Raw genomic sequence first — 62,772 nt, 5'->3', positions numbered from 1 at the left:
TAAATATACTAGTATAAACATTTTTACACGATCATCTATTTATCAGAAACACATTAACAAACTCGCTTCACATCCAATCAAATTCTATGAAACAATTTTCTTTTAAATCTAATAAATGTTTGTAAATGTTTAATACACAAATTCCTCCTCAAAATATTTAATAAATTAATATTTTTCTCAGTTCTTTCAGACTCTCTTCATGTATCTTCCCTGGTTTTTATATTTATGACATTTTAATTGAACATGCTGTCGTTTCATATTTTGAACTTTCATACTTTTGAATTTTAAAGTGTCTAGTTAAATCCTGTTTGTCTGAATCTCAGCCTTGTTTCTCTCTTTCCTCTTTTCTTTTTTCTCCTCTTCGTTTGACTTTTGCTTTCTTCCTTCTTTTTTCTGTTTCTTTTTTTCCTCAGATTTTCTGTTTTAACTGTAAAACTGATTCTGAATTTTCCTCCTTGTGTTTTTCTGCCTCTCATTTCCTGCAATATGTTCTGCAACACAAATACATCACCCCCACTTTGAACAACCCTGTTGGAATCGAAGAAGCTTGGTGAACTGCTCTGCCCCCTGGTGGCCATTCCTGGATTTCAACTGAATTTAATGTGTTTCTGTTAAAGTTCTTACTTTAACAGAACATTCCCAAAATAACAACCCAAGTTTCTCTTCTAATTAATAAATATTTAGATGAAAAATGTTTGCAGTTGTCCCAAAATGTCCAGAATGAATGTTTTATACACTACAAAGTTTTAATGTTAAATTTACCCATAAAAACATTCAAAAGCTTCACTTATTGTTCTATTTCTTTATTCTTTTAGTTAATTCCTTTCAAATATAACATTTTGGAGTTTAACTTTCTGACATGGATGATAAAGAATTTAAAAACTGGAAGTTTTGTCTGTGAAATTGTGGATTATTTAAAGCAAATCTTGTTAAAAATCATTGTAACAGTTAGTAGCATTAACATTATTGATGTATTTGAGTTTGTGATTCAGACACCAATACAACCATTCTAATATTAAATGCCTCTTTCCACTTTTAATTTTTACTCTGTTTACATTTTATTTTTAATTCTGTCATTATGAACAGTATTTAATTATTAGATACATATTTAAGAACTGGAACCAGGAAAATAAAACCTGATCAGAAATAGATGAGGCTCAAACAAATCGATCTGTTCTTCAGTTTTGTGTTTAATAAAAACCAAACAATACAAATATTTTGAGAATATTAAAATAATAAACCACAGTTTGACTGTCTCTGTGTAGATAATCAGGCCAATCTTAATCTTAATCTGCTTCATTAAATGAAGAAGCAGGAAAAAACAAACATGGTGATCCAGTGACACCAAGCGGTGACAGAAAGTACTGCAGTGTTTAAATCTTCCATCTGAACTTCAGTTTCTTCCTGTTTGTTTTCAGTTTTAATAAAACTGAAGGTTTTTTAAAAGGGTTTTATTAAAACTGTGTTTTGTAAAATTTTTACTCCGGTTTTGACTGAAATTGGTTTAAAACAGTTTTAGAGTTTATTTCTGGTTCTGAATGCAGAACCTGAACCAGGAGACCTGAAGGCAGCAGGTTGATGCAACAGCAGCAGATCTTCAAGCAGCTCAGTGGTTTTTAAACTACCGGCTGTAGTCATATTTCCAAGTCATATTTTCACCATGTTATTCATGCATTTATAAATATCAGTTACTAACTAAATATTTAATTCAAGGGTAAATATTTATCTTTGACAAGAAATATTTACTTCTAAAATTAACTATTAGTTTGCAAACTAAACACATTGATGAGATCAGAATTGCTCACATATTGCAAAAAATTCACATTTCTTTTAATACATCACTTCCTGAAAATCACCCAGAGACGGGCAAAAAAACGAGACCTCTCACTCTGAGTCATTTTAGAATCAGAGCTGAACTCAGACTAAAGAGTCAGACATGAAGGTTAATGCAGCTGCTTGATCACTGAGATCTTCATCGGTTCGATCTTCAAGGTTTTTTCAATACTGTCGAAGTATGGAAACATCTTGTGAGTGAAGGTGTGTGTGAAGGTGTGTATGTGTGTGTTAGTATCCAGATCAGAGAAGGACAGCTTTCCTCTGTCCCAGTCCAGATTCACTTTGATCCTCTGGAGATTCTTCTGGACTGAGAGAAAAGTGGCAGGAGCTGGTGGAGAACGTGCATAATATTCATCTTGATAGAACCATATAACCAACAATCCAGACATTATGCCTTCTTTCCTCTCAACAGATTCTTCTATCACACCGAGTCTCCAGGCATCACTGTGTCCAACATCAACATCCCAGCTGTGGTTCCCTGAGTTAAAACCATCAGAACTCAGAACAGAACAGTAATATTTATCAAATCTCTCTGGATTATCAGGAAGCTGCTGTTTCTCTCCTCTAGTCAAACTGGTCAGATCTTCAGACAGATGGAGGAATGACCCAGCCGTGTTTGGGTCCAGAACCAGAGGAGTGTAGGTCACCATGGTCTGCATGTTGCTCCAGATGTTGAAGGCCAGGTTGCCCAGATGTTTGGCCTGGTCTATCAGAGCTCCTGAGGGCAGCTGTGGATCCTCCAGCAGGGGGCAGCGCTGGACTCTTTCCACTGCAGCCTTGTAGTTGTGCAGGAATGAGACGTCTTCAGCTCTCAGCTCCTCCTCTGTGGCTCTGACTGTGTCTGAAAGAGCTGCTATCTCTCTGCTCAGAGCCTCCATCTTCTCCTCCATCATCCCTCTCTTCTGCTCCTCTTCCTCCCTCAGTGCAGCCAGCCTGGCCTCCTCTTCCTCTGCTAGAAACTGATGAAGCTGCTTAAACTGCTCCCTAATCTGCCTCTCTGTGTGTCGGGCCTGGACCTTCATGTGTTCTGCTGTCTGATCAAACTCCTCCTGAACTTTCTTCCTGAGCTTCAGCTTCTTCTTTAAAGGTTTCAGAGTTTCCTGAAGCTTCTTCTTGTGTTGCTGAGCAGCTTCATCAATGGGTCTGAATCTGTGATTGGTGTGTTTTTCTGAATCTCTGCAGACGAGACACACTGGCTGCTGATGGTCCAGACAGAAGAGTTTGAGTTTCTCAGAGTGCAGACTGCAGAGATCCTCTGAAGCTCTCTGCTCTCTCTGCTGTAAGAAACTCTCACACAGATTCTTCAGAGCCAGATTACAGGGTGGAGCATCTGATGCTGATCTTTTCCGACAAACTGGACATGAGCGACCAGTTCCTCTTCTCCAGTGTTTCTGCAGACACTCCTTACAGAAGCTGTGGCTGCATGACAGAAGAACCGGATCCTTAAATATCTCCAGACAGATCGGACAGCAGAGATGATCTTCTGATCTGGAAGCCATTTTGTCTCAGTGAACCTGAAACCACAGCAGACAGAAAGTCAAACCAGGGATGAATTTTATGCACAAAAGATTTAAATTTGATTCAATATGTTGAGCCTTTTGTGAATGTGGAGATTACAGATTAATCATCTCACTTTAAACTTGAATCATCCCAGAGATGAACATCACACACATTATATACGTTGATAGTCAAATATCTGACATGGTAAATATTGTTTTCTTGCTAGTTAAATATTAAATGCTGCTGTAAATGCAGAGGTTGATTGTTTGAACTCAGTTAAAGTTCATTAGATCTGAAACGCCTGAATCTGTGAGCAGAAGCAGAAACCATTGTTTCTGTTTGTCTTTAGTTTCTACCTGCTGTTCTTTGTTCACTGAAGGTGAAACCAGAAGTCACTTTCTGTCCTGCAGAAACTTTCTGAACTTACTTTGCTCTGCGTGTTGCTCCTCCTGCAGCAGTCTGTGTTCCAGTGCCCAGTTCTCTCTGTTCTCCGTTTAGTTTGATTTCAGTCCCAGATGAAAATCGTTCCACGAGGTTTCTCTCTCCAACCGTTTCCTGTTCTTCCCGGATTCACTTTTCTTCTTCTACTGTTTCCGTTTCTTCTTCTTGGTTTTATTGGCGGTTGGTAACCAGCGTTCAGCAGCATTAGCGCCCCCTGCTGGTGTGGAGTGCGGTTCCTGCCGGTCTACTTCATACTATGTGTTTCTACATATATAAATATTTCCTATATATGTAATTTAATATTCATACAGATAAATATACTAGTATAAACATTTTTACACGATCATCTATTTATCAGAAACACATTAACAAACTCGCTTCACATCCAATCAAATTCTATGAAACAATTTTCTTTTAAATCTAATAAATGTTTGTAAATGTTTAATACACAAATTCCTCCTCAAAATATTTAATAAATTAATATTTTTCTCAGTTCTTTCAGACTCTTCATGTATCTTCCCTGGTTTTTATATTATGACATTTTAATTGAACATGCTGTCGTTTCATATTTTGAACTTTCATACTTTTGAATTTTAAAGTGTCTAGTTAAATCCTGTTTGTCTGAATCTCAGCCTTGTTTTCTCTCTTTCCTCTTTTCTTTTTTCTCCTTCATTCGTTTGACTTTCATTAAACCGTCTTCTTGTTCTTCCTTTCATCTGTTTTTCTTTCATTTTCCTCAGATTTTCTGTTTTAACTGTAAAACTGATTCTGAATTTTCCTCCTTGTGTTTTTTCTGCCTCTCATTTCCTGCAATATGTTCTGCAACACAAATACATCACCCCCACTTTGAACAACCCTGTTGGAATCGAAGAAGCTTGGTGAACTGCTCTGCCCCCTGGTGGCCATTCCTGGATTTCAACTGAATTTAATGTGTTTCTGTTAAAGTTCTTACTTTAACAGAACATTCCCAAAATAACAACCCAAGTTTCTCTTCTAATTAATAAATATTTAGATGAAAAATGTTTGCAGTTGTCCCAAAATGTCCAGAATGAATGTTTTATACACTACAAAGTTTTAATGTTAAATTTACCCATAAAAACATTCAAAAGCTTCACTTATTGTTCTATTTCTTTATTCTTTTAGTTAATTCCTTTCAAATATAACATTTTGGAGTTTAACTTTCTGACATGGATGATAAAGAATTTAAAAACTGGAAGTTTTGTCTGTGAAATTGTGGATTATTTAAAGCAAATCTTGTTAAAAATCATTGTAACAGTTAGTAGCATTAACATTATTGATGTATTTGAGTGTTTGTGATTCAGACACCAATACAACCATTCTAATATTAAATGCCTCTTTCCACTTTTAATTTTTACTCTGTTTACATTTTATTTTTAATTCTGTCATTATGAACAGTATTTAATTATTAGATACATATTTAAGAACCGGAACCAGGAAAATAAAACCTGATCAGAAATAGATGAGGCTGAAACAAATCGATCTGTTCTTCAGTTTTGTGTTTAAAAAAACCAAACAATACAAATATTTTGAGAATATTAAAATAATAAACCACAGTTTGACTGTCTCTGTGTAGATAATCAGGCCAATCTTAATCTTAATCTGCTTCATTAAATGAAGAAGCAGGAAAAAAACAAACATGGTGATCCAGTGACACCAAGCGGTGACAGAAAGTACTGCAGTGTTTAAATCTTCCATCTGAACTTCAGTTTCTTCCTGTTTGTTTTCAGTTTTAATAAAACTGAAGGTTTTTTAAAAGGGTTTTATTAAAACTGTGTTTTGTAAAATTTTTACTCCGGTTTTGACTGAAATTGGTTTAAAACAGTTTTAGAGTTTATTTCTGGTTCTGAATGCAGAACCTGAACCAGGAGACCTGAAGGCAGCAGGTTGATGCAACAGCAGCAGATCTTCAAGCAGCTCAGTGGTTTTTAAACTACCGGCTGTAGTCATATTTCCAAGTCATATTTTCACCATGTTATTCATGCATTTATAAATATCAGTTACTAACTAAATATTTAATTCAAGGGTAAATATTTATCTTTGACAAGAAATATTTACTTCTAAAATTAACTATTTAGTTTGCAAACTAAACACATTGATGAGATCAGAATTGCTCACATATTGCAAAAAATTCACATTTCTTTTAATACATCACTTCCTGAAAAACCCAGAGACGGGCAAAAAAACGAGACCTCTCACTCTGAGTCATTTTAGAATCAGAGCTGAACTCAGACTAAAGAGTCAGACATGAAGGTTAATGCAGCTGCTTGATCACTGAGATCTTCATCGGTTCGATCTTCAAGGTTTTTTCAATACTGTCGAAGTATGGAAACATCTTGTGAGTGAAGGTGTGTGTGAAGGTGTGTATGTGTGTTAGTATCCAGATCAGAAGGAAGCTTTCCTCTGTCCCAGTCCAGATTCACTCTGATCCCTGGAGATTCTTCTGGACTGAGAGAAAAGTGGCAGGAGCTGGTGGAGAACGTGCATATATTCATCTTGATAGAACCATATAACCAACAATCCAGACATTATGCCTTCCTCTCAACAGATTCTTCTATCACACCGAGTCTCCAGGCATCACTGTGTCCAACATCAACATCCCAGCTGTGGTTCCCTGAGTTAAAACCATCAGAACTCAGAACAGAACAGTAATATTTATCAAATCTCTCTGGATTATCAGGAAGCTGCTGTTTCTCTCCTCTAGTCAAACTGGTCAGATCTTCAGACAGATGGAGAATGACCCAGCCGTGTTTGGGTCCAGAACCAGAGGAGTGTAGGTCACCATGGTCTGCATGTTGCTCCAGATGTTGAAGGCCAGGTTGCCCAGATGTTTGGCCTGGTCTATCAGAGCTCCTGAGGCAGCTGTGGATCCTCCAGCAGGGGGCAGCGCTGGACTCTTTCCACTGCAGCCTTGTAGTTGTGCAGGAATGAGACGTCTTCAGCTCTAGCTCCTCCTCTGTGGCTCTGACTGTGTCTGAAAGAGCTGCTATCTCTCTGCTCAGAGCCTCCATCTTCTCCTCCATCATCCCTCTCTTCTGCTCCTCTTCCTCCCTCAGTGCAGCCAGCCTGGCCTCCTCTTCCTCTGCTAGAAACTGATGAAGCTGCTTAAACTGCTCCCTAATCTGCCTCTCTGTGTGTCGGGCCTGGACCTTCATGTGTTCTGCTGTCTGATCAAACTCCTCCTGAACTTTCTTCCTGAGCTTCAGCTTCTTTAAAGGTTTCAGAGTTTCCTGAAGCTTCTTCTTGTGTTGCTGAGCAGCTTCATCAATGGGTCTGAATCTGTGATTGGTGTGTTTTTCTGAATCTCTGCAGACGAGACACACTGGCTGCTGATGGTCCAGACAGAAGAGTTTGAGTTTCTCAGAGTGCAGACTGCAGAGATCCTCTGAAGCTCTCTGCTCTCTCTGCTGTAAGAAACTCTCACACAGATTCTTCAGAGCCAGATTACAGGGTGGAGCATCTGATGCTGATCTTTTCCGACAAACTGGACATGAGCGACCAGTTCCTCTTCTCCAGTTTTCTGCAGACACTCCTTACAGAAGCTGTGGCTGCATGACAGAAGAACCGGATCCTTAAATATCTCCAGACAGATCGGACAGCAGAGATGATCTTCTGATCTGGAAGCCATTTTGTCTCAGTGAACCTGAAACCACAGCAGACAGAAAGTCAAACCAGGGATGAATTTTATGCACAAAAGATTTAAATTTGATTCAATATGTTGAGCCTTTTGTGAATGTGGAGATTACAGATTAATCATCTCACTTTAAACTTGAATCATCCCAGAGATGAACATCACACACATTATATACGTTGATAGTCAAATATCTGACATGGTAAATATTGTTTTCTTGCTAGTTAAATATTAAATGCTGCTGTAAATGCAGAGGTTGATTGTTTGAACTCAGTTAAAGTTCATTAGATCTGAAACGCCTGAATCTGTGAGCAGAAGCAGAAACCATTGTTTCTGTTTGTCTTTAGTTTCTACCTGCTGTTCTTTGTTCACTGAAGGTGAAACCAGAAGTCACTTTCTGTCCTGCAGAAACTTTCTGAACTTACTTTGCTCTGCGTGTTGCTCCTCCTGCAGCAGTCTGTGTTCCAGTGCCCAGTTCTCTCTGTTCTCCGTTTAGTTTGATTTCAGTCCCAGATGAAAATCTTCCACGAGGTTTCTCTCCCAACCGTTTCCTGTTCTTCCCGGATTCACTTTTCTTCTTCTACTGTTTCCGTTTCTTCTTCTTGGTTTTATTGGCGGTTGGTAACCAGCGTTCAGCAGCATTAGCGCCCCCTGCTGGTGTGGAGTGCGGTTCCTGCCGGTCTACTTCATACTATGTGTTTCTACATATATAAATATTTCCTATATATGTAATTTAATATTCATACAGATAAATATACTAGTATAAACATTTTTACACGATCATCTATTTATCAGAAACACATTAACAAACTCGTTTCACATCCAATCAAATTCTATGAAACAATTTTCTTTTAAATCTAATAAATGTTTGTAAATGTTTAATACACAAATTCCTCCTCAAAATATTTAATAAATTAATATTTTTCTCAGTTCTTTCAGACTCTTTCATGTATCTTCCCTGGTTTTTATATTTATGACATTTTAATTGAACATGCTGTCGTTTCATATTTTGAACTTTCATACTTTTGAATTTTAAAGTGTCTAGTTAAATCCTGTTTGTCTGAATCTCAGCCTTGTTTTCTCTCTTTCCTCTTTTCTTTTTTCTCCTTCATTCGTTTGACTTTCATTAAACCGTCTTCTTGTTCTTCCTTTCATCTGTTTTTCTTTCATTTTCCTCAGATTTTCTGTTTTAACTGTAAAACTGATTCTGAATTTTCCTCCTTGTGTTTTTTCTGCCTCTCATTTCCTGCAATATGTTCTGCAACACAAATACATCACCCCCACTTTGAACAACCCTGTTGGAATCGAAGAAGCTTGGTGAACTGCTCTGCCCCCTGGTGGCCATTCCTGGATTTCAACTGAATTTAATGTGTTTCTGTTAAAGTTCTTACTTTAACAGAACATTCCCAAAATAACAACCCAAGTTTCTCTTCTAATTAATAAATATTTAGATGAAAAATGTTTGCAGTTGTCCCAAAATGTCCAGAATGAATGTTTTATACACTACAAAGTTTTAATGTTAAATTTACCCATAAAAACATTCAAAAGCTTCACTTATTGTTCTATTTCTTTATTCTTTTAGTTAATTCCTTTCAAATATAACATTTTGGAGTTTAACTTTCTGACATGGATGATAAAGAATTTAAAAACTGGAAGTTTTGTCTGTGAAATTGTGGATTATTTAAAGCAAATCTTGTTAAAAATCATTGTAACAGTTAGTAGCATTAACATTATTGATGTATTTGAGTGTTTGTGATTCAGACACCAATACAACCATTCTAATATTAAATGCCTCTTTCCACTTTTAATTTTTACTCTGTTTACATTTTTATTTTTAATTCTGTCATTATGAACAGTATTTAATTATTAGATACATATTTAAGAACTGGAACCAGGAAAATAAAACCTGATCAGAAATAGATGAGGCTCAAACAAATCGATCTGTTCTTCAGTTTTGTTTAATAAAAACCAAACAATACAAATTTTGAGAATATTAAAATAATAAACCACAGTTTGACTGTCTCTGTGTAGATAATCAGGCCAATCTTAATCTTAATCTGCTTCATTAAATGAAGAAGCAGGAAAAAACAAACATGGTGATCCAGTGACACCAAGCGGTGACAGAAAGTACTGCAGTGTTTAAATCTTCCATCTGAACTTCAGTTTCTTCCTGTTTGTTTTCAGTTTTAATAAAACTGAAGGTTTTTTAAAAGGGTTTTATTAAAACTGTGTTTTGTAAAATTTTTACTCGGTTTTGACTGAAATTGGTTTAAAACAGTTTTAGAGTTTATTTCTGGTTCTGAATGCAGAACCTGAACCAGGAGACCTGAAGGCAGCAGGTTGATGCAACAGCAGCAGATCTTCAAGCAGCTCAGTGGTTTTTAAACTACCGGCTGTAGTCATATTTCCAAGTCATATTTTCACCATGTTATTCATGCATTTATAAATATCAGTTACTAACTAAATATTTAATTCAAGGGTAAATATTTATCTTTGACAAGAAATATTTACTTCTAAAATTAACTATTTAGTTTGCAAACTAAACACATTGATGAGATCAGAATTGCTCACATATTGCAAAAAATTCACATTTCTTTTAATACATCACTTCCTGAAAAACCCAGAGACGGGCAAAAAAACGAGACCTCTCACTCTGAGTCATTTTAGAATCAGAGCTGAACTCAGACTAAAGAGTCAGACATGAAGGTTAATGCAGCTGCTTGATCACTGAGATCTTCATCGGTTCGATCTTCAAGGTTTTTCAATACTGTCGAAGTATGGAAACATCTTGTGAGTGAAGGTGTGTGTGAAGGTGTGTATGTGTGTGTTAGTATCCAGATCAGAGAAGGACAGCTTTCCTCTGTCCCAGTCCAGATTCACTTGATCCTCTGGAGATTCTTCTGGACTGAGAGAAAAGTGGCAGGAGCTGGTGGAGAACGTGCATAATATTCATCTTGATAGAACCATATAACCAACAATCCAGACATTATGCCTTCTTTCCTCTCAACAGATTCTTCTATCACACCGAGTCTCCAGGCATCACTGTGTCCAAATCAACATCCCAGCTGTGGTTCCCTGAGTTAAAACCATCAGAACTCAGAACAGAACAGTAATATTTATCAAATCTCTCTGGATTATCAGGAAGCTGCTGTTTCTCTCCTCTAGTCAAACTGGTCAGATCTTCAGACAGATGGAGGAATGACCCAGCCGTGTTTGGGTCCAGAACCAGAGGAGTGTAGGTCACCATGGTCTGCATGTTGCTCCAGATGTTGAAGGCCAGGTTGCCCAGATGTTTGGCCTGGTCTATCAGAGCTCCTGAGGGCAGCTGTGGATCCTCCAGCAGGGGGCAGCGCTGGACTCTTTCCACTGCAGCCTTGTAGTTGTGCAGGAATGAGACGTCTTCAGCTCTCAGCTCCTCCTCTGTGGCTCTGACTGTGTCTGAAAGAGCTGCTATCTCTCTGCTCAGAGCCTCCATCTTCTCCTCCATCATCCCTCTCTTCTGCTCCTCTTCCTCCCTCAGTGCAGCCAGCCTGGCCTCCTCTTCCTCTGCTAGAAACTGATGAAGCTGCTTAAACTGCTCCCTAATCTGCCTCTCTGTGTGTCGGGCCTGGACCTTCATGTGTTCTGCTGTCTGATCAAACTCCTCCTGAACTTTCTTCCTGAGCTTCAGCTTCTTCTTTAAAGGTTTCAGAGTTTCCTGAAGCTTCTTCTTGTGTTGCTGAGCAGCTTCATCAATGGGTCTGAATCTGTGATTGGTGTGTTTTTCTGAATCTCTGCAGACGAGACACACTGGCTGCTGATGGTCCAGACAGAAGAGTTTGAGTTTCTCAGAGTGCAGACTGCAGAGATCCTCTGAAGCTCTCTGCTCTCTCTGCTGTAAGAAACTCTCACACAGATTCTTCAGAGCCAGATTACAGGGTGGAGCATCTGATGCTGATCTTTTCCGACAAACTGGACATGAGCGACCAGTTCCTCTTCTCCAGTGTTTCTGCAGACACTCCTTACAGAAGCTGTGGCTGCATGACAGAAGAACCGGATCCTTAAATATCTCCAGACAGATCGGACAGCAGAGATGATCTTCTGATCTGGAAGCCATTTTGTCTCTGAACCTGAAACCACAGCAGACAGAAAGTCAAACCAGGGATGAATTTTATGCACAAAAGATTTAAATTTGATTCAACATGTTGAGCCTTTTGTGAATGTGGAGATTACAGATTAATCATCTCACTTTAAACTTGAATCATCCCAGAGATGAACATCACACACATTATATACGTTGATAGTCAAATATCTGACATGGTAAATATTGTTTTCTTGCTAGTTAAATATTAAATGCTGCTGTAAATGCAGAGGTTGATTGTTTGAACTCAGTTAAAGTTCATTAGATCTGAAACGCCTGAATCTGTGAGCAGAAGCAGAAACCATTGTTTCTGTTTGTCTTTAGTTTCTACCTGCTGTTCTTTGTTCACTGAAGGTGAAACCAGAAGTCACTTTCTGTCCTGCAGAAACTTTCTGAACTTACTTTGCTCTGCGTGTTGCTCCTCCTGCAGCAGTCTGTGTTCCAGTGCCCAGTTCTCTCTGTTCTCCGTTTAGTTTGATTTCAGTCCCAGATGAAAATCGTTCCACGAGGTTTCTCTCTCCCAACCGTTTCCTGTTCTTCCCGGATTCACTTTTCTTCTTCTACTGTTTCCGTTTCTTCTTCTTGGTTTTATTGGCGGTTGGTAACCAGCGTTCAGCAGCATTAGCGCCCCCTGCTGGTGTGGAGTGCGGTTCCTGCCGGTCTACTTCATACTATGTGTTTCTACATATATAAATATTTCCTATATATGTAATTTAATATTCATACAGATAAATATACTAGTATAAACATTTTTACACGATCATCTATTTATCAGAAACACATTAACAAACTCGTTTCACATCCAATCAAATTCTATGAAACAATTTTCTTTTAAATCTAATAAATGTTTGTAAATGTTTAATACACAAATTCCTCCTCAAAATATTTAATAAATTAATATTTTTCTCAGTTCTTTCAGACTCTCTTCATGTATCTTCCCTGGTTTTTATATTTATGACATTTTAATTGAACATGCTGTCGTTTCATATTTTGAACTTTCATACTTTTGAATTTTAAAGTGTCTAGTTAAATCCTGTTTGTCTGAATCTCAGCCTTGTTTTCTCTCTTTCCTCTTTTCTCCTTCAATCGTTTGACTTTCATTAAACCGTCTTCTTGTTCTTCCTTTCATCTGTTTTTCTTTCATTTTCCTCAGATTTTCTGTTTTAACTGTAAAACTGATTCTGAATTTTCCTCCTTGTGTTTTTTCTGCCTCTCATTTCCTGCAATATGTTCTGCAACACAAATACATCACCCCCACTTTGAACAACCCTGTTGGAATCGAAGAAGCTTGGTGAACTGCTCTGCCCCCTGGTGGCCATTCCTGGATTTCAACTGAATTTAATGTGTTTCTGTTAAAGTTTTAACTTTAACAGAACATTCCCAAAATAACAACCCAAGTTTCTCTTCTAATTAATAAATATTTAGATGAAAAATGTTTGCAGTTGTCCCAAAATGTCCAGAATGAATGTTTTATACACTACAAAGTTTTAATGTTAAATTTACCCATAAAAACATTCAAAAGCTTCACTTATTGTTCTATTTCTTTATTCTTTTAGTTAATTCCTTTGAAATATAACATTTTGGAGTTTAACTTTCTGACATGGATGATAAAGAATTTAAAAACTGGAAGTTTTGTCTGTGAAATTGTGGATTATTTAAAGCAAATCTTGTTAAAATCATTGTAACAGTTAGTAGCATTAACATTATTGATGTATTTGAGTGTTTGTGATTCAGACACCAATACAACCATTCTAATATTAAATGCCTCTTTCCACTTTTAATTTTTACTCTGTTTACATTTGTATTTTTAATTCTGTCATTATGAACAGTATTTAATTATTAGATACATATTTAAGAACCGGAACCAGGAAAATAAAACCTGATCAGAAAAAGATGAGGCTGAAACAAATCGATCTGTTCTTCAGTTTTGTGTTTAATAAAAACCAAACAATACAAATATTTTGAGAATATTAAAATAATAAACCACAGTTTGACTGTCTCTGTGTAGATAATCAGGCCAATCAAATCTTAATCTGCTTCATTAAATGAAGAAGCAGGAAAAAACAAACATGGTGATCCAGTGACACCAAGCGGTGACAGAAAGTACTGCAGTGTTTAAATCTTCCATCTGAACTTCAGTTTCTTCCTGTTTGTTTTCAGTTTTAATAAAACTGAAGGTTTTTTAAAAGGGTTTTATTAAAACTGTGTTTTGTAAAATTTTTACTTCGGTTTTGACTGAAATTGGTTTAAAACAGTTTTAGTGTTTATTTCTGGTTCTGAATGCAGAACCTGAACCAGGAGACCTGAAGCAGCAGGTTGATGCAACAGCAGCAGATCTTCAAGCAGCTCAGTGGTTTTTAAACTACCGGCTGTAGTCATATTTCCAAGTCATATTTTCACCATGTTATTCATGCATTTATAAATATCAGTTACTAACTAAATATTTAATTCAAGGGTAAATATTTATCTTTGACAAGAAATATTTACTTCTAAAATTAACTATTTAGTTTGCAAACTAAACACATTGATGAGATCAGAATTGCTCACATATTGCAAAAAATTCACATTTTTTTAATACATCAATCACTTCCTGAAAAACAGAAATAATCACCCAGAGACGGGCAAAAAAACGAGACCTCTCACTCTGAGTCATTTTAGAATCAGAGCTGAACTCAGACTAAAGAGTCAGACATGAAGGTTAATGCAGCTGCTTGATCACTGAGATCTTCATCGGTTCGATCTTCAAGGTTTTTTCAATACTGTCGAAGTATGGAAACATCTTGTGAGTCAAGGTGTGTGTGAAGGTGTGTATGTGTGTGTTAGTATCCAGATCAGAGAAGGACAGCTTTCCTCTGTCCCAGTCCAGATTCACTCTGATCCTCTGGAGATTCTTCTGGACTGAGAGAAAAGTGGCAGGAGCTGGTGGAGAACGTGCATAATATTCATCTTGATAGAACCATATAACCAACAATCCAGACATTATGCCTTCTTTCCTCTCAACAGATTCTTCTATCACACCGAGTCTCCAGGCATCACTGTGTCCAACATCAACATCCCAGCTGTGGTTCCCTGAGTTAAAACCATCAGAACTCAGAACAGAACAGTAATATTTATCAAATCTCTCTGGATTATCAGGAAGCTGCTGTTTCTCTCCTCTAGTCAAACTGGTCAGATCTTCAGACAGATGGAGGAATGACCCAGCCGTGTTTGGGTCCAGAACCAGAGGAGTGTAGGTCACCATGGTCTGCATGTTGCTCCAGATGTTGAAGGCCAGGTTGCCCAGATGTTTGGCCTGGTCTATCAGAGCTCCTGAGGGCAGCTGTGGATCCTCCAGCAGGGGGCAGCGCTGGACTCTTTCCACTGCAGCCTTGTAGTTGTGCAGGAATGAGACGTCTTCAGCTCTCAGCTCCTCCTCTGTGGCTCTGACTGTGTCTGAAAGAGCTGCTATCTCTCTGCTCAGAGCCTCCATCTTCTCCTCCATCATCCCTCTCTTCTGCTCCTCTTCCTCCCTCAGTGCAGCCAGCCTGGCCTCCTCTTCCTCTGCTAGAAACTGATGAAGCTGCTTAAACTGCTCCCTAATCTGCCTCTCTGTGTGTCGGGCCTGGACCTTCATGTGTTCTGCTGTCTGATCAAACTCCTCCTGAACTTTCTTCCTGAGCTCCAGCTTCTTCTTTAAAGGTTTCAGAGTTTCCTGAAGCTTCTTCTTGTGTTGCTGAGCAGCTTCATCAATGGGTCTGAATCTGTGATTGGTGTGTTTTTCTGAATCTCTGCAGACGAGACACACTGGCTGCTGATGGTCCAGACAGAAGAGTTTGAGTTTCTCAGAGTGCAGACTGCAGAGATCCTCTGAAGCTCTCTGCTCTCTCTGCTGTAAGAAACTCTCACACAGATTCTTCAGAGCCAGATTACAGGGTGGAGCATCTGATGCTGATCTTTTCCGACAAACTGGACATGAGCGACCAGTTCCTCTTCTCCAGTGTTTCTGCAGACACTCCTTACAGAAGCTGTGGCTGCATGACAGAAGAACCGGATCCTTAAATATCTCCAGACAGATCGGACAGCAGAGATGAGCTTCTGATCTGGAAGCCATTTTGTCTCAGTGAACCTGAAACCACAGCAGACAGAAAGTCAAACCAGGGATGAATTTTATGCACAAAAGATTTAAATTTGATTCAACATGTTGAGCCTTTTGTGAATGTGGAGATTACAGATTAATCATCTCACTTTAAACTTGAATCATCCCAGAGATGAACATCACACACATTATATACGTTGATAGTCAAATATCTGACATGGTAAATATTGTTTTCTTGCTAGTTAAATATTAAATGCTGCTGTAAATGCAGAGGTTGATTGTTTGAACTCAGTTAAAGTTCATTAGATCTGAAACGCCTGAATCTGTGAGCAGAAGCAGAAACCATTGTTTCTGTTTGTCTTTAGTTTCTACCTGCTGTTCTTTGTTCACTGAAGGTGAAACCAGAAGTCACTTTCTGTCCTGCAGAAACTTTCTGAACTTACTTTGCTCTGCGTGTTGCTCCTCCTGCAGCAGTCTGTGTTCCAGTGCCCAGTTCTCTCTGTTCTCCGTTTAGTTTGATTTCAGTCCCAGATGAAAATCTTCCCACGAGGTTTCTCTCTTCCAACTGTTTCCTGTTCTTCCCGGATTCACTTTTCTTCTTCTACTGTTTCCGTTTCTTCTTCTTGGTTTTATTGGCGGTTGGTAACCAGCGTTCAGCAGCATTAGCGCCCCCTGCTGGTGTGGAGTGCGGTTCCTGCCGGTCTACTTCATACTATGTGTTTCTACATATATAAATATTTCCTATATATGTAATTTAATATTCATACAGATAAATATAAACATTTTTACACGATCATCTATTTATCAGAAACACATTAACAAACTCGCTTCACATCCAATCAAATTCTATGAAACAATTTTCTTTTAAATCTAATAAATGTTTGTAAATGTTTAATACACAAATTCCTCCTCAAAATATTTAATAAATTAATATTTTTCTCAGTTCTTTCAGACTCTTCATGTATCTTCCCTGGTTTTTATATTTATGACATTTTAATTGAACATGCTGTCGTTTCATATTTTGAACTTTCATACTTTTGAATTTTAAAGTGTCTAGTTAAATCCTGTTTGTCTGAATCTCAGCCTTGTTTTCTCTCTTTCCTCTTTTCTTTTTTCTCCTTCATTCGTTTGACTTTCATTAAACCGTCTTCTTGTTCTTCCTTTCATCTGTTTTTCTTTCATTTTCCTCAGATTTTCTGTTTTAACTGTAAAACTGATTCTGAATTTTCCTCCTTGTGTTTTTTCTGCCTCTCATTTCCTGCAATATGTTCTGCAACACAAATACATCAATCAAAGCCATATTTGGTTTTCTGGATAATGTATGAAATATTTCTAATAAAATGTTCATCCGACTGTCTGATTATATTTTAAATGTCATAATGCAGAACTTGAATCTGAACAAATTATTGTTTTTAATGGTTTTATATTTTATTGTAAAGCTGATAATGTTGCCAACAGTTTTGATCTCCTGCTCTAAACCAGGAAGCATTAAAATCATCCAAAATAAAACTAAATAATAAATAATTAACAACTTATAGATTTATGGAGTCCCATTTGTAAAAATACACAGAACAAAAATAATAATAGCAATATTTATTAAATAGTGTTGTTACCGCTACATCCCCGCCCACCCACCCCTTCACTCTCTACTCTCTCAGTCACTACTTCCTCTTCTGAGAGGGGAGATGTGCTACCAGCTCTCCATCTAACGGGTAAATTGAGTTTCCTAAATCTGCTGGGATTTACCCTATCCAGAACTGAAGTAAACTCTGTTCAATCTGGTTTCTAGAAAGGATTCGCCTGACTACTAACGGCCTACATCCAGATGTCTCACCCTTCTTCCCCCTGTGAATTAGCCAGACTGAGCAACATACAGCCAACTAGTTCCACAGAGCACATCTGTTAACGGTCGCTCCTTCTCTTTTTTGCAACTTGCACTTGTTACTGAATCAGGTTGGTTTTAGTGACTCGGGCGAGTCCCAAGGATGTTGTTTTAAATTTGGGCTAAAGCAACCTATAAAACATGACCTAGTTTTCTTCCCAGAATCAAACATCACAGCTATTTTACTACCATCAAAGAACTTTGAGGTGACTTATTAATTGAATGTCCACAACATCTTTTAGATTTTCTTTATGCTAAATATTTATTAGTAAAGCAATTTTGCAAGGGTCAGTACAGCTTAATTAAGTAGCAGAAATAATCAAATAAGTAAAATCAATCATCTAGCCTGTCTTTCCCTAACGCTGATACTAACTAAAAAGGGAACCTTTAGAGAGACGGACGGAGTTTGGTGTCTCGAACCCCAGAACTGGATCGATGATGAAGAAGGTGTTGTAGCAGGAGGAAGAGGAGGTTGATTGATGAAGGCAGGGATCTCTGTTGGTCTGATGAGCTGTCATCTCTGCATGGATGATGAGGTCACACAGGACTTGGGTCTTTGTCTTTGCCTTGATCTTCATCTTTGCCTTGGTCTTCATCTTTGCCTTGATCTTCATCTTTGCCTTGATCTTTTCCTTGATCTTCATCTTTGCCTTGATCTTCATCTTGGTCTTCATCTTTGTCTTTGGGGTCTGAACCCAGCCGATGAGAGAAGTCCGATTTGAAGCCACATGTTGCGGGGCTGATGGGTTGGTCCCCATGTGCAGGACAGTCTTCGTCCCTGTGGCCCCGGCTCTTCTTCAGCTGCAGAGTTCTTTGTCCGTCTCGGTCTTGACTAGAAGCTGCCTGGAGGATCCAACCAAAGATTCCTCTTTTGCTCTCCCCTTATATAGGGTTTATACCCTCTTTCGGTGCATTTTCATTGGCTAACACTGTTGCTGTGCTTTATTGGGTAACTTGTTTGGACAGATAAACTCATATCCATCACTGTCTTTGAGACATTTTGTCCTGATGTCTTGGCTAATGTCTCAGGGTTGCTCAATCTTCCTCCCATGTCTCTGACACGTTTAAGTTGTTCAACAAGCTATCTCCTAATAAGGTCTTGGTTGTCTCTGCTTTCCTGTTTGTCCCCATTTGACCCCTGACCTTTCACCTACTATCTACCTCCAACACATCATCAGTGATCTTTAATAGCAGATACATGTTTTACACCATTTCAAGTTCAATGTTAAAATCACATTCATAAACCTATTAGTTTCTTTGATTTAGCATTCATTTATAATTTTATGATAACCACAACTTATTACTCTTTTATTATTTGATACCAAAGTTAGTTACTTGTTTTACTTGTACGTTTTTCCACAAGTGTCAGTAAGTATTGTTATAAGTAAACCAATATTAATATAAGTACTTTACTTTAAATCTTATCTAATTACTCAAAATGTTTAGATTTTATCCTTTGAAACTTTTATGCTTTTAAACAAGGAATAGTCTCAGCTATTTTTATACAGCTGCAAGCTGGAAACTTACTTCCTCTTTTTCCATGAAAGCTGCTTTTCCTGTCTCATCTCTCTCTCTTTCTATGATTTCTTATGATTAGATATAAAAATAAGTATAATTAAAGCTAAGTTTGCAGGAGACAAAAACAACACACACAACCAGATTTATTTTATTGCAGTCTGGGCCTACTGTTGGATCTAGATGTGATTGGTGTGACTTATTTTAAAGATAACTTTATTTGTTGTTACTGTTAACTAAAATCTCCAGCATGGGGAAGTGGGATGATCTCGGATTTTTATTGACAATAGCTAAGTCATATTTTCACCATGTTATTCAGACATTTACAAATATCAGAGTTACAAACTAAATATTTAATTCAAAAGTAGATATTTAGTCTGGATAACAAATATTTATTTTTAAAATGAATTATCTAGTTTTTAAACTAAACACATTGCTGGAATCATTTTTGCTCACATATTCAATAAAATCCACATTTTTAATACATCACTTCCTGAAAAACAGAAATAATCACCCAGAGACGGGCAAAAAAACGAGACCTCTCACTCTGAGTCATTTTAGAATCAGAGCTGAACTCAGACTAAAGAGTCAGATATGGAAGACTAATGCTGCCCTGGTGATGAATCTGAATCTGAAAAGACGAAGAGATGAAGAGTCTCCAGATGATCAGATCATCTCCAGTTTCCTCTTTAAAACTCACAGTTTCAATCTGATCAATAAGTTTTGATTTGGATCATCAGAGCTGCTGCTTGATCACTGAGATCTTCATCGGTTCCATCTTTAAGGTTTTATTAGTGGAGAAGAATGGAAACATCTTGTGAGTGAAGGTGTGTGTGAAGGTGTGTATGTGTGTGTTAGTATCCAGATCAGAGAAGGACAGCTTTCCTCTGTCCCAGTCCAGATTCACTCTGATCCTCTGGAGATTCTTCTGGACTGAGAGAAAAGTGGAAGGAGCTGGTGGAGAACATGCTGAGTATTTACCTTCCTTGAACCATATGAACAACCATCCAGACTTTATGCTTCCTTTCCTCTCAACAGATTCTTCTATCACACCGAGTCTCCAGGCATCACTGTGTCCAACATCAACATCCCAGATGTGGTTCCCTGAGTTAAAACCATCAGAACTCAGAACAGAACAGTAATATTTATCAAATCTCTCTGGATTATCAGGAAGCTGCTGTTTCTCTCCTCTAGTCAAACTGGTCAGATCTTCAGACAGATGGAGGAATGACCCAGCCGTGTTTGGGTCCAGAACCAGAGGAGTGTAGGTCACCATGGTCTGCATGTTGCTCCAGATGTTGAAGGCCAGGTTGCCCAGATGTTTGGCCTGGTCTATCAGAGCTCCTGAGGGCAGCTGTGGATCCTCCAGCAGGGGGCAGCGCTGGACTCTTTCCACTGCAGCCTTGTAGTTGTGCAGGAATGAGACGTCTTCAGCTCTCAGCTCCTCCTCTGTGGCTCTGACTGTGTCTGAAAGAGCTGCTATCTCTCTGCTCAGAGCCTCCATCTTCTCCTCCATCATCCCTCTCTTCTGCTCCTCTTCCTCCCTCAGTGCAGCCAGCCTGGCCTCCTCTTCCTCTGCTAGAAACTGATGAAGCTGCTTAAACTGCTCCCTAATCTGCCTCTCTGTGTGTCGGGCCTGGACCTTCATGTGTTCTGCTGTCTGATCAAACTCCTCCTGAACTTTCTTCCTGAGCTTCAGCTTCTTCTTTAAAGGTTTCAGAGTTTCCTGAAGCTTCTTCTTGTGTTGCTGAGCAGCTTCATCAATGGGTCTGAATCTGTGGTTGGTGTGTTTTTCTGAATCTCTGCAGACGAGACACACTGGCTGCTGATGGTCCAGACAGAAGAGTTTGAGTTTCTCAGAGTGCAGACTGCAGAGATCCTCTGAAGCTCTCTGCTCTCTCTGCTGTAAGAAACTCTCACACAGATTCTTCAGAGCCAGATTAAAAGGTGGAAGATCTTTAGAAGATCTCCTTTTACAAACTGGACACTCTCTTCCTGGTTTCTCTCTCCAGTATTTCTGCAGACACTCCTTACAGAAGCTGTGGCTGCATGACAGAAGAACCGGATCCTTAAATATCTCCAGACAGACCGGACAGCAGAGATCGTCTGATCTGGAAGCTATTTTGTCTCAGAGTGAAGCTGAAACCACAGCAGACAGAACGTCAAACCAGGAAGTCAGTTTCTCTCCTGTAGAAACTTTCTGAACTTACTTTGACTTTGATCTGCTTGTTGTTCCTCCTGCAGCAGTCTGTGTTCCAGTGTCTAGTTGCTCACTTCTCTCTCTGTTCTCCTTGTTCAGTTTGATTTCAGTCGGAGACGAAGGCAGGTGTCAAAGTTCATTCTCAGGGTGTTTACTCATGCAGTTTCTCTCTCAACTGTTTCCTGTTTATTTTTCCAAGACTTCCTGTTGGAATTCCAGTCTGGAGGCAGAGATGTGGCGCCCTCTAGAGGATTTCCAGTGAACACGCGGCTTTAGAAAAACTGTACAGTAAATCAACATTTTCTGATAAAATAGTTTCTTGCTTTAATTAAAATATATTTTCCTTTCATCAAACTGTTTCAGGGCCTCCAGTGTCTGGGAAACTCAAATGAACACATTTCATGTTGTTTGCTTCTGTTTTTCTGTTTCAGACTCTGGAGGTGAAAATGTCGGGAGGTTCTGGTGTCTCTCCAGCTGACATGCTGAGTGAGGGTCTGGCTCACCTGGACAGGTATTTACTTTAAATGTAAACCAAAAATAAAATCAGAGAAGAAGAAAGTTTTAAAATGAAAATAAAAGTTGTTGCAGTAAAATATTCAGTGTCTCCTCCTCCATCCATGCTGGCAAAGAGCAACACGATCATTGCTCTCTGATTGCAAACTGAGCATTTAGCTTCAAACAGGTTCTTTAATGTTTTCATGCTGATCTCTTTACCTTCTGATAGTCAGAAACAGGCGATTCCTCTTCGGTTACTGAGCTTCAAACAACAGAGACTAAACTGCTTGAATGACATCAGAGTCAAACCAGAGAGGAAATGTAGAAACATTTCCAGGAGATTCTGCTCTCTGATCAAATCCATCCCAGTTTCTATAAGTAGGTCAAACTGTAAAATGGCTCCTTAAGTTTGATCAATAAATCATAAAACCAATCAATACTGAAAACCCCCATTGAATCATTAATGGTTCCATCTTCAGACAGACCAACATTCTAACTGATGAGGAAGATTTGTTAAAGATCAAAATAATTCATTAAATAAAACTACAAAATAACAAAATCAGGCAAAGAAAACAGTTTTCCAAATCTGTTTGTTTCAATATGAAAGTGATTAAATTAAAATCACTTTCATATGACAAGCTTGGTTGAAAGCTTGTTTATGGTTTAGTTAGTTTATAGAATAGAATAGAATAGAATAGAATAGCATTTATTGTCATTGAACAGGATTCAACGAAATTTCTATTGCAACTCCCGTGCAAAAAGTCAAAAAATACAATATTAAATAAACAAATACACAATAATAATAATATATACAACTAAAATTAACTAAAGGCACTCAACCACACCAAAGAAGAAGCAGCAGGTCCAATTATGGTAAAGTGCAGATGATGTTTATGGTTTAGTAGTTTATGGTTTAGTTAGTTTATGGTTTAGTAGTTTATGGTTTAGTTAGTTTATGGTTTAGTAGTTTATAGTTTAGTTAGTTTATGGTTTAGTTGTTTATAGTTTAGTTAGTTTATGGTTTAGTTAGTTTATAGTTTAGTTAGTTTATGGTTTAGTAGTTTATGGTTTAGTTAGTGATTGGTAAAGTTTGCGTTTCAACGTGTTGCTCATCGTAATGATGGCGTCAGGAAACACGCAGAAACATTTAAATGCTTCATCAGCCAAGAGTAACAAAAATAAATACTGTTGACTTATTGTGTAAAACCATTGACTCTTTGCTGCCCCCTGCAGTTTGAATGATTCATGTCAACAGAAAAACAGAAAAATAATGAGACTTTTGTTTCTTTCTATAGAGTTGATGCTTTGATCTTAAGTTGTTTTTGCTTTCAGAAGTGATTCAAACTAAAACGTCCCATTATAACCAAGTTCATTAAAGTAAAATGTAAGGAAATAAACTTTTCCATCAATCAGACATGTAAAGAAAATAAGTGAATGTATTTTTATTTTTAGAAGAATCATCTACGGAGCTCCATAAGGGACACAAATCATTCTTCTCATTGTTTCCTTCACAATAAATTTCTAAATACACCCAGAATACGCAGCCAGGCTGCAAAACATAAACCTTTAATGAAATCAAATCACAGCAGAAAATAAATATGTGTCCAGACCTTTTCATTACTTTTTAAAGACCCCAAATGAAACGTCACTCAGATTGCTAAATGTGCCGCTGGCTTTTATTAACAACCAAAGGATAAAACTGCATCACATAAGAAGCTGTTAGCAGGTCGACTCTCCGTTAACAGTCGGATCCAGTAACAGTCGGAACCTGAAACGTCTGTTTGGCTAAAAATGTCCCAGAATGTGAGACAAACCTGGAAACAAGAAACATCTGAGCCCAGGAAACACGAGGCAGAGAGAGACTCCACATTTCCTTCAAGTCAACAAGAACATAGTTAAAGTTAAAATTCAATTTTTCACCAAAGACAGTAAGAGAAGCATCAGGTCATTTTAATGAAACCCTGAAGAATTTCACTGCAAAGCTGTAAAACATGAGGTTTGATGGAAAATCAGTTTAAAGTTCCTGCAGCAGAACCAAGTTTACAGAACCAAGTTTACAGAACCAAGTTTACAGAACCAAGTTTACAGAACCAAGTTTACAGAACCTTTCAGCACATTCATGAAGACGAATGTTGCCTTTCTAAGAAAGGCCTGGCGCAGTTTGCATCCCAGCTCTACTGAATAAAACCTCATCAGAGTTTTTATGGTGACGGTTTGTGGTTTGGGCTCAACGAACAGAACCAGCAGAACCAGCAGAACTCAGCTGCTGGTTTCCTCTAAGTGCTCAGTGGATGCTAGGCTACGCCGCTAACGGCCTTGTGTCAGTCGGTGGCGGCCATCTTGCTAAAAAAAGTCTCTATTTAAAAATAATCCTGAGTTAAACGACATTGTGAGTCACGCGGGTGACCTCTGACCCCCGGTAGCGGCGGCCGTCTCTTCGGTGAGTGTTTTCAAGTCATCAGTTGGAGCGAAGCTCAGCCAGGAGGGATTCCTCCGTCACTTCCTGTCTGGTTCATCCGCAGAAACAAAACCCTCCGGCTGCAGCGTGGCTCCGGTCGGCTCCGATCAGACGGCCTCCGGGAGCCGCCTCCTCTCCTGGGCGGCGCCGCCGTGCGCTGTGGCGCGCCGCCGGATGCTGCGGCCGGTGGAGATGAGGTTGGCGTAGCCGGGCGTGTGCGAGAAGGCGTAGGCGGAGCGGCGGGACGCTCGGTTTCGCACGAAGGCTGAAGGCTCGCCCTTCTTCCTCCTGTTCTCCTCCTCCGCCTGCTGCAGGTACTTATTCTTGTTCCTCTGGACCTGCAGGACGGCAAACAGAACCGCAAACAGAACCGCAAACAGAACCGTCAAACTAACGCAGCAAAATGTTAGTGGACATTTTCCACAGGATGGAAGGAAATACAAAACAAAAGCAGATCTGGTTTTTCCACTGAATGAGAAACAGTTAAAATCCCATTTATTCAGTAATTAAAATAACGCCGCATCATCACTTCCACTTCCTGTTTATTGCCTTTGTTGTTTCTGCCAGTAGTAACGTCCGGTCGTATGAAAAAATGTTTCCATTAGTTTTTAAAAACACTAGAATGGCTTTTACAGAAATATAGACAGAAAAAGGTTTGAGATTGCTTCCAGAAATTTCCCAGAATAAATTTGTTTTCTGAGCCTCAAGTCAAAAATCTGCAAGAGAAAAACCAGGAAATTAAGATCAATCTCAGAAATCTTCTAGTGAAAACATGGACATTTCTGAAATAAATCTCAAAATGTGAGTTTTTTTCTCACAAATGTTTAGCTGCTTGAAATTAGAAATTTCCAAATTTTCTAGAAAATTCTCAAATCTCAAAATTTTTCTCATTTTTAAAATTTTGTTTTTCAGTCTACAATGGTCCTACTAGGTCATAATGAAATACACTAAGTTTGAAACAAACAACGTTATCCTACACAACAAGTTTAATTAAACTGTGAGTTTTTTGACCTTCCAATCATAAAACTGAGACGCAGAACTGAAATACAAACGGCTCTAAAACGACATTAATGCCAAAAACACTGAGATTAAAATCCGTATTTCCAGAATCTGCCAGTAACTGACTTGTCTGTGGTTTTGTGTCTCACCTTGTCGCTGACAGACGGCCAGATGGTTTTATGGAGGAACTGGATGCAGATGACGGGCAGCAGGCTGATCCCCACCGTCAGGATGATGGTCAGCCACAGGTACGGCTGGCGCAGAGCGTTCGGCGCCGCGCCTGCAGACACACACACACACACACACACACACACACACACACACACACACACACACACACACACACACACACACACACACACACACACACACACACACACACACGGTCAGTGGTTACTCGGAGACACACCGGGCCTCAGTGAACACCGGAGCGGCTCGGAGGAGCCGACCTGTGAAGGTGAAGACGGAGGGGAAGATGACGTGGATCCCGGCGCTGTGGATGTCAAACATGATGCCGAAGTAGATGGCGATGCTGCCCAGAACGGCGAAACAGCTGACAAAGGTCCAGTACGACGTGTCCAGAGAGATCTGGAGGCAGACGGGTCGACGGGTCAGAACATCTGGCATTTAGAAACTGACTTACCAACAAAGGTTCAACCTGTGAAGCTTTACAGAACCAAAGATTTGAATCCAGTCAGAGGGAAACGACTTCAGCATGATTTACTCAAGTAGAAGGAAAAAGTATTTGCTGAAAAGTTAAGTACTGATTAGATGATCAACCATTTAAGCTCCAGGAAATGTAGCTAGTTAGTAACTTATTCAGTTCTTTTCTAAATGGTTTTGTTCAGACGTTACTCTGCTCATTCAGTCCTCAGCCTCTCATTCTCATTCTCAACGTTGCTTCGTTGTTCTGACCTGCAGGTTGACGACGAAGATGAGCGACGAGGCGGTAACCACGGCGAAGGACTGGTAGTCGGAGGGCGCCTCGCCGTCCTGACCCATGGTCTGCAGGAACGCTCCGTACGGGATGAAGAAGATGATGAGCGACACGAAGATGCCGTGGAACAAGCTGATGAAGAAGTTCTTGTAGTTGAACAGCGACCCTGCTGGCCGGGTAGATACAGCGTGGGAACCTTCAGGCTCAGATAGTCGTTCACGTCCTGCAGGAACAAAACGCCGGGAAACGTTTCACTGCCAAAACGCCTCCAATGGCTCAAAGTCCATCACTTAAACCGATTTACACTGAGATCCACTGAGACCTTCAGACAAACATGAAAAGAACAGAAAGTGCAGCAGCACCACCTGGTGGACAGGAGGAGGCATGCCTGGGCATTTTAATAGTTTTGGGTTTTCTATTGTAGTTTCGTTTCATTAGTTGTGATTTTGTTCATTCTAATTAGTTTCTAGAGTCTGTTTGCTAGTTTTGATCAGTTATTGTTAAAATAGTGTTTAGTTGAAAAAACACTTTACATGAGCAATCTGCAAATGATGTTACTCTATAATCCTCCTTGTGGCAACGCAACGCCGCGCAACGCTACGTCACGCTACGCAACGCAACGCCGCGCAACGCAACGCAACGCCGCGCAACGCTACGTCACGCTACGCAACGCAACGCCGCGCAACGCTACGTCACGCTACGCAACGCAACGCCGCGCAACGCTACGTCACGCTACGCAACGCAACGCTACGTCACGCTACGCAACGCAACGCCGCGCAACGCTACGTCACGCTACGCAACGCAACGCTACGTCACGCTACGCAACGCAACGCTACGTCACGCTACGCAACGCAACGCTACGTCACGCTACGCAACGCAACGCTACGTCACGCTACGCAACGCAACGCTACGTCACGCTACGCAACGCAACGCCGCACAACGCTACGTCACGCTACGCAACGCAACACAACGCCGCGCAACGCAACGCTACGCTAACTAAAGCATGAAACTAAGGAACTACTACTGTAGCTAAAAAACCATTAAACTAAAAAATTAAACTAGCAAACCCACTTTAGAAACTAATTCAAATTAACTGAATTATACAAACAAAAAGTTGAAACAAAATTAAACTAAACTGTCAAGAAAAACCAAAAATTTCTCCAAATATTGAAGTTTCTGATTCACAGAAAATAAAATTCCAAGCCAACAATAAACCTCCATGTTTCCTGTATTGTTTTATTTTAATTTCCTTTATTTAACCAGGAAAACCCCGTTGAGATCTGGATCTCGTTGTCAAGAGGGACCTGAGCTGATTATTTCTCTGGTTCTGCTGACGTTTCACCTCAGGAACCTGCAGGGCAGCTTGACTGGAAATGAGTCAGATCAAAACTGCGATCCAGAGAAACGAGTTTTTACCTGATCCAGGAGTCCGACCAGCAGAACCGGCAGGCTGCTGTAGGCCAGATTATAGAGCGTGATGAACCAGTCCTCATAGGCCGTCTGCAGGACACAACCTACGTTAATCATCATCATCATCATCACTGACTTTCACATCACATCCTGTCAAATGAACCAAACCTGTTCCCCTCCTCGCCTGTGGAGGCGCTGCGCCAAGAACTACCGACGAAAATTACATAAAACCCTCTGAAGACATCGAGCGCAGCTTAAATCTCCGATGTAGATTTTTTTATTTGATTAAATGAACCAGACTTTGCATACAAACAGACTGGTTTGATTGAAGTGGACTGAACCGGCTGGTGTGAACGCAGCCTGTCGGAGCGCATCGCGGTGCTGCTGACCTGAGAGGAGTATCCGTTGAAAAACGAGTACCAGAAATGGACCAGAGTGAAGGCGAAGTTCTTGAAGAAGAAGAAACGGAGAAACTTGCACATCCTGATGTAGGACCAGCGGCCGTGCACCAGCAGGAGGCGCTGCAGGTAGCAGAACTGGGCGAAGGCGTAGTCGCTGGACATGACGGCCTGCATCCCCTCCTGACCGCTGATGCCCACTCCGATGTCGGCGGCTGGAGGGACAGAGGACGATCGGTCAGGATGCGTTTAAAGGGCCGGCAGCTCATCTGCTTCCTTACTTTTGATCATGTTGACGTCGTTGGCGCCGTCTCCGATGGACAGCGTCACGGCCTTCTTGTACTTCTTCACCAGACTCACAACGTTGGCCTTCTGCTTGGGCGTGACGCGGCAGCAGATCACCGCTTCACACTCACAGGCCATGTTCACAAAGTCCACCTGAAAAACATCCAACATGGCGGCAGAACGTGAAGGAGCGCGGCTGTTCTCAGACTGCGGCGCGCCGGCTCCCCCTGGTGGATGTGGGTCTTACTTGTCTCATTTCCTTTTCCTCGTCGTTCAGCGGATCCTGAGGGTTGCTCGGAGTTTGTCTCCTTCCTAAACGGCGAAGACGCAGCCTGCGGCGTTTCTTCTTCTTCTCGTAAAGAATCTCGTTCTAAGAAAACAAACATTTTCTGAAACACTTTCTCAGCCAGAAGACAAAATGTTTCTTCCAGAACTGGCAGGATATATTAGAAACAACGGCGTAAAAGATTGAAAAAAAAATTTCAAGTTAATAAAGCGACAGATTGAGTCCTGGATGTGAAACTGTGGTAATTCGGTGCAGGATGGTCACTGAGTGAGTGAGTGGGTCTAACCAGCCAGCCTCCAGTGATGATCAGAGCGTTGTTGTTGGTTCCAGGGAAGAAAGGTGCAGTCGGTTTCTTTTTGCCAAGTTGATGCGATGATGGACCTTCATTTCTCCGGGCGGTTTGAACGGGCCAGCAGCTTCCCACTGAAAATATTTTACAATAGAGCATTAAAGTGTCTTAGATTATCAGACAAACAGCTGAATGTCTCAGATATTCTGGTGAATCTTAGATTTGCTCTCAGATTTGTTAGCATTTATCTGCTGGTATTAGCATGCTGCTATCAGTAGCTAATCGGCTAATAGCTAAACTAATTTTCTGTTTAGCTAGCAGTGCCCCCTGCTGGTGATAGCATTGAGCATCTCTCATATTCTGATTGGTGGAACCTGTTTAGACTCACTTAACATCCTCTCCATAGTGGATCTGCATCTTGTCCGTCAGCAGCTGACAGGAAAATCCGATGTTTTCTGCCGTTTCTGAAGGAAAGACAAAAACATTGAGACTCCACTCCGTCTCCAGTGGGACGTTGGATCATATCCTGTCTCCCCTTCACCTTTCTTATCGCCAGTCAGGACCCAGATTTTGATGCCAGCCTTGGCCAGGTTGGCAATGGTTTCTGGAACGCCATCCTGAAGTTTATCCTCAATGGCGGTCGCTCCAATCAGCTGCAGACGACAAACTAGACCAATCAGCAAAGTTGTATGTATAGATGTTGATTTGAATTGTTGTGTTTTCCACCTACCATCAGGTTCTTCTCGATGTCCTCATAGACTCTGTCGAGGGCGGCTTCTCTGTCCACCATGTTCAGCTGGGCCTCTTTGTGTCTGCGGGACCAAGCCTCGAACTCGCTGGCGCTGATGTCCTGTAACACAGGCAGAGCGTCCTCAAGGTCTGACTGGCAAACTCCTGCAAGACAAAATACATCAATGTCCTTCCTGGCAGAGTTCATGTTCAGGCGAAGCAGCGACTCACATCCAGAGCGGTCTGGGTGGTTTCCTTGTGCCTGGTGTTTGGGGACAGGCGCTCATAGATGACGGTGTCGGCTCCTTTGCAGTAAAGACGAATTCGTCCGTCAGGAAACTTCACTGCAAACAAGACCGGACGAGCCGTCAGCCACCAAGTTAAATTCACAAAAACATCTGCTCCTCACGAATGAAAGCGTTAATGGTTAGCCTCACGCATGGTTAGCCTCACGCATAGTTAGCCTCACGCATGGTTAGCCTCAAACATGGTCAGCCTCACGCATGGTTAGCCTCACGCATGGTTAGCCTCACGCATGGTTAGCCTCACGCATGGTTAGCCTCACGCATGGTTAGCCTCACGCATGGTTAGCCTCACGCATGGTTAGCCTCACGCATGGTTAGCCTCACGCATGGTTAGCCTCACACATGGTCAGCCTCACGCATGGTTAGCCTCACACATGGTTAGCCTCACACATGGTTAGCCTCACGCATGGTTAGCCTCACACATGGTTAGCCTCACACATGGTTAGCCTCACACATGGTTAGCCTCACACATGGTTAGCCTCACACATGGTTAGCCTCACACATAAAGCACACAGTTTGGTTAACGCTCCTTAGCGACCCTTTGTTTGGGTTGTATCTACCCAGAATGCCCTGCTCTGTAGTCCACTTCCTGCTTTTGGAGCGGTTATATGAATTCGAACCGCACCAAAGTTCACTTCAACTGAACCAAGACTGATGTGAACTCTGACCTCAGCGTTCACACCTCCACGACCGAACGGACCAAACGGACCAGACAGCCGTCGTCTAATGATGGGTCAGAACATAAAGCTGGTTCATGTTGACAGATCTCATCCGTTCCACACAGTGTTGGGTCTGATTAGCACCATCTAAATACTCCTGTCCTGTTAGAGATTTTTTGATATTATCATTTTGTTAAAGTGTTCTCTTCCTTATGTGTGTATGGGCTGACCTGGAGGTTATGACTGTCTTCATGCGAGATAGTAAAACTTTATGGTTCTCAGACCCTAAAGTTTTCTCTGGTGTTTATCTACCTAGTCTTAGGTGACAGTTTGACCCAGAGCTGAACTGGGCTCAGATTGTAAATTAGATATCACACCTGAACTGAGTTGTTGGTCTGTTTGTGTTAAATGTTTTACGACCTCTGTTGTTAGATGTTCTTTGACAATAAAGAGGGAGCTCACGTGAAAGCAGATCGGAACTCTCTATTGACCAGCCCGGAGGAGCTGTTGATCGGGATTTCTCCTTCTGCAGAAGCCTGACCATATTTAATTCATATACGTTGTCTGTGGTTATTTTATTGTAGGTTCGAGGAAAATACCTAACAGTCCCTTCTGGGCTGCTAAGCTAACGTTAGCGGCTGTTGGTCTTACGGATGATCGACATGCGCTTGCGGTCGGAATTGAAGTCGAGCAGGGCCAGCATCTCGTAGGTGGCCTCTTGGCCCATTTCTGAGATGGTGATGGTGTCCTGTGTGCGCGAGAGGAAGACGAAGCCAAAGTTCCTGGCTGCCGTCACAGAGCGCCCTCATCAGGAGACGCAGCCTGATACACCAGCTCGCCTAGCAGCAGGAGACAGAAAACCGGTCAGGTGGAGTTTTTGCTTTCGTTTCAAATCAACAAAACATTCAGGTTTTCATTTTCTCCAAATCATTTATTTTACCGTCGTTGCTCTCCACCATGACTGTGTGGCACAGCGAGAGAAGTTTGAAAAACTCCAGAGCGTCTTTGTCCTTCTTGGATTTGATGTTGGCGACCAGGAAGTGGTCAACAAACTGGAACTTCCTGTCAGCATAGCGGTTCCAGGTCCAGTCCACCGGCTAACAGGCAGGACACAAAAAGCGCGTTTTGGTATATTATCAATAACAAAAGACATTAAACATTTTATGTGAAGTTTCCATCATTTGATAAATAATACGGTGGAATCTGCATGTTTCACACAAACAGTTAAATTTATAAATTTAAACCCGTTAAAGCCAAATAACTTAGCTAAACCCAAACTGACACTGTGGTTGTATCAAAACCAAACAACAGTTCAAATTCTAAATGTCGACTCGCACCTTTATTTTGTCCAGAGCAACTCCTTCTGAAGTGGTTGGGCCACCTGTCAGGAAAACACAAACATTTCAGTTCTCCAGGTTTCAACAGTTTTAGTTTTACTTCAACTAAAATATGTAACTTAACTGTTATAAATAAAAATGTCTTAGTTACAGGTTTACCAAGAGATACTTGTCACTGCATTAGCCCCAAGCTTAGCTACATATTTAGCAGCGTTAGCCTCAAGCTTAGCTACATACTTAGCAGCATTAGCCTCAAGCTTAGCTACATACTTAACAGCGTTAGCCCAAGCTTAGTTACATACTTAGCAGCATTAGCCTCAAGTTTAGCTATATACTTAGCAGCATTAGCCTCAAGTTTAGCTACATACTTAGCAGCGTTAGCCTCAAGCTTAGCTACATACTTAGCAGCGTTAGCCTCAAGTTTAGCTACAAACTTAGCAGCATTAGCCTCAAGTTTAGCTACATACTTAGCAGCGTTAGCCTCAAGTTTAGCTACATAGCAGCGATAGCCTAAAACTTAGCTACTTACTTAGCAGCGTTAGCCTCAAGTTTAGCTACATACTTAACAGTGTTAGCCTCAAGTTTAAATTCAGAAAACTCAAAGTGTTTTAATCTCATGTTAAATGTCATTTATTACATTTCGTTGCTTTGTACATGTGACAGTGCAATGACAAAGTTGAATTCTATTAATTTATTTCTGGAGTGCGTTTCTGGAGTCCCCAGCATTCAGCCGCGTTGCTCATATTCACCGTAACTCCGCCCGGCGATGGTACACTTCTTGAACTGCATGATGTTCTGTGTCAAAGTTCCTTTTCAGAGAAGATGTACTGGATCTGCCCGAGCTGCTCGTTCAGGGTCGTCGTTCGGGCCTGAACAGAGAAACACAGGAAGGAGCAGAGATGGAAAAATGCTCTGAATTTCTTTCATTTGACTAAATGAGTCAGTGAAGCTCGACTGGATCCTCTGCCACCAGCTGGCCGTACCTTAGCTGGTGTGTCTTTCTCTGAATAATACATCTGCAGGTCCCAGTTGATGAATTTACTCTGGCCCAGTCGAATCACCTCCACACTAAACAAAACTAATATTTTAGCCAACAGAGAATCTAAACAGAAACAACAACTGTCTGCGATGTAATGCCAAAGCCTGACCTGACGTAGAGGGAAATGGGCACCATGGTGTTGAGGACGATGATGTAGCCCCAGAAGCTGAGGAAGCCTCTGTAGGCGGTGGTGTGGTCTTTGCCGTCGTTCAGGTACCAGGCGTTGGTTCCGATGTCCTGGTACCAGAAGGAGTGACCGATGGCCAGGCCGGCCGACACCAGGATGAGCAGAGCGAAGATCTGCAGAGGAAGCACAACGCGTTCAGCTCTGCTGCCCACAGGGGGCGCCACAGGATGCACCACTGTTCCTGCATAAGCCTCCATCACACCGTCAGCTACGGAACAACATCAGCGCCAATCATGTCGAGCCATGTCAAAATACAAATAAATAACCAAACATTGTTATGGTAAAAGAAATGTTTAAAAAAAAATTAAACAATAAAATAATAATAATAATAAAATAAAAAATCCAAATTCTAAGGAAAAAAATTCAAAATTTTGAGAAAAAAAAAGTCAGAAGTAAATAATAACTCACTGTGATTTACTTTTTTATACTGAAATATGAAACTGAAAGAAACCCTGCTGAGCCTGAATAATAAGGTAAATGAAGTTCATTCTGCCTCACTGTGTAAACCATGTAGTTCATCAGCTCGTCTATTTTGGTTCTCTTGAACCTGGTTTTGCCTCCGTTCCTCATGATCTTGGTATCGGCTCCTACAACCACACAGAGCAGACCTCAGCAACCACCATTCAACAACACTTGACAAGTTCATGTTTATTTCCAACTGAATTTCAAAGAGAAAACCAACTAAACAGCGACGGACCAGCGAAGATGACCAGGCCGTGGCAGTAGTCGGTGTTTCGGATTTTGCAGCCTCGCAGCAACATGTTGTCCAGCTCCAGGGGGTAACGGTCGTCGTCCCACAACATCGTCCCTGTAAACTTGTCCAGACGGTTGTTTGGTTCCTCACATTCAATCAGAGCTGCAAACGGATGAAAGGGCAACAAAAAAAGGCAAAAAGTAACTAAAACAGTATCAACAGTTCAATTAATGACATTTAAATAGTTATTAAGGCTCCCATTGCAGAAGAATTACATGCTCATTAGTGCGGTGTGCATTTATTCCCATTTATTCTTTGTTTCTATCTTAAGGCTTTGACTTTGGTGAAACTTTCCACTACATTAAAATCAGTTTGATAATATAGATTATTAAACTCTCGTTGGCAGATTACAATGGAAATAAAACATTAGAACGAAAAAACAACAGAAACTCCACCAGTTAAAACGTCAGCTTCATCATTTTCAGGGGACAATGAATTTAATCCAGGCTTAAATTTGGATCATCATAATCAATTCATTTTAAACTGAAAAAAAAATATGAAACAATTTTCTCCTCATTTTTTATTTTCAAAATAGTTTTTAGTTTTAAATGAACCTGGACAAATTTAAGGTCCAAATTTATATTTATGCAAATCTAAATTGTTTGACATCATCACACTGAAAGCTATATATAAAAAAATTGTTTCAAAACACTTAAAAAAAAACAACTAACTGAGGCCCCAATTTATCTCATTTAATATTTCAAAACTTTTTTCCCGAATTAAACTATTTCTATTTTTTTTATGAATTTCTACATAAAAGTCTGAATTTTTGCTCATTTTCACACAGTGAGTTTCCCACTGCTGCAGACCTTCTGTTGGTCTAAGACTCTAGAACAGTTTTTGTTCAATAAAAAGCTCATTTTCTGTTTTGCAGTGAAAGTTTGCGGCCTGCTCACCGTTGAACTGCGCCAGCTCCCGCTCCTCCTGCAGCCTCTCGTCCGTCACTCTGAGCCCCATCTTAAACTTCAGGTTGGTTTCTCTGCAAAACGACAAAATATCCCAAACATTTCAATCATTTTCTGAGAAATCAAAGAACCAGAGGAAATTCACAGACACACTTTTAAAAAGCATAAAGTAAAACTTCTCTGCATCTTGACAGTAAATATTATTAGTTTATTTTTCTCCGATTCAGTTTGAAACTTTAGGAGCAGCCGTTTGCTTCTTGTTTAAGTCTCAAGATAAACTGCAAAGTTAAACATTCAGGACTGATGTTAAATTTATTCTTCACTTTACTGCTGAGTGATGTGTTGACTCAGCAATCAGGAACAAAAACTTGATTAAATAAAACTTTCCCAAGCAGGAAGCGCCACTAATCTGTGGTTTAAATGATCCTGCTGGAAAAAAACTCAGTTTGGTTTAATTTCTGCATTAAAATTGTATAAATATTAAAAATTAGTTGTTTCAGATGAAAGCTCTTACCCATCGAGCTCGGCTGTTTCTACGTAACACAAGCTGTTCGGCTCGGAGCTGGACAACAGCAACATGTCCGCCTGAAGAGAGAAACATCAAATACTCAGGCCATCATAAAATCATCCACACATAAAATTATCTGCTCATTAAAAACTAAATCTAATTTAAAACCATCTTAATCCTAAATTTGAATTCCCGTTGTATAGTTAGCACTAAACCACTAATAGAAATAAAACAGATTCACAACTTTCTGTTCAAATTTAAGGGACAAAATGCTGAATTTAAAGAATCATTTTTAATGAGCAAATTGTCCTCAAATAAAACATTCATACCGGAATAAAGTCGTTTTTCCTGATGCGAACACGTCTCCAACCTGGACGTCCATCCACTTGGACTCCTTAAAGCTGAAGCAAAAACAATATTCAGCTTTTCAAAACAAAACAAATCATTTCTAATAAACTGGAATCTGATCCCACTGGAATCTGATCCAACTGGAATCTGATCCAACTGGAATCTGATCCCACTGGAATCTGATCCCACTGGAATCTGATCCCACTGGAATCTCATCCCACTGGAATTTGATCCAACTGGAATCTCATCCCACTGGAATCTGATCCCACTGGAATCTCATCCCACTGGAACCTCATCCCACTGGAATCTGATCCCACTGGAATCTCATCCCACGGGAATCTCATCCCACGGGAATCTGATCCCACTGGAATCTGATCCCACTGGAATCTGATCCCACTGGAATCTCATCCCACTGGAATCTGATCCCACTGGAATCTCATCCCACTGGAATCTGATCCCACTGGAATCTGATCCCACTGGAATCTGATCCCACTGGAATCTCATCCCACTGGAATCTGATCCCACTGGAATCTGATCCCACTGGAATCTGATCCCACTGGAATCTGATCCCACTGGAATCTGATCCCACTGGAATCTCATCCCACTGGAATCTGATCCCACTGGAATCTCATCCCACTGGAATGTGATCCCACTGAAATCTGATCCCACTGGAATTCATCCCTCTGGAATCTGATCCCACTGGAATCTGATCCACTGGAATCTGATCCCACTGAAATCTGATCCCACTGAAATCTGATCCCACTGGAATCTCATCCCACTGGAATCTCATCCCACTGGAATCTCATCCCACTGGAATCTGATCCCACTGGAATCTCATCCCACTGGAATCTCATCCCACTGGAATCTGATCCCACTGGAATCTCATCCCACTGGAATCTGATCCCACTGGAATCTCATCCCACTGGAATCTCATCCCACTGGAATCTGATCCCACTGGAATCTCATCCCACTGGAATCTCATCCCACTGGAATCTGATCCCACTGGAATCTCATCCCACTGGAATCTCATCCCACTGGAATCTCATCCCACTGGAATCTGATCCCACTGGAATGTGATCCCACTGAAATCTGATCCCACTGGAATCTCATCCCTCTGGAATCTCATCCCACTGGAATCTGATCCCACTGGAATCTGATCCCACTGAAATCTGATCCCACTGAAATCTGATCCCACTGGAATCTCATCCCTCTGGAATCTCATCCTACTGGAATCTGATCCGACTGGAATCTGATCCCACTGGAATCTGATCCCACTGGAATCTGATCCCACTGGAATCTGATTCCCACTGGAATCTCATCCCACTGGAATCTGATCCCACTGGAATCTCATCCCACTGGAATCTGATCCCACTGGAATCTCATCCCACTGGAATCTCATCCCACTGGAATCTCATCCCACTGGAATCTCATCCCACCTTCCGTCCAGCAGAACGTCACACTTCCTGTTGTTCACTTCCTTGTCCATCCTGTGACGCGCCTGGAGGAAACAGAGTCCATCATAATCCAAACAGCTTTTATTTGTTTCAAATGCAGCTAAAATCTCCAGGATTCAACATGGACGCCTCACCAGATCGTCAATCAGGTCTTTGATTGCAGTGATTCCCAAAACGATCACCAGAGGAATCAGAGTGGTGTACCAGGGCAGCGTGGAAATGTCTGGGATGATCTGAGAACAACCAAAAGCTCCACTTATTATTTCCATCTTCAGAGCAGATAAAAGCATCAGAGCGAATCCAACCTGCAGGATGAGCAGAGCCAGGAAGTAGATGTTGGCCACCCTCTTGAACTGCTCATACAGGTTCAGGGGCAGGAAGGTGATGACGTTGTATTTGTACGTCTTGATGGCGTTTCCCTGCAGAGGGAAGAAAAACGGCCAGCGTGATTAAATGAATGGAGAGGTCAGGGTCAGGGTCAGGGTCAGGGACAGGCAGGTCCGGCACAGCAGGGGCCGCTTGTCTGTTGACTCCCATTAAAAGTTAATTAGAGGCTGACTGGGTTCGGTCAGAGGTCCAGAAACAGTTTCAGATTAAAATCAGATACCAGAACAGGTCCGATTCATTCAACCACTGAACACAACGGCCGCTGAGAGACGGACAATCGCATCCCGTCCAGGTTTAAAGGTCCAGCAGAGCTGAATAAAACCCTCAACGTCATCCAGATCTTATTTCTGCTTCCATTTCAGGCCAAAATCACAACAACCACAAAACAACCTGAAAAATGACCAGAACCCAAATGTTCTGAAGACCTTGCTGTGTTATTTATACTATGCTACGCTATGCTATGAGCCAAAGTTGGTTGAATAGAAACTGGAGAGACTTTTAATCTTTTCTCGTCTGTAACCTTAAAATCATCCAGACTCTGCAGACGATGGATTTTCATCTCCAGGATTTTAAAACTTTTGATACCCTTTTCAGAAAATTTTTAGGTTATGATAATAGCGCCACAAAATATTATAATAAAAATTTTAAATTGCTGAATCTTATTTCTCACACTGTCTAAAATAAAACATTTCCATCTGAAGGTTTGAACCGTCAGTTTCATTCAGTTCTGGATGAGAAGTCAATACAAGTTCATTTTCTGGTGTCTGGACTGGAACGCCTCCCGGTGAGTCTAAAGTGTCAGACGGTCGGCTGATCCGGACGGTCAGCTGATCCGGACGGTCAGCTGATCCGGACGGTCGGGTTTCAGCCTCAGAGACAGAAACACGGCCGAGTTTACGGGGCTGTCATGGTGGAAAAAGAGCAGCTCAAACCACAGCAGATTGTGATTAAAATAATATTAAAAACATAAACAGGTTGTCCAGCTGGAGCTGCCAGTTAGGGTTAAGTTAGGGTTGGGGTTCAGGTTAGGGTTGGATTAGAGTTAGGGTTAAGTTAGGGTTGGGGTTCAGGTTAGGGTTGGATTAGAGTTAGGGTTAAGTTAGGGTTGGGGTTCAGGTTAGGGTTAAGTTAGGGTTAGGTTAGGGTTCAGGTTAGGGTTGGGGTTCAGGTTAGGATTAAGTTAGGGTTGGGTTGGGTTAGAGCTGCAGGCTTACAGAGTATCGGCTCTTCTTGATGCACAGGAAAACTTTCTTCTTGAACTCAGCAGCTGGTGGTACGCTCTGTCGTTGGCTTTCACTTTCCAGCCCATTTCTGAAATAAATTAATACATTTAGTTTGTTCAAACTGTACAGTGGAGTTTTAGTTGAGCGCTAAAAATAACAACTTAAAAGTTTTTATTATGAGTTGTAATATTAGAGTTTTATTCTCACAGTTATCTTAGTAATATTTAATCTGATAATGTTCCATCCATCTGGCTCTAATATTTTGTTCAAAGTAACTCTTTTTTCCCTCCATGTGATTTTGATCCTGAGCTCCTGGTTCTGATCCATTTCGCTCACCCGGGGCCCTCGCGGCCGCCGCCTCCTCTGCGGGTTGATCTGCTTCCTGCGGTTCGTCGGCGTCGCTCTCGGAGTCGTCGTCCAGCTCGCCGTCCGTCTCGTCGTCGCTGTACGGCATCTCCTCATCGTTCGGCGCCGGCGTGTTCACTCGCCGACTCATCTTGGCGCCTTGCGTGTTTCCTGAGAATCAAGATGGATGAACTCAGGAAACATCTGCAGAAATATTTCATAAACCAAATAACGTAGAACTGCAGCTAACGATTAGTTTAGTAACTGATTATTGGCACATTCTGATGGTTTTTCATTTAAAACATTTGAGTTTATTTTATACAATATTGGAAAACAAAAGAATGCAAAACATTTCAATTCCTTCTTGTAAGAAAACATTTTAGTAATCTGGAGAATTTTATTAAACCACTTAAATGTTAAACGATGCAAATGAAACTATTTATTTTAAATTAACATTTATTTCTTAAATGCAAATGCAGAATAACTTTTTTTGTTACAAAAAGATGAATTTTGATTCTCGATCCTCCAGTTAATCATTAATTGGATGTTTATTTGAGTAATCAATACATCATGATTAATCTGATTAATCATTTCCTTTAGTGAACTTTTGGTCATCGTAGCAAAGGTTGAATTTGCATCCAAAAAAATTATTCTCATGTCAATACATTGATTATTATTGATCAGTAGGATAGAAAAACTTTTTCATACATGCAACTTTCCCAAGAGAAACAAAACGAACGATTTACGTGTTTTTAGATTTCTCATCAGGAATCTGAAGTCTGGAGGATTTAAAAACATCGTCCGCCATCGGAGCGCCACAGAGCCGGACGTTCCCAACAGAGCGGGACGTTCCCAACAGAGCGGGACGTTCCCAACAGAGCCGGACGTTCCCAACAGAGCCGAACGTTCCCAACAGAGCGGGACGTTCCAACAGAGCGGGACGTTCCCAACAGAGAGGGACGTTCCCAACAGAGCGGGACGTTCCCAACAGAGAGGGACGTTCCCAACAGAGCCGGACGTTCCCAACAGAGCCGGACGTTCCCAACAGAGCCGGATGTTCCCAACAGAGCGGGACGTTCCCAACAGAGCGGGACGTTCCCAACAGAGCCGGACGTTCCCAACAGAGCCGAACGTTCCCAACAGAGCGGGACGTTCCCAACAGAGCGGGACGTTCCCAACAGAGAGGGACGTTCCCAACAGAGCGGGACGTTCCCAACAGAGAGGGACGTTCCCAACAGAGCCGGACGTTCCCAACAGAGCCGGACGTTCCCAACAGAGCCGGATGTTCCCAACAGAGCCGGACGTTCCCAACAGAGCCGGATGTTCCCAACAGAGCCGGACGTTCCCAACAGAGAGGGACGTTCCCAACAGAGCCGGACGTTCCCAACAGAGCCGGACGTTCCCAACAGAGCCGGACGTTCCCAACCATTTTACTGGATCTAGGAGATACTTTGACTCCTGAACGTTTCCTCAGAGAAACACAGAGCCACAGGCCACGCCCACATCAGCCCAACATTTTCATGTGACGCAACAGAGACAATGAGGGAATCCAAACTGGTTAATATGGCAGGAATGTGACATTCCTGATTCAGGAACTGGAACCCAAACTGGTGAGAACCAAACAGAAACAACATTTTCAGCCGTTCCAGTCAGGAAGTCGATTATCTGGTCGGTTTAAAACCAGAGCGCTGGAGAAAGGAGCTGCTTTTCCCAGAGGAGCCGAGGGTAAAAATCCCAGACACACCAGGTTTCCACACACACAACACACACACACACACACACAAACACACACACACACACACACACACACACACACCACACACACACACACACACAGTTCATGTTTCCCGGCCTGTTCGCACACGCCTGACATGCTACACGTGTCACCAGCAAAGTGATAAAAACACCTGAACATAAAATGTTTCAGGCTCCAGAAACATTTTCATCATAAAACTTATAATCCTTAAGCAACATTTTAAATGTTTAATGACACTTACAGTCAATAAAAGACCAAAAATCACAAACAGAATATTTACAATAAATAAATAAACATTTAATCAATAAAAATATTAAAACTGTTGGAATATTAAACGAGTTAATTTCATGTTAAACATTTTGAGTGTTTATTACTTACTGTATTACTGTCATTTTATTGTAACCTTCAAAAATATTAAGAAATAATCTGAGGGCAACAGTTTTCATTCTGCTCATGAATAATCTAAATCATTTCTGATTGTTATTAGTTTTATGATTTTGGATTCAATCTTTACAAAGTTAAAGTTTACGAGCATTTAAAAGGGAAAGTTTGTAAAATAGTTACTTGGAAAAAAACATCTAAATCATCAGAATAACTAGAGAAACAAAAATAGTCCAATATTTCCTGTGAGCTTCTGCAGCCGGTTTAAAACATGAAAGATTCTTTTTGTTTTTAATTTTCTAATCCCGAGAGATTATCAAACCCACTTCTGGAATAATCTGAATCCATGTTCTAATCGACATTCTGATGTTTTCCAGATAACTTCTCTAAATCTAAAGCTGAAATGTTGCTGGAGGTGAATGAATGAATGAATGAATGAATGAATGAATGAATGAATGAATGAACACGAAACCACAGGAGAAAAAGAAGGAAATGTTTGACTGGATGAACGAGAACGAAGCTGCAGACGGACCCGTCCAGACGGACCCGGCCAGACGGACCCGGCCAGACGGACCCGGCCAGACGGACCCGTCCAGTTGGGCTGGGATTAAAAGCCAAACTGACATCATCGTCCATTCAACGAGGGAAAACATCCGAACACAAAGCCCTGAGTCACACCTTCACCGAGACAAATGTCCTTTCAGAAACCTGCAGGTGGTTCTTCTTCCTGATGATCAGATTTAAGAAACCAGGAAGTAAAAAAGCTCCAGGTAGCAGAAACTCCTGATGCCAGCAGCTGTTTCTGAGCAAAACAGGAAATGTTTTTATCGCTCCTGGACATCAGAGGGACAAACAAAACCTTCATTTAACCCGAATGGACCGAAGACAGACAGGAACAGAAAAACAGGAACATTCATAATAAACTTTTTATTTACTGAAGCCAAATCATCACTTGTTCTCCAACCAGAGGATTTAAGATCAGCTGCATCTCTAGGAATATATAGAAATAGTTCCTTTATTTCACTAAATTAAAGGACGCAGCGCTCACAGTTCTCCAAATATTTAGTCTCACATGTCACAATTTAAGAGCAATTCAGACAATTTATCTGCAAACATCATGAAATAATTTGATGAAATGTTTTCATTTCTGCCTAAAGTCGTTTTAAAGGATTAATCTGACAAATTATCCTAATCCTAACACAAGAAAAATAACTAAAAATACATTTTTTTAATTTACTTGAAATTGGTCGAAGCAATAACTCTAGAAAGATGTGCAAATTTATTTTATTTTACTGTTTTTAAAGGAATCTGGAATCTATTTCTCCGTCTGGGTCAAAATCTAAATACTTGAATTCAAACACAAATGATTCTACAAACCAGTTTCTAATCAATTCATTACAACTGGAGACCAACGCCGAGCTGCGCATCCAAGATGGCCGACAGGCACAAACCACCCGACAGTCTGTCATTAAAAACTAGCGGCACAAACTGAACATCTTCATGAACTTCATCACAACAGGAAACGGTTTGCATCTTATGAACAAACATTTGGTTTAATCTCTGCAGAGAGCAAATGATTCATCCTCAAACCACCAAGACTCGCATTTAACGGACCCGGCCGCTCAGACCAGAACCGGAAGCAGCAGCAGGTCCGAGAACAGGTTCAGGTGTCTGGCTCGGCGTGCCACCGTGGCGTCAGCAACGCGGGAGGGAGGGGCGCATACCTGCGTGACGACAGTGAAACCTGAGCGGACGCAGCCGGAGCGGCTCAGATGAGCAAACGGGTCGAAGAGAAGAAAACAGGCGAGGAGGAGAAACAGGAAGCAGGAAAACTGTCCGGACGACTCCGGATCCGGTTTTAATCCGCTTCTGGTTGCATTAATGCAAAATTCCCTTCAAGTCAAAGTAAAAACCAAAACATTTCCATCAAAGAGAACAAAAAAACAGCAGAAAGTCAGAAAGAGACGATCCGTTAAGATAAATCGGCTCCGATCGGCTCCAGCTGGAGGCCATGAGGACAAACTGGGTCACGGATCAGAACCGACCAGGAAGTTAAAACATTCACTCCATCATTCTTTTAAAATGAAGATTAAAAACTAATTTAATCGGCTCCAAACTTTTAGTTTTTCAGTAACTTGTTCTCATGGAAAAGCTGAAATTTACTTCAAATTCATTTTTTTTAATTTTCTTACTTTTCCACACGCAAGTGAAAAATAAACAAACATATTTAAATTAATGTCAATGGAAAGAAGACAAAGCGCAAAATCTTTCCTGAAACATAAAATAAAGTTTCAGCAGAAAAACTCAAAATCAATCAAACCTTAATATTTATTTAGCAAATTACTTTCAGACATTTTCAGAGTGAAAAATATAATTTCAGCTCCTCACAATTAATATTCCACACCTGAATCCCTAAAACTGGATGACATTCAATTTTCATTCTGAACTTTTTTATTAAAAAAAGAATTTATTAAAATAAATCACATCAGGCTTCTTTCAAGCAGCTGACCAGCAGTGTGCAGCAACAGATCAGTTTCTCTTTTTGAACTCCAACAAGCTGCAAGTTTACAAACGTATTAGAAAAACAACAGATTCACTGTTATATTTATCGCAGCTCCGGTTTTTACTGCGTTTTAAAACGTCGAGGCGTCAGAAACTCCATCAGCGATTAGAGAATCTGAAACGCGACAATTCGACCAAAACGAGATTCAGAGTCAAAATCAGAGATTTACTCACAGCTGGAGTCCAGAGAACGAACCGGAGCGTCGGTTAACTCCCGAACAGAACCAGAACCAGAACAGAACCAGAACAAAACCAGAACAGAACCAGAACAGAAACAGAACAGAACCAGAACAGAACCCGACCAGAACCCGACTAGAACAGAACCAGAACAGAACCGCCAGCCCGGCGCTGCTGCACAGGGATCCTGGATTTGAATGTTTATTTACATGTGTTGCCCGGCAGATATGTAAAGATCAACTACAAACACAAAACGTAAATAAAAAACTCCATTTTACTTCCTTATGAAATCAGCGTGTCAATAAACAATCATCCCCAATAATAAACAATCAATCATCCCCAGTAAATAAAAACATTCATTCTTTCATAATTCTGGATGAAATTCCAACAACTTTGTGCCTCAGATCTACATTTTTCCATTTTTCCGGGTTGATCTGTGATCCGAGTTCCTGCTTTGTTTATGTGAAAACATTTCTGAGGTGAAACCGAGCTGCAGGAAAATTAGTTTCTGTCACTGGAAACGGGGCGGAGCCTCAGATCCAGAGCGTCAGGGTTCTTTTCATCCGTTCATCCGTTCATCAGTTCATCCTCCGACGTCTTGACCTCAATCTACCAGTCGCTCCATTTGCCTCTCAGCTCCGGATTTAAATCCTGCATCCTGGAGTTTTCCATAAAGATGGAAAACATTTCCCTAAACAAAACCTGCTGGAGAGGAGGCTTGTTTATGGAGCAACATCGCTGTCGAATGGAGGCGAGGTCAGAGGTCAATAAAAGTCTAAAACCAGCCGAGTGCTGCGTTCAGGAAGCAGGTCGACTTTCAGCAGGTTGAGACCGTAAAACTAAGCCAGGATTTCAGTTTCTATGGAGACGAAGATGATAAGTAGGAACAAACTTTAAAATACTTTAAAATACTTTGATAATGTTTGATGTTTTAAAATACAGCTCAGGCTTGTTGAATTGGGGTTCTGCTGTGATGTGATATGTAGTCAGTATGTTACCATGTTGGGCTCTATAGAAACATAGAAATCCGATTTTTTATTAAAGTCGTGAATTCAACATGCAGGAAGTGAAAATTTTGAGCCCCGTTATGATCAATTACTGATCAACTTCTTTTAAATCCGGTTTTACTTCAGTTCAGCAGCTTCAGTGCTGCTCTGGCAGCAGAACTTATTTATCACCAGTTCTTTGTTTTGCAGTGAAGAAAAATCTTCCCACCCTAAAAAATGAGTAAAATCTCGGCACCGATGTTCTTCCATACCACAGAAAAGAACCTGTGATCAGGAACTGGATGAGAACCAGCATTCATTTGATTACTACATTTAATAATTTGCTGCTGAAATTTGCCTTACAGAAAACCTGAAGGCAAAAATCAGCATCAGTTTGTGACCTTTGAACTCAAAATGGCTTCCTCCTCAGGGATGCCTACGGCTCATTAGCGGTTTTCTTGCTGCTGCAGGAAGAACAAGTCATGTCTTGGCTGTGATGATTGTTTCCAGGTTGCTGTAGGAAAATTTTATTTGAATTCATTTTTTTGTTGCTTTAATCTAATAATGTTTGTTTGATGTTGAGAAACATTAAAGTTTTTACAAAAACTAAAAGTAGAAGGAGTTCATAGTTTTTCACAGCTTTATGACTCATTTAGAATCATATTAGTTTGTTTTGGATCTGAATTAATTCCTGTTTTCAAACCTGAAAATGTGTGAAGTTACCAGCTGCTGGTCGGATATTTACGACTCACAACCTTCACACAGAACCAAACCTTCACAAGAAACGAAGACAAAAACTGACTTCACTAAATGTGGATTTGCTCTCCAGGCTCAGATGAACCATTAGCTCAGATTAGAGCTGATGTATCGAAACTGATCAGTTTATTGGTGAGATATTGACTGCTTCTAAACGCTCTGACATCCCAGTTATTGAGGTGAAAACCTGTGAATATTGTTAATGCCGTCATGCAGCTCACTGCACTTCTTTCTCAGAAATAAACACAACAAATGTTTTTCATTTTCCACACCTGTTAAAATACAACACAGATTCCAGACGTCATTTGTGTTCAGTTTGTTTTCTGAGTCATCGCCGTTCAACAGATTATTCTAAAAATAGAGAATCATCCCGCAGACAACCGACCCGCAGAACCCCGACCTGCAGAACCCCAACCAGCAGAACCCCAACCAGCAGAACCCCAACCAGCAGAACCGCGACCAGCAGAACCGCGACCCGCAGAACCGCGACCCGCAGAACCGCGACCCGCAGAACCGCAACCCGCAACCAGCAGAACCGCGACCCGCAGAAAGGATCATGTTAAATATCTTTTTTCCATCTGTTATTACAAAACATTTTGATCAGAAGTCATGATGTTGACTTTATGAAACATATTTTCAATCATTTTAAAAACTTCAGTTTTTCCTTCCAATGAATTTTCCAGACCAGGTGAACATCGATCGCCTCGTTACGCTGGTTCATATTTTCACTGAGTTATTTTTGTTGCTGAAAGCAGAAAATCATCTACAGACTAAAAACAAACATTTTAAAGATTCATTTTCTGACATCAAGATTTTAAAAGTTTAAACCAGCAAAACTTTTCAGATTTAAAACTTTTAAAGTTATTAATTTGGACGAAAACATAAAATATTCTCATATTTCATATTTAAAGAATTTCTGAGATGAAACTTTAAATTCTGGTTTTGCTCAGCAGAACTTTGGGTTCAGTTCGGCTCCAGTTCTGGATCAGAATCCAGTTCAATCAACTGGTTCTACTGGACTTTACAACAGAACCTTTTAATCTGGGTCCGGAATCCAGAACCGAACCGGTTCAGAAACTTATCAAATGTGTAACTGAGGCTAAATAAGAACCTTCCATCAGAACCGAACCGAACCCGAGTTCCGAACCTTCTGGGTTTCATTTTTATCTCTGAGCTTCAACTAAACATCCGAACCTGGAATCGGACTCACCAGAGCTGAGCGGAGGTTCTGGTGAAGCTCGGAAGGTTCTGGGTTCTGCTCGGTGTTTGGTACCGCCGTGTCACCGAACCATGTTGTTCCGAGCCGCAGCTCCTCTTCCTGCTCCGGATCCCCGCCCTGATCCACAAACCGGCCGAACCGGTCCGACGCCTCCGGGCCGAAAACAACAGGCGGCTGCGAGCGGAACCGAGCCTCACCTGGATCTGGGCGGAAACTGGGCGCTAATTGGACCAGGTGTTGGTCTGTGGGCGGAGCCACAGCAGGTCCAGGTTTCCTGATACCTGCTGAAAACCGGATGAGTTCTGACAGGAAACCCGGAAAAGTCCAAACTAATGTCAGAAGTTTGAGAACAAAAACATTTATGAGTTTCAAAAGGTTTTAAATTTAATTTTTTAAAAAAAGTTTTGGTAGAAATGATTATTTTTTTACTTTTGTGGCTCAAAACAATATTTTCTTTGCAGGAAAATATTGGCACAACTCATTACATTACATCAACTCATAATGTCCAGTTGATGTTGTATTGATCCAATCAGATTCATTGATCTGCATATCGACTGAAGTGGAAATAATTCCTGTATAGACATTTGATCACTTTGATGTTTGTCTTTAAGAAACTGAACTATAAACTAACATGAGTTGAGATTTAATCTAATAATCTCCATTAAACGTTGAATCAGTCCCAATAAAAACTTTACTGGTTTCACTGGATCAGAAACCAGTTTGGAAAAAAGATCCAGGAATTTATTTCCACCAGGAATCAACTTGATCCGAGTCCAACAGATTCAGCTGAAGTCTGTTGGATGTAAAAACAGGAACCGGATCTAAAGAAGCAGAAAATCAGACTCAGTTGGTTTTATTGGTGGTTGCTGGTTCTATTCCAGCCCAGTTGAAAAGCTTTGGACCTTCTGGTTTGACTGGAGTTTTGACCTTTGATTCTGGTTGAGACGTTCCACACCGGCTCAGTCCATGGACCAGTCAAATCATCTGACCGGGAAGAACCGGGTCGGATCAGAACTGTCCAGACTGGGGAAGAACGAGGCCCAAAGAGAAGGAGCCTTATTGGATGGAACGACCTTTGACCTTGAGGCCTCCTGTCCTGCGACCTTTAGATGTTTCCTGGTCAAACGATGATGTCATTATGGCCACGCCCCAAAAACCCCTGGTTTATTTTCTAGTTGGGTCTCAGCCAGACAAACCGGACCCAGGAAACCTGGGCGGGTTTCTTACATCAACGCTTCGTCTGGCAGGATGAGAAGCCAAATGTGATTCATCGCTGATCCGAGTCCAGATTCTGCAGCCTGAGTTGGTTCCTGTTCCTGCCAGGCGGCGACTCCATCAATTAAACACTGCGCTTCATGTGACTTCGGTTCAACTTTCACTGAAGCCTCATGACCTCTGAGGCCTTTAGTTCAGACACTGAGGGACAAACTTTATAACAAACTTTATAACAATTCAGCTCAAAACAAATTCATCTGCATTTCAAGAGGATTTTAAAATGTTTTAAGGATTATTTAATAAATATTTTACCTTATGGTTGTGTGCAGCAGTAAATGATGAAATTATTATAGAGAATCAAAATCACTCGAGAAAAAATGATTTTGTGCAGGAAATGGTTTTAAAAATTACTTTAAAAACATTGACATGATACACAGAAAGTAGAAACAAAAAACTTAAACTTTTTTTCCTAAAAGTGAAAAAATAAATGGTTGGAGAGCAGATAAAAAAATAAAATAAAAATTCAAAGGGAATCTGAAACTATTTCAATCTGATACAGATTTAGTATTGATATTGATATTTGGATTGATCCTTCGTCTCCAGGAAGAAAAGAGAAAACAGGATGCAGTTGATTTCCTACGTTACAGAATGTATGAATCATTATGGGTTAAATTTCTATTTTACTTTCCTATTTTAATAGGGTAGTAATTTAAACCAATATGGTGAAATAGGCTGAAATGTAGCTTCAACTACTGACCACCAGAGGGCAGCAGCACACAACCAAACCCAGCAACGATTCAACAGAGAAAGAAATTGTTATTTCAGTTTCCAGTCAAAGGAAATAAAATGTTTCGTAACGGATGGAAAAAACTAAATGTGTTCTTCTTAGGGTTGAAAACGCAGCCGGAGGGCAGAGCGAAGAAACGCATCAGATAGATGAGTCATGAATGCAGCAACATGCTGAAATGATGCGTTCAGGTTGATGCTCAAGGAAAAGAAAAGAGTTTCTCATTAATTCACCATCACGACATCAATGAATTGTTCGGGTTGATTCAGATTCTCCCTCAGAGCTGCGCTCAACGTCTCATGGTTGGATTTGTCCAGAAGCTTCTGAAGGTCTTTTAAAGTTTTACATTCGGCCTTGGCTGCTTTAACAAAACCGTCTTCAGAAGACCAACAGCGGATCCAGTCGAGTCTGACAGCTTCTCCTTCTTCTGAATGGACTGAAAGTCATGACAAAACTTTCTGAAGACGGGTTGAAAATATTAAAGAAACTCTGGATGGATTCTAACTTTAGGTTGTTTCCCCTCCTGATGGTCGGGTCGACCCGGTTCCACCGGAACCAGAACTCCATCATCTGCTCCACCTGCAGCTGCTGTGGTTCTGAGTCAGACCAGCCTGTTCCCCTCCTGACCTGTGGGGTCGCTGCACCAAGAACCACTGAAGGAAACGACACAAAAACCTCTGAAGACGCTGAGAGCGACTTCCTGTTTCACCAGATGAAACAAGATGGAGGCGTCAGAGAAGCTGAACGATGAGTCCTGCCATTTCTCACGCTAGTGAGAGACTAGCATGTGTTTTTGGTTGTGCTTACCCAGAATCCCCTGCATTGTAGTCCACTTCCTGCTTTTGGAGCGGTTTCTGGCCCGCTTGGCGTTCACATATGCATTCAAATCGCAGCAGAGTTTGAAACGTGTTAGATTTAAGCTCCAAATACAGCAGGATCATCTTCTCCTCCAGTCGCTAATAACCTCCACATGGTTCCTACCGGACCGGTTCCGGTTCACACCTCGCCAAACGAACCGGACTTTCAGACTGGAGTTGGATTCAAACGGGCTGAACAGAGCCGGTCTGAATGCATCTGCTACCTGGAACCCCCAGGAGGTTGTTGAAGTTTTATTTTATTGATGTAACTTCATCCCTGGCGCCAGACTATTTGCTGCCAACACAAATATTTGCTGCACATCCAACTTTTACAAAAGGAGGAACCAGAAGACGAGCCTTGAAATCCTCAGTGCGAGTCACTTTGAAAGCTAGAAATCTTCCAGACTCTGATGTGATCCTCTGAGGCTGTTCTTCCCATCCTGCAGGAAACAGCCGGAGATTTACGGCTGCAAGTGGAAAAGGGAGCAGAGAGAGTGTCGGCCAGCAGGGGGCAGCAGTGATCAGTGACTATCCTCCTGTTTCTCTGTTTGCTCTGCGATTTTCAGGTTGAAGATTCCAGGAGTTCATTATGGAGCCTGATCACAATCAGAGGATCTTAATCAGAGGAGATCCTGGTTCAGAGACCCAACATACTGTGAACCACCGCCCGACACCACCCGACACACTACACCGTCCAACACCACCTGATACCATCACACCACCCGACACCACCTGATACCACCTGATACCATCACACCACATGATACCATCACACCACCCGACACCACCTGATACCACCTGATACCATCACACCACATGATACCATCACACCACATGATACCATCACACCACCTGATACCATCACACCACCCGACACCACCTGATACCACCCGACACACTACACCGTCCAACACCACCCGATACATCACACCACCTGATACCACCCGACACCACCCGACACCACCTGATACCACCTGATACCATCATACCACCTGATACCATCACACCACCCGACACCACCTGATACCACCCGACACCACCCAACACACTACACCGTCCAACACCACCCGATACATCACACCACCTGATACCATCACACCACCCGATACTTATCCAACACCGTGCAAAAACCACCACCTGATATCAACAATTTCATCCAACACCATCAAAACCATTAATCTTGTCAAACTGGCATAAAAACTTCAGTAAGTTTTATTGAATTTTATCATTTCTAACGTTGATGGAAATGCAACTAATGACTGCAAGATGATCAGGTGCTGTGGCGACAAAACATTCATCATCATCCCTCCGCTGCCGTGCTTTATAACTGATAAAAGGTGTTTCTGATGCTGGACGTCTCTTCTGTCCAGAGGACATTTGTCTTGGTCTTCTGCATATTCCTGACCCACGTTGACGTCTCAGGATGGTTCATTTAGCAGAAACTCAGTTGACTTTAATCTTAACGCTGCTGCTGTTTCAGAGTCAGATCAACCTCTAAGATTTGGACAGAGAGGCTCGTCCCATCAGTTCGGGTTGTTTCGTTTCCATGAGGAAAGCCGGGCTAATTGGCTGTCAGGGAGCGAACGCGGCGCTGACGGATCCGTTCTGTAGCCATTTTGAAGGAGATTAGCAAAGCGCAGCAGCAGAATGTCTGAGCTGTGATCCAGAATGACCAGAAATCACTAAAGACTGGAAATTTAAATCTGCAGAACAGAACATTTAGAAAACCTGCATAGTTCAACTCGCTTTTCTTTTAAATAAACTCTGCAGTATCATAACTTAAAATAACCATCAGAGTCTTGCTGCAGGGAAAACACTTCTGAGCCGGGATTCCCAGGGGGAAAGCTTCATCATCCCAACACGGAGAGAAAATAACCAGCAGCCATCAGTGTCATCGCAAGTTTGAACCAAATATAAAGTGATGAAAAACATAAAGAGGATTCTTATTCTGTTTAGTTCAAACCCAGTTTGTTTTCTTGGACTGTGGCTCCGGTTTCTAGTGCAGGGAAGCAACAACATTTGTGTTTTCCCTCCTGATAGTCTGATAAACTTGGTTCAATTAGAACCAGAACTCCATCATCTGCTCCACCTCCAGCTGCTGTGATTCCGACCCAAACCAACCTGTTCCCCTCCCGGCCTGTGGGGGCGCTGCAACAAGAACCACTGAAGAAAACGACACAAAAACCTCTGAAGACACTGAGAGCGACTTCCTTCTTCACCAGACGGAAACAAAACGGATTGCAGCGTTTGTAGGATTTTTTTTCTTGTCTTTTGCTAAAAGCCACAAGTCATTTCTCCTGCTAGCGCTACGCTAACGTGTTTTGTTTGTATTTACCCAGAATGCCCTGCGCTGTAGTCCACTACTTACCTTTGGACGGTTTACAAATGCTAATATAAACTCTTATAATGGTCTGTTTTAATAGTTCAAACACTAAATGTTTCCTTGTCATTTATTTTCCATTGGTTGTTTCTCTCCAAACTGCATTGGCTGAACAAATTAAAGTTGTTTTTACGTTTGTCCGAGCTTCAGAAGCTAATTAAATTAATAAACTAAATTAATAATTCAGTATATTTAAAACAGAAACATTTAAGTGAACTCAGCTGATTTTCTGCATCGTATCGGCTGATATTAAACCTCAGATATCGATATTGGACGTAAAAATCATCAATAACTGTAATTCATTGTGAAAACGATTAAAGTTCTTATTATAAGAAATTGATTTTCATAAATGCCCAGCCTTAGTTTGGGATGCAGTGAAGACTCCATTGTTTTGAGTAAAAATTCATTTCTCAACTCGATGCGCTGCTCCGCCGTGCAGTTAGCAGAGCGCCAGCGGCGCGCTGCACACTGAGCAGGACTCCGAAAACCAAAGGTCAAAAACCGTTCCCTCACGATTCCCCACACTCATAAAGTGGCTTTTAATCTTGACCGGGCCTGAAGGAGAGCTTCACAAATCGGCAGCGCTCCATCATGCGCAGCTGCATTCAGCCCAGACTGCAGCCATTAATGCAGCGAGTCGCAGCAGGAAGTGGTCAGCAGGCAGAGGAAGCCTGGCAGAGACGCTGAACACTGAGAGGAAGCTGATAGAATTCGCTTGTCAGGATCCATTAAGGCTAGACTGGTGCCACACACACACCACACACACACACACACACACACACACACACACACACACACACACACACACACACACACACACACACACATTTTTAATTCCAGAATCTCATTTCAGATCTGATTAATTACTCTCTCACGCTTGACAAAGAAAATCAGGAGCAAAACTGAAGGGATTAGCAGAGAAACACACACACACACACATTCACACACACATTCACACACACATTCACACACACTGCATGAATTATTCATCCTGTTTAGTTTTGTTTTCAGTTTTAAATTGAAAATGCGACAAAGTGCTACAAACAAAACTCTGTCACCTGAACTCTGTCAAATCATCAGAAAAAACCAACAACTGTTAACGCAGCAGTTCAGGCTGTACCCTGACAGCGCCCCCTGCAGGCCGGAAATGATCAGCACAGGAGGATTCTGGGTAGGAACGACACACCGCTAGAATCAGAGGAACAAATCCAAAACACAAAATATTTACATTAAAACTTTCAATGATATAAGATAATCTCTGAGCCCCGAAGTCAAAAATGTGTAAAGAAAAACAGAAATTTTGAGATCAGAAATTCCCAGAAAAAACTTGGAAATTTCTGAGTTCAAAGTTAATTTTGCAACAACAACAAAAAAGAAATTAAATGAAAGAAAATATTTCTGACAAAAAATCTCAAAAATTTTATAGAGAAAAACACGGAAATTTTCTGAGTTTCAAAAGAAAAAATCTTTCAACATTAGCACTAAAAATTCTCAAAAGTTGAAACTTTTCAAACTCTTTTCTAGAAAGCTTGTAAGAATCATATAAAAATGTTTTAAATCTAGAAAAATTCCTAGAAAAAAATGAAACTAAAGTAAAATTTTTGGTAGAAAAAACGAAATTTTGAGATTAATCTCAGAAAATTTTATGTAAATCAAACTTTGATTTGTTTTACTTTTGAAACTCAAATTTCAATTTTGTACCAAGAAATTGGAAGAAATTTACTCCTTTTTATTTTTCTACGGTCCTAATAAACCATCATAATTATGATTTAACTGATTAAAGATTTTAATTATTTACCCAAGTAAAAGAAAAATGTTGTTTGTATTGATAGAATTTTTTTCTGTTATTTTGGTTCTACAAAATAGAACCAAAATAAAGAATTTTACAATTATTCCTTCATATTATTGCATTTATTTATCTATAATTTTAATTATATAAGTGGCAAAGTGTGTAGCTCATGAATCAGCAAAGTCGTGAAAAACCAAACGAATGTCCAGTTCCATCGTTTAGTGTAAAGAACTGTTCAAAAGAATCGTTTGTGAACATCAGCTGTTTTCAGATCATTTCAGAAGTGAAACTCATTTATTTTATATATTCATCTCTCAAATGAAACATTTCCAGTAATTTTTATATGTTCTTGTGAGTTTGATGATGACAGAGAAGAAAAATTCATTTCAAACAGAAACATTTGTATTTTCCTTGCAGCAGGTTGTGTCTGTGTGTCTCATTAAACGCTGAGCGACGTCTGAAGGAGCGGCGATAATCCATTACCTCGCCGCCACCGCGGCTGGCGCTCCATGAAAATGATTCCTGAACTGGTTTCATGGCTCATTATGAACCTGTGACCTCCAACTGAACAACCGTCCTCTGAGAAAATCACTTTACCCTAAACAGCGAGACGTTCTCATCATGACGAGAAGGTTGCAGTCAAACCTTCAGCGAGAAATAAACAAAGTTTTTGACCCAAAATCTTATTCAAAATAATTCATTGGTTTCACAAGTCAACTGAGTAAATACACCCAAAAATGAAACAATTTAAACATAAAATGTGTTCAACTATGTTCTGCAACAACAAATAAAGCATAAAAAACTCACAAAATAAAACTCAAAGATCATTTTATCAGTCAATCAAACAGTTTTATCTGAAAATTTACATCAAGCTGAACAAATACACCAAACGATTTCAGAGAACTGGGCAGGAACAAAATGAAATTATTGGAGCGTCACAGGGCCCAGTTCTACTCCAATACTCTGGTTGGTATAGTCCAAGTTTTACCTGGATTTGAGTTCTGAGTTGAAGTTCTGCATTTAGACTGAGGACGGCTCGCTGTCAGGCCCCACATGGCGGTCTCTTAAATCAGAGCAAGACTGCTCTCATCTCGTATTATGAGATGTGAGAGAATGGACTGAAATGCATAACGAGGTGAATGAATCAGCAGACAGCCGCTGTCTGCTGCATGATTAAAATGTGATGTGAAATGTTCTGACAGCTGTAATTTCACTGTTCCAGAACGGGCCAGTGGAGTCAGAGTGTGCAGGACGCTGAGCGTCAGCGTTTCACCCAGACGGAGGACAGGAGGACAGGAGGACTCTTTACCAACGTCCCTGAAGGTCAGACAGGAAAACAAACCTAATCAGGAACAAAACTCTGTGCAACAAATCTCAGAAGTTGTTGAGGCTGATCATCAATCTGGGATCACTGGGTGATCTAAATCTGTCAAACTGGCAGCTTATTAAAGACTGACGACACTTTTATCTTCAAAAGCCCCGACATTGTTGCCTGTGTCTTTAAGATACCAAATGAATCAGTTGATGAATCTACTGTGTGATCTACTGTCTGATCTAATGATCTACTCTCTGGATCTACTGTCTGGATCTACTTTCTGATCTACTATTGGGATCTACTGTCTGATCGACTGTCTGATCTACTGTCTGGATCAACTATCTGGATCTACTTTCTGGATCTACTGTATAGATCTACTGATCTACTATCTGGATCTACTCTCTGGATCTACTGTCTGGATCTACTTTCTGATCTACTGTCTGATCGACTGTCTGATCTACTGTCTGGATCAACTATCTGGATCTACTTTCTGGATCAACTATCTGGATCTACTGTATAGATCTACTGATCTACTGTCTGGATCTACTGTCTGGATCTACTGTCTGATCTACTGTCTGGATCTACTGTCTGATCTACTGTCTGATCTACTGTCTGATCTACTGTCTGATCTAATGATCTACTCTCTGGATCTACTGTCTGGATCTACTTTCTGATCTACTATTGGGATCTACTGTCTGATCGACTGTCTGATCTACTGTCTGGATCAACTATCTGGATCTACTTTCTGGATCTACTGTATAGATCTACTGATCTACTATCTGGATCTACTCTCTGGATCTACTGTCTGGATCTACTTTCTGATCTACTGCCTGATCGACTGTCTGATCTACTGTCTGGATCAACTATCTGGATCTACTTTCTGGATCAACTATCTGGATCTACTGTATAGATCTACTGATCTACTGTCTGATCTACTGTCTGGATCTACTGTCTGATCTACTGTCTGATCTACTGTCTGATCTAATGATCTACTGTCTGATCTACTGTCTAGATCTACTGATCTACTTTCTGGATCTACTGTCTGGATTTACTTTCTGATCTACTATTGGGATCTACTGTCTGATCTACTGTCTGGATCTACTATCTGTATCTACTGTCTGGATCTACTGTCTGGATCTACTGTCTGGATCTACTGTCTGATCTACTGTCTGATCTACTGTCTGATCTATAGTCTGATCTACTGTCTGGATCTACTGTCTGATCTATAGTCTGATCTACTGTCTAGATCTATACTGTCTGATCTACTGTCTGATCTACTGTCTGATCTATAGTCTGATCTACTGTCTGGATCTACTGTCTGATCTATAGTCTGATCTACTGTCTAGATCTATACTGTCTGGATCTACTGTCTGGATCTACTGTCTGATCTACTGTCTAATCTATAGTCTGATCTACTGTCTGGATCTACTGTCTGATCTATAGTCTGATCTACTGTCTAGATCTATACTGTCTAGATCTATACTGTCTGGATCTACTGTCTGGATCTACTGTCTGATCTACTGTCTGATCTACTGTCTAGATCTATACTGTCTGGATCTACTGTCTGGATCTATACTGTCTGGATCTATAGTCTGATCTACTGTCTGATCTACTGTCTGATCTACTGTCTAGATCTATACTGTCTGATTTACTGTCTAGATCTATACTGTCTAGATCTATACTGTCTGGATCTACTGTCTGATCTACTGTCTGATCTACTATCTGGATCTACTATCTGGATCTACTGTCTGGATCTACTGTCTGATCTATAGTCTGATCTACTGTCTGATCTACTGTCTAGATCTATACTGTCTGGATCTACTGTCTGGATCTACTGTCTAGATCTATACTGTCTAGATCTATACTGTCTGGATCTACTGTCTGGATCTACTGTCTAGATCTATACTGTCTAGATCTATACTGTCTAGATCTATACTGTCTGGATCTATACTGTCTAGATCTATACTGTCTGGATCTACTGTCTGGATCTACTGTCTAGATCTATACTGTCTGGATCTATACTGTCTAGATCTACTGTGTGATCTACTGTCTGATCTAATGATCTACTCTCTGGATCTACTGTCTGGATCTACTTTCTGATCTACTATTGGGATCTACTGTCTGATCGACTGTCTGATCTACTGTCTGGATCAACTATCTGGATCTACTTTCTGGATCTACTGTATAGATCTACTGATCTACTATCTGGATCTACTCTCTGGATCTACTGTCTGGATCTACTTTCTGATCTACTGTCTGATCGACTGTCTGATCTACTGTCTGGATCAACTATCTGGATCTACTTTCTGGATCAACTATCTGGATCTACTGTATAGATCTACTGATCTACTGTCTGGATCTACTGTCTGGATCTACTGTCTGATCTACTGTCTGGATCTACTGTCTGATCTACTGTCTGATCTACTGTCTGATCTAATGATCTACTCTCTGGATCTACTGTCTGGATCTACTTTCTGATCTACTATTGGGATCTACTGTCTGATCGACTGTCTGATCTACTGTCTGGATCAACTATCTGGATCTACTTTCTGGATCTACTGTATAGATCTACTGATCTACTATCTGGATCTACTCTCTGGATCTACTGTCTGGATCTACTTTCTGATCTACTGCCTGATCGACTGTCTGATCTACTGTCTGGATCAACTATCTGGATCTACTTTCTGGATCAACTATCTGGATCTACTGTATAGATCTACTGATCTACTGTCTGATCTACTGTCTGGATCTACTGTCTGATCTACTGTCTGATCTACTGTCTGATCTAATGATCTACTGTCTGATCTACTGTCTAGATCTACTGATCTACTTTCTGGATCTACTGTCTGGATTTACTTTCTGATCTACTATTGGGATCTACTGTCTGATCTACTGTCTGGATCTACTATCTGTATCTACTGTCTGGATCTACTGTCTGGATCTACTGTCTGGATCTACTGTCTGATCTACTGTCTGATCTACTGTCTGATCTATAGTCTGATCTACTGTCTGGATCTACTGTCTGATCTATAGTCTGATCTACTGTCTAGATCTATACTGTCTGATCTACTGTCTGATCTACTGTCTGATCTATAGTCTGATCTACTGTCTGGATCTACTGTCTGATCTATAGTCTGATCTACTGTCTAGATCTATACTGTCTGGATCTACTGTCTGGATCTACTGTCTGATCTACTGTCTAATCTATAGTCTGATCTACTGTCTGGATCTACTGTCTGATCTATAGTCTGATCTACTGTCTAGATCTATACTGTCTAGATCTATACTGTCTGGATCTACTGTCTGGATCTACTGTCTGATCTACTGTCTGATCTACTGTCTAGATCTATACTGTCTGGATCTACTGTCTGGATCTATACTGTCTGGATCTATAGTCTGATCTACTGTCTGATATACTGTCTGATCTACTGTCTAGATCTATACTGTCTGATTTACTGTCTAGATCTATACTGTCTAGATCTATACTGTCTGGATCTACTGTCTGATCTACTGTCTGATCTACTATCTGGATCTACTATCTGGATCTACTGTCTGGATCTACTGTCTGATCTATAGTCTGATCTACTGTCTGATCTACTGTCTAGATCTATACTGTCTGGATCTACTGTCTGGATCTACTGTCTAGATCTATACTGTCTAGATCTATACTGTCTGGATCTACTGTCTGGATCTACTGTCTAGATCTATACTGTCTAGATCTATACTGTCTGGATCTATACTGTCTAGATCTATACTGTCTGGATCTACTGTCTGGATCTACTGTCTAGATCTATACTGTCTGGATCTATACTGTCTGGATCTACTGTCTGATCTACTGTCTGGATCTACTGTCTGATCTATAGTCTGATCTACTGTCTAGATCTATACTGTCTGGATCTACTGTCTGGATCTACTGTCTGATCTACTGTCTAATCTATAGTCTGATCTACTGTCTGGATCTACTGTCTGATCTATAGTCTGATCTACTGTCTAGATCTATACTGTCTAGATCTATACTGTCTGGATCTACTGTCTGGATCTACTGTCTGATCTACTGTCTGATCTACTGTCTAGATCTATACTGTCTGGATCTACTGTCTGGATCTATACTGTCTGGATCTATAGTCTGATCTACTGTCTGATATACTGTCTGATCTACTGTCTAGATCTATACTGTCTGATTTACTGTCTAGATCTATACTGTCTAGATCTATACTGTCTGGATCTACTGTCTGATCTACTGTCTGATCTACTATCTGGATCTACTATCTGGATCTACTGTCTGGATCTACTGTCTGATCTATAGTCTGATCTACTGTCTGATCTACTGTCTAGATCTATACTGTCTGGATCTACTGTCTGGATCTACTGTCTAGATCTATACTGTCTAGATCTATACTGTCTGGATCTACTGTCTGGATCTACTGTCTAGATCTATACTGTCTAGATCTATACTGTCTGGATCTATACTGTCTAGATCTATACTGTCTGGATCTACTGTCTAGATCTATACTGTCTGGATCTATACTGTCTAGATCTACTGTCTGATCTACTGTCTGGATCTATACTGTCTAGATCTACTGTCTGGATCTATACTGTCTGGATCTATACTGTCTAGATCTACTGTCTGATCTACTGTCTGGATCTATACTGTCTAGATCTACTGTCTGGATCTACTGTCTGATCTACTGTCTAGATCTATACTGTCTAGATCTATACTGTCTGGATCTACTGTCTGATCTACTGTCTAGATCTACTGTCTGATCTACTGTCTGATCTACTGTCTAGATCTACTGTCTAGATCTATACTGTCTGGATCTACTGTCTAGATCTACTGTCTGCTTTCAGGCCCAAAGTCTCCAGCTGCTGCTTGTGCTCAGATAACGACTCAAATCCTCCTCAGCTCCGTTCATCTGATTCATCTTTAATTCGGTTCTGATTTTATCCATGAAGTTGAAGAGAACCGTCGATCTGCGCTGCTCTTTGTTAGGAGAGACGACTCACATGTTCAGCTTCATTCACATCGTTTAGCCGGATAATCAGATTGAATCTGACATTTTCCATTCAAAAGGTCAGAAACTGCGAAACGTCAGAGTTCAGAAAAAATGGAGCCTTTCAGGCATCAGAGGAAAAATTGTTTCCATATTTCCTTTGGTCAGTGAATGACACTAATCTTGGGTGCCACTTTAAAGTGCTGCTGATTTACATCGGCTGCAGAGAAGCGGAGCATCATCATCATCATCATCATCATCATCATCATCATCATCATGTCTGAAGCTCCGGTTCTTTACAGCAGAGCCTCTTTCATCTGAAGCAGCCCTGCAGCCATTTCTCCCAAAATTACCTGAATTTCTCGCTGAAAATGTTCAGGTGGAACCAAATGGAGCTGAAAAATTATATTTCTTTGGTTTTACTTTTACTCTAACACTTCCTCCAAACACACTCCTGCATATTCTAGGCCACTTCCTGCTTCATAATGTACATTTTTAGAGATTTTATTGTTTTAATCCAAAATGCAGAACAAATGGTTTTGTTCCTCTTATAAAATATAGAAACACCAACACCAAGTCCTGAGTGCATTTTATTTATATTCGAAAATCAAATAGAGCTGAAAGCTAGCATCTGATTTAGAAACCACAGAATCAAAATCCAATATGGCCGCCACGCAAAAAAAACTTGGTAAACAATCCAGCAATAAAATATTTAATTACCCTTTTTAACAATTTATATATTGTTCATTCATTATTTGAAACTAATGCTACAGCGTTTGAGGAAGCATAAAAATCCGTTCTTTAGCCGCTACTAGTAGCTAGCTCAGTAGCTAGTTAGCTTACAGCTGCTTTTGCAATAAGTACCAAATTTACCTGCATTTTTAAAATGCAAGATAAACACAGTGAGTGCAAATCCTTTTATTTCAAAACTTTTACTTGTGAGGGAAGCAACACAATGCTAATGTTAGCATACTAATGCTAACATTCTAGCCTTACAGTGCATGCTCTTTATTAGCTGCGTGCAATCACTCCTTTAACTACCTTACATTTATTTTCCTTTAATATTGTTGCAGAGTTTATTTTGGTTGATCAGAATAACAGAGAATAGCTTCAATATGCTAATTTCAGCAACAACCGTCACCTAGCAACCCCAGCAGAGTTCCGCCCATTACCTAGCAACCCCAGCAGAGTTCAGCTGTTACCTAGCAACCCCAGCAGAGTTCCGACCGTTACCTAGCAACCCCAGCAGGTCTGTTAGCTGGAAAAGACAAGAAATGTTTTTTCCTGAGGAAGAGAAAAACCAACAAGCAGCCATTTTGTTTTTGTATCAAAACTTTATTTATCAAACAAAAGAATGAAACATTGAAATAACATTTCTATAAAAAGGACCATGGGACTGTTCTACAGTGTTACAAAAACCAGCAAATGGGAAAACAACAACATAATGGAAAGAAGCCGTTCTTCATCATCATCATCATCATCATCATCATCATCATCGCGTGTCCCGCAGTCAGCTCTTCCTCATGGATTCAGCTCCTCCCCCCTGATGAGACGAGGTGCAAATCATCTTTTCTACTTTTCTTTCTACTCTATTATTTATGTTCTGTAAGCCGGCGGCCCAAACCGGAGCTGACGGTCCATTTCACACGTCAGGCCGCCCAGAACCGCCTCCACCCAGTCTGAACTTCATCTGCCTTTTCATTCCTCTCAGAATCTCATTTCTGGACCGGATCCAACCACAGTGGAGGAAGTTTAATTTAAAAGGAAGGAAGGGACAGAAAGGAAGAAACGCCCGGGTTTCCAGCTCAGTTGCTGTTTTTAATTATATTTTTTCCACTCAATAAAATCAAATAGATTCAGATTTTTCTTTTTCTTCCTTTAATTCTTTCCTTCCAAGCATTTAGCTTCCAGAGACCTTCAGCGTTTTGTTGCTTATTCCACTCAGTTCAATTCAAAAATACTTTATTTATACTGTCTGATCTACTGTCTACTGAAAAGTCGCAACTGATATCCAAGAAGTCATTTTGGACAGATCTCCAGCAGCAGTCAGTCTTGCAACACATCTGAAACAGCTTCTGACTGAAGACAGTCCAATCACAAGCTAGCCCTGCTAATCCACCTCCTTTGCTTTTGCTGCATCTGATCATTTTAGATACAAAACAATAAATTAAATAATTTAAGCATAATTTCTAAATTTTGAAATTTAATCTAAAATTGTTTTGAGTTTCTACCAACTTGTTGCCCAGATATGATCGACTCCGGCTTTGGGTTCTGCTGCATAGAAAAGTCTACAAATAATCTGGTAAACTAACGTCTGTCAAGATTTAATAATAAATAAGATAAACAATAATCATGATAAAAATCCCAGAACTGAAACGTTTTAAGGCCGAGAGAAGAAAAACGTCCTTTTTTTATTCACTAAACTAAATTTACATATGCAGAAATATCACATGGATATAAATAATAGCTTCCAAGAGCACTCCAAATAATAATATATTAAATTTGAATATAAAAAGTCAATTCTACTCTAGTGGAACTGTACACTGTAAAAAAAGGCAGCTTGCTTTAATGTGGCTCTGCTGCAGCAAATCCACCTCATCCAAAAACCCAAATTTCAGAAACCAAAATGTTCCTTTGATCCAGATG

General features: G+C 40.7%; 2 protein-coding genes and 2 pseudogenes across 2 annotated transcripts; all 4 read right to left on the bottom strand.

The window, feature by feature from the left end:
- Window positions 1-1,881: 1,881 nt before the first annotated feature.
- Window positions 1,882-3,843, bottom strand: LOC129356825 (nuclear factor 7, brain-like). The gene is made up of 2 exons (XM_055026377.1): window positions 3,764-3,843; window positions 1,882-3,350 (listed from the first exon to the last, which is right to left on the bottom strand). Exon 2 carries the CDS (start codon window positions 3,333-3,335, stop codon window positions 1,944-1,946), a length of 1,392 nt encoding a protein of 463 aa, XP_054882352.1. The 5' UTR covers window positions 3,336-3,350; window positions 3,764-3,843; the 3' UTR covers window positions 1,882-1,943.
- A 6,334-nt stretch (window positions 3,844-10,177) lies between these two features.
- Window positions 10,178-11,522, bottom strand: LOC129356831 (nuclear factor 7, brain-like; annotated as a pseudogene).
- A 2,660-nt stretch (window positions 11,523-14,182) lies between these two features.
- On the bottom strand, window positions 14,183-21,134 carry LOC129356830 (uncharacterized; the record flags this gene model as incomplete). Its single annotated transcript, XM_055026380.1, has 2 exons — window positions 14,183-15,636; window positions 19,761-21,134. Coding segments are annotated over 2 exons (2,766 nt in total), but the record flags the coding sequence as incomplete, so codon positions are not given.
- A 2,233-nt stretch (window positions 21,135-23,367) lies between these two features.
- LOC129356829 (phospholipid-transporting ATPase IC-like) lies at window positions 23,368-39,106 on the bottom strand (annotated as a pseudogene).
- Between the last annotated feature and the right edge of the window lie 23,666 nt (window positions 39,107-62,772).

This window comes from Poeciliopsis prolifica, unplaced genomic scaffold, assembly GCF_027474105.1.
Source record: "Poeciliopsis prolifica strain line A6 unplaced genomic scaffold, Auburn_PproV2 SCAFFOLD198, whole genome shotgun sequence".
In the NCBI taxonomy this organism is placed as follows: domain Eukaryota; kingdom Metazoa; phylum Chordata; class Actinopteri; order Cyprinodontiformes; family Poeciliidae; genus Poeciliopsis; species Poeciliopsis prolifica.
This window is presented reverse-complemented; position numbering and strand designations above follow the sequence as displayed.

Bases quoted from the DNA above. Each gene is read 5' to 3' on its own strand.
- LOC129356825 (XM_055026377.1), bottom strand. From the start codon at position 3,335: ATGGCTTCCAGATCAGAAGATCATCTCTGCTGTCCGATCTGTCTGGAG.